The following is a 72,089-nucleotide window of genomic DNA, read 5'->3' on the forward strand; positions in this document are numbered from 1 at the left end:
CAGAGGATCAAGTAGGTGAAAAGACGAGGGCTAGTAGATATCCTTGGGTAACAGAAGAAATATTGAATTTAATTGATGAAAGGTGAAAATATAAAAATGCAGTAAATGAAGCAGGCAAAAAGGAATACAAACGTCTCAAAAATGAGATCGACAGGAAGTGCAAAATGGCTAAGCAGGGATGGCTAGAGGACAAATATAAGGATGCACAGGCTTATCTCACTAGAGGTAAGATAAATACTGCATACAGGAAAATTAAAGAGACCTTTCGTGAAAAGAGAACCACTTGTATGAATATCAAGAGCTCGGATGGAAACCCAGTTCTAAGCAAAGAAGGGAAAGCAGAAAGGTGGAAGGAGTACATAGAGGGTCTATACAAGGGCGATGTACTTGAGGACAATATTATGGAAACGGAAGAGGATGTGGTTGAAGATGAAATGGGAGATGTGATACTGCGTGAAGAGTTTGACAGAGCACTGAAAGACCTGAGTCGAAACAAGGCCCCGGGAGTAGACAAGATTCCATTAGAATTACTTACAGCCTTGGAAGTGCCAGTCCTGACGAACTCTACCATCCGGTGAGCAAGATGTATGAGACAGGCGAAATACCCTCAGACTTCAAGAAGAATACAATATTTCCAATCCCAAAGAAAGCAGGTGTTGACAGATGTGAAAATTACCGAATTACCAGTTTAATAAGTCACAGCTGCAAAATACTAACGCGAATTCTTTACAGAGGAATGGAAAAACTGGTAGAAGCCGACCTCGGGGAAGATCAGTTTGGATTCCGTAGAAATGTTGGAACACGTGAGGCAATACTGACCGACGACTTATCTTAGAATTATTAAGGAAAGGGAAACATACGCTTCTAGCATTTGTAGACTTAGAGAAAGCTTTTGACAGTGTTGACTGGAATACTCTCTTTCAAATTCTGAAGGTAGCAGGGGTAAAATACAGGGAGCGAAAGGCTATTTACAATTTGTACAGAAACCAGATGGCAGTTATAAGAGTCGAGAGACATAAAAGGGAAGCAGTGGTTGGGATGGGAGTGAGACAGGGTTGTAGCCTCTCCTCGATGTTATTCAATCTGTATATTGAGCAAGCAGTATAGGAAACAAAAGAAAAATTCGGATTGGGAATTAAAATCCATGGAGAAGGAATAAAAACTTTGAGGTTCGCCGATGACATTGTAATTCTGTCAGAGACAGCAAAAAACTTGGAAGAGCAGCTGAACGGAATGGAGAGTGTCTTGAAAGGAGTGTATAAGATGAACATCAACAAAAGCAAAACGAGGATAATGGAATGTAGTAGAATTAAGTCGGGTGATGCTGAGGGAATTTTGGAAATGAGACACTTAAAGTAGTAAAGGAGTTTTGCTACTTGGGGAGCAAAATAACTGATGATGGTCGAAGTAGAGAGGATATAAAATGTAGACTGGCAATGGCAAAGAAAGCATTTCTGAAGAAGAAAAATTTGTTAACATCGAGTAGAGATTTAAGTGTCAGGAAGTCGTTTCTGAAAGTATTTGTATGGAGTGTAGCCATGTATGGAAGTGAAACGTGGACGATAAATAGTTTGGACGAGAAGAGAATAGAAGCTTTCGAAATGTGGTGCTACAGAAGAATGCTGAAGATTAGATGGGTAGATCACATAATTAATGAGGAGGTATTGAATAGAATTGGGGAGAAGAGGAGTTTGTGGCACAACTTGACTTGTAGAAGGGATCGGTTGGTAGGACATGCTCTGAGGCATCAAGGGATCACCAATTTTGTATTGTAGGGCAACGTGGAGGGTAAAAATCGTAGAGGGAGACTAAGAGATGAGTACACTAAGCATATTCAGAAGGATCTAGGTTGCAATAGATATTGGGAGATGAAGAAGCTTGCACAGGATAGTGTAGCATGGAGAGCTGGATCAAACCAGTCTCAGGACTGAAGACCACAACAACAACACATTAGAAATTACAATAATTATAGGCTAACTTCATGGTACAGTACGTACATCCACGCACTCAACGCAGTTCATATATCACAACTTCTTATGCTCGAACCTTCGATACTGACTTATAACTGGATATTTGCATATTGCAGACACAGCAACAATGACATAGTCCGTTACGGTCAGGTGCAGGAACAGGTCCGTCACAGATGAAGGTTGAGGAATTCTTGCTCTGATCAAGGCCTTAAGTAACTTGCAGCGTTGACTGTCATAGCGTGAACATCCTGGTATCACGTGGTTGAGGTTTGTAATTTCAATTGGGTGGTCTTCGCAGTATGGAGGTGGCTGAACTTTCACCAACAAAGATGTGATGCGTGACAGCTGTGACCCAGGCGGATGCGCGTATGGTAGTGGTATGACGAAATTGAGAACTAATCCCTAGAGAGAGAGTGAAAGTGGTTACGAAAATTTTATCTCGAAAATACTAAAAGCAAACCACGGGAGTTGAGGTGCGAAAGATGAAACAGGGGTGGCGCAATGTAACTTACTACATTACAGCATACCAGTCAGGTTCCTCTCAGAGTACGCTGATACAATAGCTCGATATTTAGCAATTATATACAACTGCTCGCTCACCGACAGATCCGTACCTAAAGACTGGAAAATTGCTCAAGTCACACCAATACCCAAAAAGAGAAGTAGGAGTAATCCGTTGAATTACAGGCCCATATCACTAACGTCGATTTGCAGTAGGGTTTGGAACATATACTGTATTCGAACATTATGAGGTACCTCGAAGAAAACGATTTATTGGCACATAGTCAGCACGGATTCAGAAAATTTCGTTCTTGCGAAACACAACTAGCTCTTTATACTCTTGAAGTAATGTGTGCTATCGACAGTGGATGTCAAATTGATTCCATAGTTTTAGATTTCCAGAAGGCATTCGACACCATTCCTGACAACCGTCTTCTAACCAAACTGGGTGCCTATGGAATATCGCCTCAGTTGTGCGACTGGATTCGTGATATCCTGTCAGAAAGGTGACAGTTAGTAGTAATAGAGGGGAAGTCAGAGTAAAACAGAAGTAACATCCGGTGTTCCCCAAGGAAGTTTTATAGGCCTTCTATTGTTCCTGATCTACATTAACGACATAGGAGACAATCTGAGTAGCTGTCTTAGATTGTTTGCAGATGATGCTGTCATTTACCGCCTTGTAAAGTCACCAGATGACCAAAACGAATTGCAAAATTATTTAGATATCTGTATTGTGCGACAATTGGCAACTGACCCTGAACAAAGAAAAGTGTGAAGTTATTCACATGAGTACTAAAAGAAGTCCGCTAAATTTCGATTTCTCGATAAGTCACACAAATCTGAAGATTCAACTAAATACTTAGGGATTACGATTACAAATACCCTAAATTGGAACGATCACATATATAATGTTGTAGGTAGAGCAAACCAAAGACTGCGATTCATTGGCAGAACACTTAGAAGGTGCAACAGATCTACTAAAGAGACTGCTTACACTACGCTTGTCCGCCCTATTCTGAAGTATTGCTGTGCGGTGTGGTTTCCGCATCAGATGGTGTAATGTTGATGCAATTATCTGTTCTGAAAGCGGTGCTGATATTCAAGACAATAAAAGCGGGTTAAAATCTGTGAGCTATCTGGGGAAGTTAACCTTGCATTACTGAGCAACTGTTTCACCAGGTATCCAGTCTAGCTTACCAAATTCCCAACCAGACTAACATTAATTATAACCTTTTAGTAGTCATCTTACTATAACCGGTGATTATATATATATATATATATATATATATATATATATACAATGTAAATAAAAAGAAATAAATCAGTTTATATTTGGACATTTATTTTAACATTGATCATTTTTCCGTTAAAATTTCAGCATATTAAACTTGATTCATAACTAAACTGGTACCTTATTTAGGATTGTGAAAATGTGAGTTTTTAATCTTAAGGAAAACATCATATATGGAGCCAAGATTGGGAGACTGCATACAACACTGCATTCATAAAATAACACACGAAGAACATTGAAACATATGCAAGAGGAAATTAACCACAACCAACCGATTCAGTTTTCACCCAAAAAAGTTACGTTCGTAGCACAATCCTGTCCGTCATGAAATTACCACACACTGGTATACCAAATTCGTACTAACTCTCTGTGAAATCTTCCCGAAAAGAATAGCTGAGGGCTACTTTGATGATTACACTACATACAGGGCTATTACAAATGATTGAAGCGATTTCATAAATTCACTGTAGCTCCATTCATTGACATATCGTCACGACACACTACAGATACGTAGAAAAACTCATAAAGTTTTGTTCGACTGAAGCCGCACTTCAGGTTTCTGCCGCCAGAGCGCTCGAGAGCGCAGTGAGGCAAAATGGCGACAGGAGCCGAGAAAGCGTACGTCGTGCTTGAAATGCACTCACATCAGTCAGTCATAACAGCGCAACGACACTTCAGGCCCAAGTTCAACAAATATCCACCAACTGCTAACTCCATTCGGCGATGGTATGCGCAGTTTAAAGCTTCTGGAAGCCTCTGTAAGGGGAAATCAACGGGTCGGCCTGCAGTGAGCGAAGAAACGGTTGAACGCGTGCGGGCAAGTTTCACGCGTAGCCGCGGAAGTCGACGAATAAAGCAAGCAGGGAGCTAAACGTACCACAGCCGACGGTTTGGAAAATCTTACGGAAAAGGCTAAAGCAGAAGCATTTCTTAAACAGGAGATTGGAAAACCGATGGATCGGTAGTGGTGGAAATCATGATCAACAATTCATGTCATGGCCTCCACGCTCTCCCGACTTAACCCCATGCGATTTCTTTCTGTGGGGTTATGTGAAAGATTCAGTGTTTAAACCTCCTCTACCAAGAAACGTGCCAGAACTGCGAGCTCGCATCAACGATGCTTCCGAACTCATTGATGGGGACATGCTGCGCTGAGTGTGGGAGGAACTTAATTATCGGCTTGATGTCTGCCGAATGACTAAAGGGGCACGTATCGAACATTTGTGAATGCCTAAAAAAACTTTTTGAGTTTTTGTATGTGTGTGCAAAGCATTGTGAAAATATCTCAAATAATAAAGTTATTGTAGAGCTGTGAAATCGCTTCAATCATTTGTAATAACCCTGTACTTCACGTGGTCAGCTTGGTTTACACAAGGAGTGTAACTCGACAATAATTTTGATAATTGAAATAAATTACATCAAAACACAAATTACAAAAGAAAAACCTCGAACTGGTTACTATCGTCTTACTATCAACGTGATGCGTCAAACAATTGTATAAGCACGTGGTACTGGTCTCACAAAGTACACCCCATGTGGGTTGAACATAAAGAAAAGTTGCTATATTGAAAAATATTGTCAAGACGAGACGTTATAATCTCACGCACATTCGCATTTAAGATTGATGATCTTAGTTAGAGTTACGGATCATCCACACGTGGTTCCACTTTACTCACAAAGTAGTGACAAAGCAACTAATGGAAGATATTCTGAACTTCACACTCAAATTACACTGCGTTGCAATTTAAGATAACATTATTTTAGATCTAAACCTGAAATAAAGGTGATTAAATTTTCAGTTAGGCTGAACTTAAGAAATCCATTGTCCTACGGACTTAGCAGACACGCGCTTAGCTGGAGATCTTACCACTTCAGACGCTCGCCACAGACAGACTGCCTGTGGGCCCCTACCGAGGGTGCTTCCAGATACAAAACGGAAGTGACCAGAGAGGCAGCTTCCTATAACAACATGACAAGGGACGGACAGGACCATACTAAGGATAGAAACCTCTTTGCTTTTATAAAGCGTAGCTGCCTGTTCCGACGTTGGTCCTACTGTTCTCTAGCATACAGGCTTGTCTGCTACCATCAAGCATGCAACTAGAAATACATTTGCTCATTAATCCTTTCACACAGAAGGGAAGAGGGATGACAGTATCTTATCATATACAGTATATAAAAGAGAGCGGATGTAGGTTCCGTATGAGACTGTGTGACATGAATTACATATAAACTGTGTTTTAAAGTGTAATAGTGTGACAGATCGTTCTTAATTATGTGTAAAAGTAACACTTTCCACTACTCAGTCTCCTCCCAGATAATCAGAAACACCACAATAAATTTAGAAGTGGAATGTATGCCGTAAATGACAACAGTTTTAAGAAATTAACATGAAAGGAATCCAACAGAGACCTTTCAATGGTACTGACGGATGACATCGAAAAAGTTGTGCGTGCCTACGGAATATCACCTCAGTTGTGCGACTGGATTCGTGATTTCCTGTCAGAAAGGTCACAGTTAGTAGTAACAGACGGGAAGTCATCGAGTAAAACAGAATTAATATCCGGCGTTCCCCAAGGAAGTTTTATAGGCCCTCCATTGTTCCTGATCTACATTAACGACATAGGAGACAATCTGAGTAGCCGTCTTAGATTGTTTTCAGATGATGCTGTCATTTACCGCCTTGTAAAGTCATCAGATGACCAAAACGAATTGCAAAATTATTTAGACATCTGTATTGTACGACAAGTGGCAACTGACCCTGAATAAAGAAATTGTGAAATTATTCACATGAGTACTAAAAGGAGTCCGCTAAATTTCGATTACTCGATAAGTCACACAAATCTGAAGAGTCAACTAAATACTTAGGGATTACAATTACAAATACCCTAAATTGGAACGATCACATAGATAATGTTGTGGGTAGAGCAAACCAAAGACTGCGATTCATTGGCAGAACACTTAGAAGGTGCAACAGATCTACAGGGTTATTACAAATGATTGAAGCGTTTTCACAGCTCTATTAATAACTTTACTATTCCAGGTATTTTCACAATGCTTTGCACACACATACAAAAACTCGAAAAGTTTTTTTAGGCATTCACAAATGTTCGATAAATGCCCCTTTAGTGATTCGGCAGACATCAACCCGATAATCAAGTTCCTCCCACACTCGGCGCAGCATGTCCCCATCAATGAGTTCGAAAGCATCGTTGATGCAAGCTCGCAGTTCTGGCACGTTTCTTGGTAGAGGAGGTTTAAACACTGAATCTTTCACATAACTCCACAGAAAGAAATCGCATGGTGTTAAGTCGGGAGAGCGTGGAGGCCATGACATGAATTGCTGATCATGATCTCCACCACGACCGATCCATCGGTTTCCAATCTCCCGTTTAAGAAATGCCGAACATCATGATGGAAGTGCGGTGGAGCACCGTCCTGTTGAAAGATGAAGTCGGCGCTGTCGGTCTCCAGTTGTGGCATGAGCCAATTTTCCAGCATGTCCAGATACACGTGTCCTGTAACGTTTTTTTCGCAGAAGAAAAAGGGGCTGTAAACTTTCAACCGTGAGATTGCACAAAACACGTTAACTTTTGGTGAATTGCGAATTTACTGCACGAATGCGTGAGGATTCTCTACCGCCCAGATTCGCACATTGTGTCTGTTCACTTCACCATTTAGAAAAAATGTTGCTTCATCACTGAAAACAAGTTTCGCACTGAACGCATCCTCTTTCATGAGCTGTTGCAACCGCGCCGAAAATTCAAAGCGTTTGACTTTGTCACCGGGTGTCAGGGCTTGTAGCAATTGTAAACGGTAAGGTTTCTGCTTTAGCCTTTTCGGTAAGATTTTCCAAGCCGTCGGCTGTGGTACGTTTAGCTCCCTGCTTGCTTTATTCGTCGACTTCCGTGGGCTACGCGTGAAACTTGCCCGCACGCGTTCAACCGTTTCTTCGCTCACTGCAGGCCGACCCGTTGATTTCCCCTTACAGAGGCATCCAGAAGCTTTAAACTGCGCATGGCATCGCCGAATGGAGTTAGCAGTTGGTGGATCTTTGTTGAACTTCGTCCTGAAGTGTCGTTGCACTGTTATGACTGACTGATGTGAGTGCATTTCAAGCACGACATACGCTTCCTCGGCTCCTGTCGCCATTTTGTCTCACTACGCTCTCGAGCGCTCTGGTGGCAGAAACCAGAAGTGCGGCTTCAGCCGAACAAAACTTTATGAGTTTTTCTACGTATCTGTAGTATGTCGTGACCATATGTCAATGAATGGAGCTACAGTGAATTTATGAAATCGCTTCAATCATTTGTAATAGCCCTGTACTAAAGAGACTGCTTACACTACGCTTGTCCGCCCTCTTCTGAAGTATTGCTGTGCGGTGTGGGTTCCGCATCAGATGGGACTGACGGATGACATCGAAAAAGTACAAAGAAGGGCATCTCGTTTTGTATTATCGCGAAGTAGGGGAGATAGTGTCACAGACATGATACGTGGATTGGAGTGGCAATCATTAAAACAAAGACGTTTTTCATTGCGACGGGATCTTCTCATGAAATTTCAATTACCAGGTTTCTCCTTCGACTGCAAAAACATTCTGATGGCACCCACCTACATAGGGAGAAATGATCATCACGATAAAATAAGAGAAATCAGGGCTCGCACAGAAATATTTAGGTGCTCGTTTTTCCCGCGCGCCGCTCGAGAGAGGAACAGTAGAGAGACAGCTTGAAGGTGGTTCATTGAAACCTCTGCCAGGGACATTATTGCGAATAGCAGAGTAATCACGTAGATGTAGATGTAGATGTACTGCTGACGACCTCACTGTATCAGACGCGCCTGAACAACCACGTAGGTTGCTGCAAGCTGCCGATTGGTAATCATGATACTAAATAGCAGTAATGTTACACAAGACTGCTTACAAAGTGACTAAAAGTCAACACTGAAACAAAATGTCCGCGTCTTACGCTTTACAGCTACTCACGTAGCGACACGTCTTACATCTCCAAGAAACTGCGTACGAATGGGGCTGGGAGACGGTCTCCCAGGACTTTTGTTACCTCGGCCTGTCTCCAAAGCGCACTTCCATGGTAACTAGAGCGGAGGGGGGAGAGGCCGCTAAAGATTCCTGTGTCTTAGAATGGAAGCGTGGTTCGGTCGTTTGAAGGTTAGATCACTGGGCCTGTTTGGACACCAACTCTCGGAAGTGCGCGACGAATTGGTATCCCTACGGACCACATGTCCTCTGATCGTGCTGACAAGTGACGGCTCCAAATTTTAAGCCAAACCGCTATCTTAAGAATTTTAATATTAATTACACGGTAAACGGGAAAAATGTTTAACCCTCACCACCCGATATTCCACCTTGTAGGTGTGGTTTTTTAATTGGAGAAAATTACTTTTGATACTCAAATTGATTGATTTAATTAAGCAACTTTCTGACTACTCAGTTAATAGTTCCTTGCTCAGTATCAATCGACTCCTTACTTCGCCCGCAAAGTGAATCTGTAATTGGATTTCCTGATTTATTTTTATATCACTCTCTCTTTCTCTCTTTGTTTCTGTCACTAAAAAGGGTTGTCTTAGTAGCTTCACGACATGCTGTATCTGCCCACGAAAAATCTATTGATTACGTGCAAAAATCCTTCCTGTATTGTTGTTTGGAAGAAACAAATATGTTTTGTGTCGTGACAACTAAGTAAATGAAGAGCGTCACTTCAAAGAAGTTTAGCTGGCATAGGGGCGTTCAGTAAGTAATGCAACGCCTCTTTCTCGGCCAGTTTCTACTGAAAAAATATGAAGTTTTTATGTGGGACATTGTGCAATATTCCCTCTTCAGCCCCTATAGCTTCATTAAGTTCCGATATTGGCGGCGCTCTGCATAGCCTTCAAAACGGTGCCTGTAAGGTTGGTACGTTCCAATCAGAGAGCTGTCACTGAGTTTCTTTTGGTAGAAAACCAGAGCATCGCAGATATTCGCAGGCCTTGCAGGATGTCCACGGAGACCTGGCAGTGAACAAAAGCATGGTGACGTTTGACGAGGCGTCTGTCATCATCACAAAAAGGTCACGCAAATCTTTCCGATCTCCCTCGTTGAACTCACAAAACTTCATTGGACTCTTCTTCCTCATCCACCCTGAAACCTAGGTCTCGCACCTTCCAGCTGTTTGGCCCAATGAAAGATGCACTCTGTGCGAAGCAGTACTATGTTGATGGGGAGGTTATTGATGCAGCAAGACGTTGGCTCCGACGTCGACCAGCAGAGTGATACCATGGGGGCATACAGGCCCTCCCAGTAAGGTGGCGTAATGTCGTCGCATTGAAAGGAGATTATGTTGAAAATCGGAATTTTGTAGCTAAAAGATTGGGGAATTACATTGTCCACTGGAATTCTGAATAAAATAAATCTCCTTTCAGAAACAAATATGTTGCATTAGTTATTGAACGCCCCTCGCATAACCTTGGAAAATAAACCCTTCATACTCAATTCTTAGTGTATGACTAATTATAGCAAAACGTTTAATGCCAAAATTTATATCAAAGCAGTGTCACAATTTAAATCAAGTTAATACTCGAGCAGATAGTTAAATGTCATCAGAAAAATCCGTAGTTGCTCTCCTAACTGGAAATGAGATGAAAGTTTTCATTTAAGTCAGACCTTAACAAATGGTTCAAATGGCTCTGGGCACTATGGGACTTAACATCTGTGGTCATCAGTCCCCTAGAACTTAGAACTACTTAAACCTAACTAACCTAAGAACGTCACACACATCCATGTCCGAGGCAGGATTCGAACCTGCGACCGTAGCAGTCGCGCGGCTCCGGACTGAGCGCCTAGAACCGCGAGACCACCGCGGCCGGCAGACTTTAACAGTTCCACAGTCTAGTCTGATGTACAAGTGCGCACACAAAACAATGACACACACTCAAAGCTAGATATGCAACGTTAAATAAAAACCAGTCGACGTCCGAAACTATACCAACCGACAAAATGAATTCATAGCGAATTTTTTTCTCATCCTAGCAAAAGTATTTTTGTTCCGCACAGTACTTTGCCCGAGTCAGATCTGCAATCTGACCAGGATTGTTGTGGCGCAGTGAACTCGTAAAGGGAGTCATCAAGACTTGAATATTACGCGATTTTCCTTAAATCGAGTAAGGTAAGTGCAGGAGTGGTTGGTTTGAAGCAGACAAGGCCAGTTTTCCTTCTCTTCTTTCCCCAAGCCGCGTTTGCGCTGCGTCTCTAATTACCTCATTGTCTTTCTCTTTAGCCCCATCTAATGTGAGCAGATCGTCTCTATGAATCCTAATAACATAATATGTAGCTATTTAATTAGGAATTTAACTGTTCCGTGATAATTTTTTCTATGTAAGATGTCTTCTTCCAGTGAAGCTTATAGCACCTCAGTACATCCACTACTTTAAATAGTGCCTCATAATTTTTTTCTGTACATTAACTTGTTCAAGACCTCTGATTTTAGCCAATTTAAACAAGACTACTAGATATATTCTCTACTGTATTACGATTATTTCTGTGCGCAGTCTCACAAGATACTTATTACTCTGAGATCTCTTTCCTAAATGAACAAATACGAGAGTTGTATCAAAAGAAAGGTTCCCATATTTTTTACAAATGGAAAACATTGTTTATTGTTATTAATTTATACATCGTTGAAAAGCCTACACTTCTATTTTTCAACATGGCCTCCATTTTTTTCTATAAACTTTTGAAGACAGTGCTCCAGCTTTTGTATTCCTAAGCCAAATAAGTCTCCCGCCAACCCGATGAGGAAGCGTGTGATCTCTGCTCGGACTTCATCGTCGCTCTTGAAGCGTTTGCCACCTAAGTGTTCCTTTAGCTTGGGGAAGAGGTGATAATCGCTGGGGGCTAAGTCTGGGCTGTACGGGGGATGGAGCATAACACTCCACCCAAATTTCTTCAAAAGCTCCTATGTTTGACGAGCGACATGGGGTCGAGCATTGTCGTGAAGAAACACTACTCCCTCCGTCAGTCACCTTCTCCAGCAATTTTTGATTGCTTGCAGGAGTTTGGTTAATGTTTCACAATATCTGTCTGAGTTTATTGTCGCCCCAGATTGCATGAAAGCGATGAGTAGTACTCCCTTCCGATCCCAAAACACAGTCGCCATAACCTTTCCTGCCGACTGCATTTGTTTGAATTCCTTTGGTAGCGGTGAGCTGGAGTGACGCTGCTGACGAGATTGATCTTTTGTTTTTGGGGTGTAATTATATACCCACGTTTCATCTCCCGTGATGATAGAGTCCAACAACTTCTCCTTGTTGCTTCCCCCCTCACATTGTTGAAGAAACTTGCGAGCGCAGTCAAGGCGTTGCTCCTTGCAGTCAGCATCTGGGGTACCCGGTGAGCACACACTTTGCGATAACTCAACGTTTCTGTTAAAGTTCTTTCAATTTTGACGTGAGAAGCTTCAGAAATGCGTTCAACAAGTTCACAGACAGTGATCCTCCGATCTTTGAGCAGCTCACTGTTGATCTTCTGGACAGTCGCATCCGAAACCGGCGGTCTTCCACTCTGTTCTTCATCGTGAACTTCCGTACGACCTTCAGCAAAAGCGCTGCACCATTTGCAGACGTGCTGAACAGACATCTACTTTTTACCATAAACCTCAGTCAATTGCCCAGTAATCTCCACGGGTGGTAACTGCCTTGCGTGGAGAAACCGGATTGCTGCTCGAACTTCGCACTTGGCGGGAGCGACGACCAACTCCTCCATCTCTGACGGCTGCCAAGCCAACACTGAACGACGTAGCGAATCGCGGACGGTCGGGCTCAAGAGTGGGGGAACCACTGCGCACGGTACTGTTGTCGGATTTAGCCCAGCACCTCCCCTCGAGCACCTTCATTGGGAACTTCATTTTTGGTACAACCCTTATAGCTTCGTTTCTCGCATTATTTAAATCATTCATTTGTTTACATACTGATGCTGAAATCTGTGATGTAATAAAGCCCGATACACCTTCTGAAACCTTAGATATCCATGGGTATCTGCAGTTTCATTAATATGTATAGAAATTCGCATAAAATTACATTAACCAAAACTCATTATTCCATGAGTAATTATCTGTATTTCAGATAATTGTGATAATTTTGAAGCTTTAACATGAAAATCTGTAAATTTAATTTTTACTAAGTTTTTCCTAAATTATGTATCAATTAATAGAAACAATATCTTTGAAAACGGTGTAATTCACTTAAACCCCTTTGTCTCAAATGTAATCTTTGAAGTTCTTGTTGACACCAGGCGGAAAGTTGCTTTGATATGGAGTCAACTCACGTTTTATGATGCTTCAGAAAGGAGACATTCTTAGTTGTAATGAACTTCTCATAGAAGCGAATGACTGTTAAATGTTGTCAATCTGATACCTGATGAGTTCGAAATACAAAACTTAAAAGTGTAGACATTTCATTTCGTAGTTAGTGAATCATTCGAACATTCAGCACTGCCGGTCGTTGTGGCCGAGCGGTTCTAGGCGCTTCAGTCCGGAACCGCGCGACTGCTACGGTCGCAGGTTCGAATCCTGCCTCGGACATGGATGTGTGTGATGTCCTTAGGTTTAAGTAGTTCTAAGTTCTAGGGGACTGATGACCTCAGATGTTAAGTCCCATAGTGCTCAGAGCCATTTGAACTTTTGAGCCCATTCAGCACTCTGGAATCATTACATGTTCTTCGCACAAACAAAACCTGTGGGCATAGTCATACTCCTGATAAGAAGACAACGGGACCAAAAACACCACAATCAGCTATTTACAAAGTTATGTTTTAGTAAAGGGAACACGCCTTTCAGTGACATTTTCCTCAAGATAATGACAAAAGTAAGTTCAGAGGACAGGTCATTGTACAGAAGTTATTGAAAACGCTTGTTAAAATCTGCAGATACTTCCTCTTTAAATTTAATGACATTTTCGCGAGAAGTTGGTGTTATCTCTTGCCCATCTTTTTCAAGATTATTCATAACCCCCATATTACACTCAAAGAGTTCCTCGTGAAATTTCTTTTATAGAAGACATTTTATAAAATCTTTGACGTCCAGTTCTTTAAAATGTTTTCTAATCTGCAATTACTAGACTTCATTTCACTGAACATATCCAGCAACCATCGAGTATGTATTTCACCTGACGAATCATTACTGCCGCTTCTGCTGGTCTCGTCCTTCTTATTCCCTGCTGAAATTTTGTCAGCTTCAGATTCAACGCTGCCACTTTCCATCTATTATTGTAATGCAATTGAATAATCTGAAACATTCTTAACTAAATCTTCTTTCTTCGTGATGCCAACAGTATCCAGTTTAGACATTGGTTGTCAAATCAAGAAAGCTGCGCCCCCTTGGTTGCGGATGATCTCGACTGCGATGGGCGGCACAGACTTCTGGTCGCAGCGCCACCGTCTGAGACGAGTTGACGGCGACGCGCCCCAGTGACTGGGAGAGGCAATGTTGCATCCCTTCGTCGCTGGTTAGAGGCCCGTCAGATTGCGGTAAGCCCTGTTCACAACACCGAAACAGCTGTGTTGCCATGTTCATGTGAGCAGCCTTTAAGATCATAGCCAGCTCCGAACGCGTAAAGTGTAAGGCACCCGCGTCCTTCTCGAAGTACTATGGTGGATCACCGGACCTCCGCCGGTATTGGTGAGGTCGCGCAGTTCTCTACAGACCCCAAGAGCCTCTCGTGCTGCGCATACTCGGAGCGCCAGTCGCAATTCCTGAACTTTTCGATACAACTGTATCAAAATATTTCACGTTAGTACAAATCCAGTTCTGGCAGTCATGTCGCCAGTGGGGCTGTTCCCTATCTCAGTGAAATAGATGACATAGTCTCATGCGCTAATGCCAGAATAGTGTGTACAGCCGCGCACACAACGGTAAGGAGAGGTGAGCTACAGAGTGGTGCGACGACTGTCGTCATGGGAAAGCTGGGCAAGAGCAGAATTGATTAGCGGAGAAGTTAACACAATAAACAGAATGTTTACTTATTGTATTGTATTGATGGAACTGGGGACCTAGAAACGACGGAGAGGTTTCGTCCCCGCTGTAGCCCGCAGTGGTACACAACCCCACAACAGGCTACAGCAGTCCACGCAGCCCATCGCCGCCCCAAACCAAACCCAGGATTATTGTGCGGTTCGGCCCCAGTGGACTCCCCCGGGAACCTCTCACACCAGACGTGTGTAACCCGAATGCTCGCGTGGTAGAGTACTTATGGTGTACGCTTACATGGAGAAAGTGTTTGGGCAGCAATAGCCGACGTAGTGTAACGGAAGCAGAATAAGGGGAACCAGCCCGCATTCGCCGAGGCAGATGGAAAACGGCCTTAAAAACCATCCACAGACTGACCGGCACACCGGACCTCGACACTAATCCGCTGGGCGGGTTCGTGCCGGGGACCGGCACGCCTTCCGGCCCGGACAGCAGTGCGTTAGACCGCACGGCTAACCAGGCGGGCTATGTTTACTTAACTTGTATTTCTCCAATCATACGAAGGCACGTTGCAAATAATGCAGCAAGAAATAAGAGTCCAACTCACAATGTCAACAAGAAAGAGGCGCTCTGAACTAAGCACGAACGATGTAGTCGGAGCCGCCGGCGGAAACCTACAATTTCGTTGCCAAATTTGGTGCCCTTGGGGTGTTATCTATACATGATACCACAGGAATAAAAAGTAAGTCTGTCAATGTAATGCTGTACTGATGAAACCCACTTTTAAGGAGCCCAGCTAAAAATTCCATGGAAAAGCTCTTTTTTCCCGAAGAATAAATAACCGTACTAGCCAGTAAGCAACGCTCGAGATTTTTCGTTTTAAAACTTTATGTCCCTCAAAAGTAAATCTAGAGACTGAAAGTATACTTTGCTCATCTGTTCAAATGGTTCAAATGCCTCTAAGAACTATGGGACTTAACATGTGAGGTCATCAGTCCCCTAGACTTACAACTACTTAAACCTAACTAACCTAAGGACATCACACACATCCATGCCCGAGGCAGGATTCGAACCTGCGACCGTAGCAGCAGCGCGGCTCCGGACTGAAGCGCCTAGAACCGCTCGGCCACAGCGGCCGGCTCCTCTTCCGTTCACTCACATTCCTTACGATACTGTTACTCAATGAAAATGGACAATTAGTACATTCTTCAGTAAAAGTATAAACACTGGTACTTGTTGATTCCCTTACCAAATCTCTGCTCTGAAAATAAAGCTGTAAGTCAATACAGTCCTAGTCTGGCGCAGCCAAAAGTCGTCAGTTCAGTTCGAATACAAAGCAGCGACTGACTTTCTAACAATACAACTTTAATTTCCTTTATTTGGAAACAACTGCTGGGTGTGAAGGTTGTCTCATCGTATTCTGAGCCCATTCCTCACAGCGTCCACCATATCCTCATCAGCTTTGTGGGTACTCAGCTTCTGGTATGGTTCAGTAATGTCAAACATATTTTAATGCACAGGTTCATGAAAGAAATTTCCCCGTTTGTCCTCCTTCGCCTATCATTCAGCAACGGATTCATTTTTGTATATCCTCTGTCCTTTTAAATTAATTATTTAAGGGGAATAGAAGACACGGGTATAACTGAACAGTTACGGTCAAGATGATCTTATCATTATTACCTAATTTTAAAACCCGAAATATTTTTGAGGGCGTGTCATTTTCAAGTGCAAGATGGCTCGGTAAAATCATTTAAACCATTGCGCCTTGAATTTTTACTTTATAAGACTCCAATGTTATGTGGCCTTAGTAAGTGATCAGCTCTGTGAATGTATAAAGAAATACATTTCGTTCTTAATGTACTAAGATTTGGCCGGAAAAGTGAAAAGGCAGAAGAAAAACGAATATATTCGAAAATGTTTAATATACTGAAAAATAGTGTTTAGGTTGGGTGCTTTATAAAAAGATATTTGGTAAAAAAATCTTCTTTCGAGCAGCTGCTTGTAGCGTCTTGAAAAATATTATTAACTATTAGTCACAGTCAAAAACAAACAAAAAATTGTAACTCTCTGGGTTTTTTACAACTAAAATATCCTCTATCGAGTACTATTAATCATTAATTAGTCACCACACAGAAAACTGAAATGATGGTGATGCATAAAGCTCACATGGACAACGCGAGGAGATATTGCACTTTATTCCCCTCACAACTTCCAATACAATTCGCAAAAATGCGTTTGTAACGTTTTGCTAAAAATTTACCTCAGTGACACTACATTTGAGTACATAAGCCTAATGCCCATTTCACACTTACCCGACAGCCGGCTATACGGCACCGTGTACGCGGCAGTGGTATGGGAAATAACAGGGTGGCGCAACTAAAAGCGGCCCGGATAACTGGGCACGACTGGAGGTGAAAGTATACTACAACCACACCCCAGTAGGATGGAACAACTGCCCATACAGCCGGCCAAACCTTGGAGCACATTTACAAGATCTTCACGCCTAGCAGATTTGTTAGCAGAAGTCTGTCTCATCGCGGCTCTAGCTGCCACGCAAATCAGCCGATCGTCAGTGTGCAATTACTTTGTGTGGGGAGTCCTCAAGTCTAAGGTGTATCGCAACAACCCTCATCCAGCTTCGACTCGCCTTCAGAAACTTGCTGAACAGGGCCCAAAAGTGCCACGAGATGAATGGTGGTCATTTTCAACATCTGCTGTAGTCAGGTTAGTACTGTATTTCCTCTCCTCCGCTGTATTTCTTTGTACACTGGAACGCCGTTCTCCGGGCCCCACCCTGAATACGGTGGCTTGCACGCGATACATGCCGTTGCCGTGCAAATGGCGCACGGCAGCCGTGACCCCGCCGGGCACTTCCACAGTAGTGGACGGCTGCGATGCCGTTAGCGCAGTGGTGTATAACGTAACGGGGGCTTAGTAAACATCGGCGCCTTCACATCTTCTAGGCACGGTACCGCAGTCTTCGAGTAACAGCAACGTGTACATCAGTAAATTCCTTCTACTGTTGGTTGTCTTCCTTCTCGTTTTCGTAGCTCTTTCTCGTAGGTCTACACATGACCTGGCAAACAGGCACTGAGCGAACGATTTCTTTAGTGGCAGGACGACCAGCTGTATAAGACAAAGCTCCAGAAAATTATGAGGACAGGATTCATACAAAAGATGTGCGTGGGTCAAGGTATTCAAGGAACTGTGTCGATCAAAGGAAAACATAAACGAAAAGATAAAATATGAGTATGGCAAGCAAGTTGTTGAACCACTTAAACGTGTTTATTGTACAAGTTTCAAAAATGTGTTTAAACTGAATGGAATTATAACACCCTTTCCAAAAATCATATCTTAAAAAATTCCCAGTTTATAGATCCAGATGATGTCAAAAAGTAATCCATCATTAATTTCTTCACATTATTTACTGAAATTGTTGATAGACTCGTTTGAAAGTACTTGAAGAATTTCTCAGGATCGCTACGAAGCTATCGAAATAGGAAATGAAATGTCCCGCATCCGTTCCCTTTCAAATTAACTAGATGTATTTTCGTTCTCCTTCTTTTTAAACGACGATAAACTAAAACTTATGCTAGTATTCGCTCAAGATAAAATAAAATGAAGGGAACTGCCGTGCTTTGCGAGCACAACAGGATAAAAATATGAAACTGCTGCAGTAGCATGTGATTCGGAGCCGTTAAAGCGGCTACCGGACGAGCTTGGAATGGGCTATACGCCTTAGAGTCGGACGGAGCCTTCTCACATCTATTGCAGGTTAGATTGAAAGTGAGCCTGATGCTCATTTGAATGAAGTAAGTCTCAATCAACTAATTTAAGAACTGACTAATAGTCAAGTGAACTACGTTTATAATGAATTACTCTCGTACGCACATAAAAAAACATATGATAAAACTATTAATGAAATCAGACGACTCTGAGGGAGCCAGACTAAAAGTTGGACGGCTTGCTCAAGTAACGTTACAAGCACAATTTAGTACAGAGTTAACATTTATTTGACGAATCGGATTGCAAGAAAATCAAATTGCAAACAGTAAATGTCACTAGGGGATTGTTTGATACCGTATGCATGACACATTAACTACTGACTGGCTATTTGTGAACACGTGGAAAAGGCCTCAGATTGATACAAGGAAGAATTCGTCTCATCTGGATGCGCCCGCACATTCATCTTATAATACACGCAAAAAGAAAAGAACATAAATATCAATTCGTGTACCAGGCTGAAACACGCTGACCCAGAGAAACGTTAGTTCTGCTGATCAAGTACGTGATCGGTAGTCTGCATAGAAAGTCTCCATCACGGAGGCACAGAATATATATAAATCTATAGAATGAAGTCAAATTCTCATTCGATTGGAATTCAACTGAAACAGCCCGCTTCACTGAAAAGTAACGTTTAGCCGAAGGCCCTCCGCATGGCGGGAGGTTGCATGATCTTTGAATTCTCTAACCACCACGAAAAAACGCCGAACTCAAGAACTGAATTTGAAATTAAAAACACGGAAAAGGTGTCCTAATACTACAAACGGATAACACACACGAACAACGTATTAACGCTACCCTCATCAACGGTCCAATAGCTGCCGACCACTCTCCCCTAACGCTTCTTCGGCCCAGTTCAAATGGTTCAAATGGCTCTGAGCACAATGGGACTTAACATCTATGGCCATCAGTCCCCTAGAACTTATAACTACTTAAACCTAACTAACCTAAGGACATCACACACATCCATGCCCGAGGCAGGATTCGAACCTGCGACCGAAGCGGTCGCGCGGTTCCAGACTGTGTGATATTGTTGGATTTCAGACATTTTGCATATGAGAAAAGGACAGCCTTCGAGCTCTAGTTTGTAATGATACTAAGCATGACAACGCGAGAGTAAAGAAACGAAATCTCTTTATAACGTGCGCCTATACCAAGACGCGCGGCCAGCGTTTAAAAGGTACTTTTAAACACCATGACTCGCTGGGCGCAGATATTTAAAATCATTGTCGCAGCGCTTGATAGCAAGAAGCTGCGAAACAGAAGAAAGAACAATTTATCATTTGTTAGGAAAATTCTAGAGTCTTTATAGTTAGTTGTACTTCTGGTCGCCGATATGTTAACATGTACTTCATTACCTTTGATGTTTGGTCGCCGACTTGTTAAGACGTGTTGTGTAGCACCGCTACAAGTTATATTTCATTTAGTGTGAAAAACCACGTTATCACCAAGAAAACAGAAACGCTTTTGTAAACCTTGTGACGATAAAAAATACTTACGCGCACGCCAGGACATTTAATTTTTACAAAATATCACACATACAAAAGCAGCGATTGTTAGACCGCTCCATGTATGAGAAAAACATAAAAAATGTAAGTTTTGTATTCATTGTAAATTTGTTGTTTATAGCTTAACGCCTTTGTTCTTTGAGAATATATTGATGCTTCACTGTACAGAAAATCTATGCTTATTCTTTTCTTTAAATTAACCACAAATAATGTTTATGTTTAAATGAACTTTGTTACAGATTCGCTCTTTATCGCGGTGTCTCGAATGTTTTTGGGAGACTATTAATGTGTTCAGTTTCCGATCTGACAACTTTTTTTTACAAAATTTCACTGTTTTACATTTTTTTTTATTATTCAAATAGGTCCCTTAGGTAATTTCATTGAAGAGTCTGATTGCGTGAAAGCAATCCGGCTTAAGAGGTCATTTGAGAAACTATTTTCACGCAATCAATCTGTACGTCTCCTGAACACAATCGAGAACCGACGCATCGTCGATCATTCATTAATTTTTCTCTCTTTCCAAGTAGTACCAAAAAAAAAACGGCAAAAAGAACTGCCGTGAGTACGCAATCTAGTGTTAAAAGGTTGCATTCTTTATCTTGTCGGCAAACATTGCCATAAATTATCATCATCAATGTTATATTTGGTTAAATACGAAAAGCAAAAACCTTTTAACGCTAGATGTGGCGCCCGAACAGGGACCTAACTAAAAAAACTAATTTGTTCCTTTTTTTGCATGCTACCATCTGGAGAAAATTGGGAGCCAAAACCAGTGATTAAAAAAAAAAGGACGCATATGCAGAAAATCGCAGTAAGAATCCACAACAGCAATAAATAGCAGCGCGCAAGACAACTAATGTGAGTACGATTTTTCATTACGTTTGAAGCTTTGCGTACCGAGCATTCAGTCGGCTCGTGACATTCACTCTCTACGCTTTTTTCCTTTTCCTCAAGCAATTTAATTTCCAAATTTCTGTTTCCTTTTGCTATTAGATCCGCCTCTATCACATCATTTCGCTTACAATAGTTAGAAATAGTTAGCAAGAATTTCCATTGTTGTGCATTTTAGTAAATCACAATGGCCGCTATCTGTGCCAGTTTCAGTGCTCTATAAGCGTTTTTCATTTATTTTATCACTCCCGTTGCCATATTGGCTTTTTCGTGCTTCAGAGTTTCAACTGTTTATAACGCGCAAGCAATATCTGAGAAATCAGGACGCGAAATCCTTGGCGCACCTGACAAGTGAAAATCATAATTAAAAAAAAATATCTTTTCTAGCTCGTGCAGTGTAACTACTTTAAATTTACGATGGCTGATGAGCAAGCAAGCAAACCTGAATCTCGTAGTGAGGGAACAACAGACGACGAAGCGACACGTGAGCTGTCGACGCCACAGACCGCGTCGCAGTCACGTGAATGCTCGCTGTCAGACATACTAAAATTGTTTGCTGATATGAAAACCAGCTTTGAAGCAAACATGGCACAGCTTACAAACCAAAGTGACAATCTTGGAACGCAAATCAGTCAGTTAGCAAATCAAAGTGACAGCAGGTTCAACAGTTTAGAATCAAGGATAGAGGACATCCAAGCACAAATCAAAAATTCGAATGACACCATGGAGGAAAAAATTAAAGCCATTACCACTGCTTACGCAAGCGAGCTAAATGCAAGCGTACACGCAAAAATTGATAGTGTTCTTTCGATGGTGGAATCCGCCGAGACCAATATTGGTAGCAAGTTCATAGATATGCAGGCCCAAATAGATGTGTGTAAATCAACTGCGAGTGACTCTTTGAAACATTACAGTGATGTTTCAAAGAGAGTAAGCCAATTGACACAAAGTGTCAACCACGTTGGCGAGTGAGTCGAAGACCTTGCTCAGCAAATATCCGATGTCAATATTGACAAAAAGATCGCAGATGTCAACACCGATATAAGCAATACACTTAATAGGGAATTTGAAGAGTGGATGCAATCCAAAGAACAGTACATTGTCAGCAAGGTACACGCTGAACTAAAGGGTACGGTTAAATCTGCTACAGCAGAAATCTTAACCGCTCCCGGTACTTCTGGTGACACTTTAACCAGTGAATTAGGAATGGAAACGTCAGCTAAGCAATGATATAGATCAACTGAAACGACAAGTTACGGAATTGCAAGGTGACAATCAAAGTGAGTATTCGCTACCGCCAGAACACGATAATCGTCAATATCCCGAGTGTCAGGTACAATTCTCACCAACAGTAAATAACACGCGTGACGAAACTTCCACGTCACGTAGTCATGCCGATCAACTAACACTCGTTGAACTTATGCGAGACGAGAGTGTGCTAAAACACAGAGTTTTTCAGCCTTTTATACCTGAAAATTGAAATATACATCCCATGGTATTTCTAAAATCATTCACAGGTGCTTTTCCAGAATCATGGAATGACAGGCAGCGGATACAGTTCATCTTAGGCTATGTACACGGTGAAGGATCAATTTGGGGTATAGATATAATAGACAAATGTCACACCTACGCAGATTTTGAAAAGCATTTTTTGAATAAATTCTGGAGTTCAGGTATACAACGAAGACTCCGAAAGGAGGTTTACAACGCCGAACCTTTCAACACCAAAGGAGGAGGTTTGAGACGTTATTTTGAAAAATATCTACGTAAAATTCAGTATTGGGACACGCCCATTTCAACCAAAGATGTAATCATGATCTTAAAGTCAAAACTTCCTGTGTCAATAAGAGAAAAACTAGTTAATGTGAGTGAAGAAGACCTAGAAGCCTTTCTTTCTGTTCTTGACAATTTGGATATGATCTATGAGGACGTGCGTGCGAGCGCGCGGAATAATTATAATAATGGACCGCCCGCTCCACAGCAGCACATAACAAATTGCGTCAATGGAATGTCGTACCAACATAACACGGGACAACCAAACGCTCAGCCTTACGGCAATCATAACAGTTTCAACCGCCGTAATGGAAAACAATATAACAAATATCCACACCAGAATAGATACAATCCGATTTATCAAAACATACAGCAACAATACGGTAATTCACCGATAAATCACAACGGTAATTACCAGTACCAGAACAACAAGACGAATAATGGAAATCGTCACAAGGGAAAGAAATGGAACAATTATAACAGACCACAACAGTACAGTCAGCCGAGTCACTTCACTCCCTCTCACCAAATGAATTTTGCACAGCCGAAAAATGCGAAATTTTCTCACCAACCTAACCAACAGTTCAGGAACAATAGTCAGGACAATTCGTCGCAAGCTTTCCCTGACATCGCCGGTCATAATAGCCAAGGAAATCCGACCATTTTCTACACACAAGCGAACCAAGCACCAAACGCGATGTCAAATAACACGCAATCAAGAGATGCACAAGTCGTATGGGATACGAACGCAAATTTTCGACCTGGTAGGTCGCAAAATACTAGTCAAGTAAAAATAACTGACATTTCAGCTCCACCCCAGTCGGAAAACCATTAGTAGCTTCTTTATGCCTCCACGGAGAAGCTGCGGACCGAAATTACAACAGCCTGAAGTAACCTTAGACGACAAGTTAAGACAACTCAAATCTTTAACCACTCATGCCAACCTAAAAAAAAGGCGCATGACAAACACATTAGCAAAGTCTTATCGTATCGTATAAATGAACGAGTGCTATTAATGACCCACTTCAAACCATCTTTGATTCATCATAAGAATCGCAAGTGGCAGCACTTGTATGAAGGACCATATATTATATTAAGAAAGCCGCACATTGGTTGCTATCTATTAGCTGACCCTGTATCTGGACGAATAAAAGGATTGTTTCATCACGCAGACTTGAAGAAATACTGAGTCAACCATTGAAAATATATGTTAAGTTGAGCCGCTAAAATAAAATATACACACACACTATAAGTTGTCATACTATGTGTGAAGTACCAACGTATGTAAGAGTAATGCACAGGACTAACACCCTGTCGATCTGCCACAGCAAGATAAGTAATTTATATGAGCACCTTAAGTAAAACACATTTATTGTAGGAGAGCAAGATTTGCCTTAGATGTAAGTTAGTTTTAAGTTAATTGAGCCATGAACGGCCACAGCCGAAAGAACTGACAAATATTATAGTAGGGACGTGCTAAGTGCCACCTGCTATCACTAGTTTTAAGTATAGCAAAGCTCTCTCCTCTTGAATGAAATAAATTGAAATGATCATTCAGACCAGAATGATTGCTCGTAGGAAGAAAAAACAATTTTGATTAAGGTCGCTTACTCTAATGAGGTATGTGTTATGTTATGCACAAGGAGTGTGACAACAAATTTTATGAGACCACCTATGAAAAGCAGCAGGCAAAATGCAGCAGCTTAGCATATAAGAATCAAGTAAGTCAATAACCATCCAGGTAGCAGGAAGGAAGTGCGCAACTCAATTGTTTTATTATAATACGGAGAAAACCGTATACGCTCATAACAATTTTACGGCACAGTGCAGCTGAAATACCTACAAAGATCATTTATAAATAAACTAATTTAGTACTAGAAATATCTACACTCCTGGAAATGGAAAAAAGAACACATTGACACCGGTGTGTCAGACCCACCATACTTGCTCCGGACACTGCGAGAGGGCTGTACAAGCAATGATCACACGCACGGCACAGCGGACACACCAGGAACCGCGGTGTTGGCCGTCGAATGGCGCTAGCTGCGCAGCATTTGTGCACCGCCGCCGTCAGTGTCAGCCAGTTTGCCGTGGCATACGGAGCTCCATCGCAGTCTTTAAAACTGGTAGCATGCCGCGACAGCGTGGACGTGAACCGTATGTGCAGTTGACGGACTTTGAGCGAGGGCGTATAGTGGGCATGCGGGAGGCCGGGTGGACGTACCGCCGAATTGCTCTACACGTGGGGCGTGAGGTCTCCACAGTACATCGATGTTGTCGCCAGTGGTCGGCGGAAGGTGCACGTGCCCGTCGACCTGGGACCGGATCGCAGCGACGCACGGATGCACGCCAAGACCGTAGGATCCTACGCAGTGCCGTAGGGGACCGCACCGCCACTTCCCAGCAAATTAGGGACACTGTTGCTCCTGGGGTATCGGCGAGGACCATTCGCAACCGTCTCCATGAAGCTGGGCTACGGTCCCGCACACCGTTAGGCCGTCTTCCGCTCACGCCCCAACATCGTGCAGCCCGCCTCCAGTGGTGTCGCGACAGGCGTGAATGGAGGGACGAATGGAGACGTGTCGTCTTCAGCGATGAGAGTCGCTTCTGCCTTGGTGCCAATGATGGTCGTATGCGTGTTTGGCGCCGTGCAGGTGAGTGCCACAATCAGGACTGCATACGACCGAGGCACACAGGGCCAACACCCGGCATCATGGTGTGGGGAGCGATCTCCTACACTGGCCGTACACCACTGGTGATCGTCGAGGGGACACTGAATAGTGCACGGTACATCCAAACCGTCATCGAACCTATCGTTCTACCATTCCTAGACCGGCAAGGGAACTTGCTGTTCCAACAGGACAATGCACGCTCGCATGTATCCTGTGCCACCCAACGTGCTCTAGAAGGTGTAAGTCAACTACCCTGGCCAGCAAGATCTCCGGATCTGTCCCCCATTGAGCATGTTTGGGACTGGATGAAGCGTCGTCTCACGCGGTCTGCACGTCCAGCACGAACGCTGGTCCAACTGAGGCGCCAGGTGGAAATGGCATGGCAAGCCGTTCCATAGGACTACATCCAGCATCTCTACGATCGTCTCCATGGGAGAATAGCAGCCTGCATTGCTGCGAAAGGTGGATATACACTGTACTAGTGCCGACATTGTGCATGCTCTGTTGCCTGTGTCTATGTGCCTGTGGTTCTGTCAGTGTGATCATGTGATGTATCTGACCCCAGGAATGTGTCAATAAAGTTTCCCCTTCCTGGGACAATGAATTCACGGTGTTCTTATTTCAATTTCCAGGTCCTCGAGATACGATTTTTTTTTTTTTTTTTTTTTAGGAAACCAATTTTACGATACATGGAACAGAAGGTAGTTAACAGACACAGTTCACTGCTAATGCATGGTTTAAGTAATTTTAGACATGCATAGAAAATTGTTTAGAGAGCTGGATCAGACGACACTGAAACTACTGTATCGATTTAATTATACTATTTGTCATGAAAAACTAAGGTGATAATAATTTATGTTAAGCTCATCATATCATACGTCATTAACACTGTGTCTTCAAATCTCTACACTCCATAAAAGTCTTTTGTGTTTTCCTCTAACCAGTATCCTTACCATCCTACCTTATCCAGTAGAGAAGTGAATTTTACGGGCTGGTTGCATGATTGATACATACAGGCTATACGAATGGATAGTCGTGACACATTGGTTGTCGACGGGCTATGCTTATTCTCCGCAAATTGCGAGTTCAGTTAAGATTTGTTATGTGCAATTGCACGACAGGGAACACCAAGCTTCCCAATTTCCCAATGGTAGTTTGAACACGAACTGTTCATCACGTAAACGAAGCCACATTGACTATGTCTTCAAACTAACGACGTAATAGAGAGAAAATAAAAGAGCTGAACTTGAGAAATGAGTAACTATTCTAAAAAGAAAAGAATAACAAGATTTCGAACAAAGTGTAAACCTAAAGTGCCTAGGAAGCACAAACTACGAACAAGAGACACGCTTTTCGTCCGGCCTTGTAGTCACAGAGACTAAATATTTCTTTGTAAATAATTTTTGGACATGACATATATACTAAATGTTAACTGTACTTTGTAATAATATGCCGTCAGTAATAAATGGACAAGTATATGCTGCTGCGTGTGAACCGACTATAGACAAGTAATTAATGGACACGTATAAAAGTGGTGCGTGTGAACCTTAACATGACGACCAAATAAATATGAACACGAATTAACAATAACGTGTGAACTGAAAAGATGATAACTCCAAGGACACGTGTGAAATACCGCGTGTGAAGTAATGTTATAAGTACTTGTACCACGAAACCACGATGTAGAAAGCCGAAGAGTGAAAGTGAATAAGTGTTGTACTTACCACAAACGGTACTGTACGCCTTTTCACAGACACATTCTTCGAAACAGCTGCGGGAGTCGCCGCATCTGGCTGCTTCCGTAAATCAAAGTTGATGAAAAACTGTGTAAAAACTCACACCACGGCTAGTAGACACCAAACGCTCTGCTTCTCGCAGAGTACTGCTGCTAGCGTTGTGGAACTGTCAAGTTATTATCACGTGATTGTGACCAACGGACGTAACACTGTGTACGCTGAGCGCTCAACAATCAATTTTTCTTTGCACAACGAGCGCGGATGCCAAATGTGATTGAAATGCATTCAAAATAAAATATGATATAGCAATGAATTAAGCACTCATGTACCTTGTGAAATTATAAAGACACTAATCGGATATTTGACAATTGCTACCGAATTTACTGACCAGGCCGAGTAATGACGAAAACGTGTCGAACCAAATAAAACCAGAAAAATAGATAAATGTGAGAATTAGGCATTCCTAAGAGAATGAGACCTTATGTACATAAACAATTGTTATCCTTACCTAATCCAATTTTCTTATAGACTAAGTTTTTAGTAAGAAAGCACATTCTAATACAGATTTTTTTCTGTATTTTTCATGCACGAAAACATAAATGGAAGCACGGACATGTGTCAAGTGAAATAGAGATCGCCACCATACGGCTCAACATGTTGCAGAAACAATCTTCCAGTTCCTGACCCACGACGTATTTCCAACGCAACATCACACCCCGACAACTACTCCAACTTCCGCAGTGAAAGTGATGCCCTACTTTTCCTCCACTGTGAAAGTATAATCAATTTCCCCACTCAAGTGCAGTGCTATCATTTATACCCGAAGTTCTACCACTCCCAGTGCAACTCATACCTACCCAAGTGTAGTGAAACATTTTTTTTTGCAGGCCATGAAAGCCACAAATAAGTAAAGTGCTACGTATTTACTGCAAGAAATCTTCGACGAAACAACGACAAAAATATTCCTGTAATATGTCATTGTAAAACAAGAATGTCAATTTTTTGTAACATATTTTTTCCACGAGTGCACACAGCACCCAGACTTCCTGTGAAGTCAAGTAATTTATCTCTTTGTCATTTTTTAATATTTATTATGCCATGTATAATGTATCTATGTATGTGTATCTTTATCTTAATTTCATTAACTTTTACCGAGTAATGAACATTTGTTATCCTTGTACAATACATTAGAAAGATCACAGTTCAATTGTCATGTAGTTACCCTATGGACAAATTACTATCAATTTCAGTCGTACGAATATACTTACCTGTTACTCTGTATGTTAACCACTTTGCCTGATGTAGTGTGTAAAATCTATTGTAAAGAATTTTTGCAAGTAATACTAACTTGTTTCACGAAAGCAATAATATCACGACTACGCGTGAGTCGCGATGATCCTGACGGAGTCATCGCTCCTCACGCGGGAAGCAATGTGATATTATTGGATTTCAGACATTTTGCATATGAGAAAAGGACAGCCTTCGAGCTCTAGTTTGTAATGATACTAAGCATGACAACGCGCCTATACCAAGACGCGCGGCCAGCGTTTAAAAGGTACTTTTAAACACCATGACTCGCTGGGCGCAGATATTTAAAATTATTGTCGCAGCGCTTGATAGCAAGAAGCTGCGAAACAGAAGAAAGAACAATTTATCATTTGTTAGGAAAATTCTAGAGTCTTTATAGTTAGTTGTACTTCTGGTCGCCGATATGTTAACATGTACTTCATTACCTTTGATGTTTGGTCGCCGACTTGTTAAGACGTGTTGTGTAGCACCGCTACAAGTTATATTTCATTTAGTGTGAAAAACCACGTTATCTCCAAGAAAACAGAAACGCTTTTGTAAACCTTGTGACGATAAAAAATACTTACGCGCACGCCAGGACATTTAATTTTTACAAAATATCACACATACAAAAGCAGCGATTGTTGGACCGCTCCATGTATGAGAAAAACATAAAAAATGTAAGTTTTGTATTCATTGTAAATTTGTTAATGTTTATAGCTTAACGCCTTTGTTCTTTGAGAATATATTGATGCTTCACTGTACAGAAAATCTATGCTTATTCTTTTCTTTAAATTAACCACAAATAATGTTTATGTTTAAATGAACTTTGTTACAGGTTCGTTCTTTATCGCGGTGTCTCGATTGTATTTGGGAGACCATTAATGTGTTCAGTTTTCGATCTGACAACTTTTTTTTACAAAATTTCACTGTTTTGCAATTTTTTTATTATTCAAATAGGTCCCTTAGGTAATTTCATTGAAGAGTCTGATTGCGTGAAAGCAATCCGGCTTAAGAGGTCATTTGAGAAACTATTTTCACGCAATCAATCTGTACGTCTCCTGAATACAATCGAGAACCGACGCATCGTCGATCATTCATTAATTTTTCTCTCTTTCCAAGTAGTACCAAAAAAAAAAAACGGCCAAGGAGAACTGCCGTGAGTACGCAATCTAGTGTTAAAAGGTTGCATTCTTTATCTTGTCGGCAAACATTGCCATAAATTAACATCATCAGTGTTATATTTGGTTAAATACGAAAAGCAAAAACCTTTTAACGCTAGAACTGTAGCGCCTAGAACCACTCGACCACCCCGGCCGGCAGGGGTCTCCAAACTTTTTAGTCCGCGGGCCACATTGACTCCTCCACGAAGTCATAAGGGCCAAGATCTACCTAGTGGGATTAAAGCACCGTAACACTCCACGATCACCGTAATGTAAGGCTAAAGGAAAGATGAAATCGCAAAAATCTAAGGTTGTGGGAATAGCTAGCACTGAAACAAACTACGATTTTTATTTAGTTACATAATTTTCATTGGTGGACGTACCTGACCGAAATTCTGGCGTATTTTATTCTGGCGAATTTCACCGACAAAAAAGTATGTCACTGCACAATCTTCACGAAAGCGTCCTGCAAAGTTAATTAAATCTCAAAATCATTATTAGCAACACTATTACCGCAAGACGTAACAGAGGTAGAGTATGGCAACGCATTGTTGTTTCAAGTGGCGCAACAATAAGTTTAGTTATGTAGTCTTGTAGCGAGTAGCAGAGCCAATGTCGCGGTGTATTGGTCGCGATAGGCCTCGAAACTCAATTGTTGGCAGTATAGGTACCACCTCAAATATTTGGCGGACCGGATACCGGGGATGTCCAGCCAGCGGGCCGGTTTGCCGGCTCTCGCGGGCCGGTTTCGGCCCGGGGGCCGTAGTTTGGAGACCCCTGCACTAAAAGCTACTTTGTCTCTACACAGTTGACTAAACTGCCAACACCAGTCAAAGAATTCTTGCCCAAAAACCAAAGAACATGGAAGCAACATACATGGACGTTCACACACTCTATCCAGCAGACGAGGCAAGGGACAGGAAATGGAAACACAGGATATAACACGGAAACATCATAGACAAATGGGAAAAGGAGACACAGGACTACTCATACATGAAGTGTACCTATAGAGGTATGAAATATAAAGCATAAATTGGTAAATGACATTCTTTGTCTGTAAAACTGCCATTGTGGCTGTCTAACGAAACATTTTGCTGCTCATTCTTCTCCCCAAAACGGAAAGTACTGATGTTACGACCAGTAGAGGTACAAGTAAGTATAGAAAGGCTGAAGGTAGCTCAATACGGCCAATGTAACAGCTCACATTCAGATTTTTCAGCCTTCAAAAAAAATTTTCTTCTGCTGGGAGATTGGGCTCCCAGTTCATCACAAGAAACTCGTACTTCATTTCCTGTACTCTCTCGTACTGAAGTCCACATAAAATGTGAGATCCTTTATACGATCTCTGCATGCCTGTGTCGAGGGGGGTCAGCTGTCTGTCCGTCGTGTTGGACCTTCGCAGGTACAGACTTGTTTCAAGTTGCAGCTGCCGAAAATACATCTATTTCACAGTAGTGGGATCTATAATAGCTGGGAAACAGAGTGGTTGTGTTGCTTCAACGCCTATGACAAAGACAGAATCTGCGTATTCCATTCGCGTCTCGTTCCGTCTCGTTAAGCAAATGAGCAGCTCGGCGAGAGGCCTTGGAAGCAGCGGAGCGTGTGGGCGTCCCGGCGGGTGACCCCACACACATCGCGCTCAACGAAAGTGATACTCCGCGGCCTCGCAGTAACTCTGGCCGCGTGCTTTCACCGCCGCCCTCGCTCGTCGCCCTCACGCAGCCTCCCATACGTCTGCGCCGGCCTAACGGTTACTGCGGCTCCGTGAGCCACGTGCAAAGTGCCAGCCGCCCGCGGCTGCGCCAGCTGAGAACTTGCTGCTGGAAAGTTCTAGTTTCGTGGAGAAAACTCTGCCCCTAGCATGGTGCCATTCATTTTGCGTCGAATGTTAAACACTGAAGAGCCAAAGAAACTGGTACATCTGCCTAATATCGCGTAGGGCCCCAGCGGGCACCCGGTGATTCCGCAACACGACGTGCCATGGACTCGGCTAATGTCTGAAGTATTACTGGAGGAAATTCACACCATGAATCATACAAATCCGCAAGAATACGAGGGGATGGAGATCTCTTCTGAACAGCACTTTGCAAGGCATCCCCGATAAGTTCAATAATGTTCATATCTGGGGAGTTTGGTGGTCAGCGGAAGTGATCCAACTCAGAAGAATGTTCCTAGAGCCACTCTGTAGGAATTCTGGTCGTGTGGGGTGTCGCATTCTCCTGCTGGAATTGCCTAAGTCCGTCGGAATGCACAATGGACACGAATGGATGCGGGTGATCATGAAGAATCCTTATGTACGTGTCACCTGTCACAGTCGTATCTAGACGTATCACGGGTCGAGGGATTCCATATCACTCCAATTGCATATGCCCCATACCATTACAGAGCCTCCAGCAGTTTGAACAGTCCTCTGCTGACATGCAGGGTCCATGGATTCATGAAGTTGTCTCCATACCCGTAAACGTCCATTTGCTCGATACAATCTGAAACGAGAGTCGTCCGACCAGGCAGCATGTTTCCAGTTCAAATGGTTCAAACCCCTCTGAGCACTATGGGACTTAACATCTGAGGTCATCAGTCCCCTAGAACTTACAACTACTTAAACCTAACTAACCTAAGGACATCACACACATCCATGCCCGAGGCAGGATTCGAACCTGCGACCGTAGCGGTCGGGTGGTTCCAGACTGTAGCTCCTAGAACCGCTCGGCCACCCCATGTTTCCAGTCATCAATAGTCCAATGTAGGTTCAAATGGTTCAAATGGCTCTGAGCACTATGGGACTCAACTGCTGAGGTCATTAGTCCCCTAGAACTTAGAACTAGTTAAACCCAAGGACATCACAAACATCCATGCCCGATTCAGGATTCGAACCTGCGACCGTAGCAGTCTTGCGGTTCCAGACTGCAGCGCCTTTAACCGCACGGCCACTTCGGCCGGCTCCAATGTAGGTATTGCGGGCACAGATGAGGCGTAAAGCTTTGTTTTGTGCAGTTGTCAAGGATACACGAGTGGACCTTCGGATCTAAGAGCCCATATCGATGATGTTTCGTTGAATGATTTGCACGCTGACACTTGTTGATGCCCCATCATTGAAATCTGCAACAATTTGCGGAAGGGTTGCTCTTCTGTCACACTGAACAATTTTCTTCGTTCGTCGTTAGTCCCGTTCTTGCAGGACCTTTCTCCGGCTGCAGCTATATGGGAGATTTGATGTTTTTCCGAATTCCTGATATTCACGGTACACTCGTGAATTGGTTGTACGGGAAAATCCCCACATCATCGCTGTCTCGCAATGCTGTGTCCCATAGCTCGTGCACCGACTATAACACCACGTTCAAACTCACTTAAATCTTAATAACCTACAATTGTAGCAACAGTAACCGACCTAGCAACTGCGCCAGGCACTTATTGTCTTATATAGGCGTTGCCGACCGCAGCGCCGTATTGTGCCTGTTAACGTATCTCCGTATTTGAATACGCATGCCTATACCAGTTTCTTTGTCGCTTCAGTGTGTCATAAGCAGCAACAAAAGGTTGTACCGAAGGCCTGTCACAGTGCTCTCCAGAGGTTATGTCAAGTCCTATCGTTACCCTTCACAGGACGTATTAGAAATCCTTTATCGCACTCTGATGCTTCATTTATCGTTCCATATTAAAAAAAAAAAAAGAGTAGAATCAAGATGCGAATTTAATGTACCAGCGGTAACGAGGTTGTTCCAAACGGCGAAGAAGGTCGGTTTCGAAAATGGAACTGGCCATATCTTTTAAAAGGAACCATCGCAGTGGTCAGTTGAAGTGATTTAGGGAAATCGTGGAAAACTTATATCTAAGTGACCGAACAGAGATTTGAAACGCTGTCCTCCGCAATATGAATCCAGTGTCATGCCACTGCGTACCTCGCTTGGTGAGAAACGTTTGCACGAACACCTATAATCCGTTACTTCCAATTTTTGTGAAATAACGTGAGGGGCGCTCAATAAACAACGCATCACATTGTTTTTCGGCCAGTTTCGGTTGGAAAAAGGTGGAAGTTGTTGTTGGATATTGTGGAATATTCCCGCTTCAGCCCCTGTAATTTCATGAAGTTCTGGGAGTAGGCGGTGCTAAACGTAGTCCTCAAAATGGTGTCTGTAACGGAGGTGCGTTCCAACCAGAGAGCTGTCGCTGAATTTCTTTTGGGAAAACCAGCCCATCGTAGATGTTCATAGGCGCTTGCAGAATGTCTCCGGAGACCTGACAGTGATCGAAAGAAAAGTGAGTCGTTGCGTAAACTTCTCCAATGTTCTACGTCTGGCCGACCGCACACTAATGTGAGTGCGTCCCCCAGGAAACTGAAGAAACAACTTCACCATGTTCGTCGCCACAGATATGCGAACGAACTTCTCTTTCTCCATACAACGCAAAGTCTTACCCAAGCGTGCGCAACCGACAAGAGTTCACAATTTGTTTATTTATCGTATGGCAATACAGACACATAAGAAAGAAACAGACAAATCACTAATATAACAAACGTTAATAATTGCAAACAAGCATTACTAATATAACAAAGTTTAAGGATTGCAAACAAACATCAAGTCTATTAATATAATCTATCGACTCTGGAGTTGCGCACAGGAAGCCGTCGGGGCTCCCATTATAGGCTCTTCTGGAACACTCTTCAACAATGTGGCTGATGGTCTGACTTTCTCCGCAGTCACACTGAGGGGATAGTATTTTACCCCATTTATACAGGGAGTAAGCACATCTGCCATGACGAGTTCTAATCCCATTTAGAGTGGACCATGTTTTGCGTGGTAGGTCAAAACCAGGTGGTTTTCGTGTGATGCAAGGCATGTTATGATTTTGCCATGCGTTCCATTTTTCAGACCACGCGCTTGTGATACTGAAACCTTCTTGTACACAGTTTCTTGCTGGTCTTGTTGGCGGGTTCCTAGATCGAAGCCTATTAGTGTTTGCAGCCTCAGTGTCTTGGTGGATTGGCAGGCTTCGATTTCCCATGATGTTTTTGTATTCACGTACAAGGGCGTCAGTACGTCGCAGGTGTGGCGGAGGGATGTGGCTTAATATTGGGAGCCATTGCGTTGGAGTGGGTTTAATTACTCCAGAAATCATCCTTAGAGTGTTATGCAGCTGGACATCCACCTTTTTTACATGTGGGCTGATTAGCCAAATCGGAGCACAGTATTCGGCAGTCTTGTCTTTCATTTTTCGGCAGTCTTTGTTAGGTGCTCTTTAAACGATAGTGTTCTGTTCAGTGTCATGTCCAAGTACTTCGGAGTTTTATTATGCCTGAGAACGCTGTTTTCAAATCGAATGTTGAGTTCCTTTCCTGCGAGTTTGTTGTTGAGATGGAAGCAACTAACCTCTGTTTTGGAAGCATTTGGTTGAAGTGTCCACTTACGGAAATATTCACCCATTCTCTTCAGGTCTTTCGTTAGCATATCATCAGATGCTTCAATTGTGCTACATCTTGTAGCGAGGGCCCAATCGTCAGCATACCCGAACTTTCTTGATTGTGTTTCCGGCAGGTCTGCAATATAGAGTCTAAACAGCAGTGGTGCGAGCACTGATCCTTGTGGTAAGCCATTCTTTAGTTTTTTGATGGAGCTGTAGTCAGTGTCCATACTTATTTGGAACACCCTATCACTGAGCATGCTGTCTATTAAGCGCGCTATAGATTTGTAAGGAATTACTCGAAGAATTTTGTACATGATGCCTTCTCTAAACACAGTGTTGTAAGCTGCTGAGAGGTCAGTAAAGGCGACTGATGTTTTCAATTTTCTGTGGAATCCCGCCTCAATTTAAGTAGTGGGTGACAACACCTGGTCAGTACAACTTCTTCCTGGCCGAAAGCCTGCCTGTTTAACTGGGATCACCCTGAACAATTCTGGGCTAATTCTGTTATATATAAACCTCTCTAGTAATTTGTAAATTACAGACAGCAGGGCAATTGATCTGTAGCTTTTTGGATTGTCAGCTGGCTTCCCAGGCTTTAGAATAGCTATTACCTTAGATCGTTTGAGTTCTTGTGGGATATTGGCAGTTTGCATGATGTTTGTGAAAAATTGAGCCAGCCGTACTTTTGTATACTTGCCACAGTTTATTATGAATTCAGGGTGAACGTTGTCGAAACCTGGTGCCTTTGTTGGTTTGACATCTTTCAGAGGTTTTTCTATGTCTTCGCTAGAGAAAGGGCGAGAGTGTTCAGTTTCTGTGGCTTCATTTTTTAAGATTTTGAGTTCTCGCCTCACTTGGATTATATGTGTTTTATCCTTCGGTGTCCTAGAAGTGTTAACTAGATGTGCAGGTATGGCATTTGGTCTTACAGCTGCTTTTTGTCGTTGTCTGGTGGGCTGCTACCTAGTTTTCTCAGCAGTGACCATGCTTGCCTGCTAGAGGTTTGGAAATTGAGGCTTTTTACTGTTTACGTCAACTTTTGTCTTTTGGCAGCATCCAAGCTGTGATGCGGTTCATCCGCTATTTCCTGATCTCCGGATTCAAGGAAGCTCTGGTATAGTTCTTCGCTGGTTTGGGACCACCCAGGGATGTATTCCTTGCAGTAATCTCTTGGTATGTGCTTCTTGGCTGTGCTTATCATGGCACCAACAAATCATTGGTAATTTTTGCTAGTAGGTGATATCCATCCCAAACATTTGTCCAAGTCTGTGGAGAACCCAGTCCAATTGGCTTTTTTAAAATTCCATCGTGGGCGAGTAATAGAGGTAAATAGGGTAATTTGAGGTCCTACCTCTATTATGATTGGATGGTGTTGACTGTGCGGAAAGTCGGGCAGAACTCTACACGAGGCCATGAGAGGTTGGTCTCTGTTGTTGGACGAGACGAAACACAGGTCATGGTTGTATTCCCGTCTCCAGGCAGCTGATCTAAACGTAAATCGATCCTTAGCATCGAATACATGGTATAAGTATTCGTCTTCTGCCCATTTTGCAAGTGCTTCTCCATTTGCATCACTGTCTTTATACTTCCACTGTTCATGATGACTATTGAAATCCCCAACGTATGCAGCAGGATGTGGCTGAGTTTGAAGAACGTGGACTGGCCAAGGAGTAGCAGGTGGCTTATAAATATTGGAGACGGTAATGCTTCCGATTTTTGTGACAACGTTATGAATGTCTTCGTTGGTGTATGAAGAAATCAGGAAAGCGTTTTCAATATCTTGTTTGACATATGTGGCTACTCCATAAGACCTATGACAGGTCGCTCCCAACAGCTCATAGCCTGGAATTTTGCCCCTTTTATTTAGTTGTTGCACTGTATCACTATGGGTTTCCTGTATAGCAACCAAGTCAATGTTGTCATTTTTAATAGTTTTGATAGAAACTGGCACTTAGCATAGCTTATGCCTTCTATGTTTATGTGATAAATTCGACCCACGGGTCCGAGTTTCCTGGTCAGAGGGACCTGAGAAGGGCCGTTTGGTCTGTCTGGTGACATAACTCTTACTGAAAGTGTCTTATAGTCCGGAGATCCTCAGATTATCTGACTACCAGTATGAGTTCACAAAACTTCATCGGATGGTTCTACCTCTTTCACCCTACCGGCCGGATGTGCCAGCTTCCGACTTCCATCTGTTTCGCCCGATGAAGGATGCACTGGGCGATAAACAGTACGTGGATAGTTTGGAGGTTATTGATGTACCAAGACTTTGGCTCTGACGTAGATGAGTAGACTGGTACCAAGCGGGCATAAATGCCCTGCTAGTAAAGTGGCGTATATCCTTCTATCGACAATCGGATCACAAATGTGGGTGGAAATCCACTGACAGGAGGGACTTCGACAATGGGCAGAGATTTATGGCCCTGCGTCTGGGAAGGAGCATCTCAGAAATGGTGAAACTGTTCAGCTGTTTCCATGCTACTGTAACGACCATCTTTGGAAAGTGGTACAATGACGGTGGAACCACAATTGAGCGACAGTGTATCAGACTTCCATCACCGAACGCGGAGGTGGGAGGGTGGCGCGCTCTGTAAAGCAGGGTAGGCGACGAACTGTCGCATGTCTGACGACACAGTATAGTTCGCGCAGGATACGTAGCCGCTGCGCACTGACCAGTTTTAGTCCAAAGCGCTGGACGATTTCATTCGTTTGTTCGGAAGGGGAGGCCGACACCGTCTGCCACGTTTCGGCTGATCAGCGATGTCAGAATCGAGGCGCACGTCCTGCAATCTCACTCAAACGATTTTACAGAAGCTAATATTGTTGTTGTGGTCTTTAGTTCTGAGACTGGTTTCATGCAGCTCTCCATGCTACTCTATCCTGTGCAAGCTTCTTCACATCCAAAGCCTACTGCAACCTATATCCTTCTGAATCTGCTTAGTGTATTCATCTCTTGGTCTCCCTCTACAATTTTTGCCCTCCACGCTGCCCTCCAATACTAAATTGGTGATCCCTTGATGACTCAGAACATGTCCTACCAACCGATCCTTTCCTCTAGTCAAGTTGTGCCACAAACTACTCTTCTCCCAATTCCATTCAATACCTCCTCATTAGTAATGTGATCTACCCATCTAGTCTTCAGCATTCTTCTGTAGCACCACATTTCGAAATCTATACTCGATGTTAACAAATTTCTCTTCTTCAGAAACGCTTTCCTTGTCATTGACAGTCTACATTTTATATCCTCTGTACTTCGACCATCATCAGTTATTTTGCTCCCCAAATTGCAAAACTCCTTTACTACTTTATGTGTCTCATTTCCTAATCTAATTCCCTCAGCATCACCCGAATTAATTCGACTACATTCCATTATCCTCGTTTTGCTTTTGTTGATGCTCGTCTTATATCCTCCTTTCAAGACACTGACCATTCCGTTCAGCTGCTCTTCCAGGTCCTTTGCTGTCTCTGACAGAATTACAATGTCATCGGCGAACCTCAAAGTTTTTATTTCCTCTCCATGGATGTTAATACCTACACCGAATTTTCCTTTTGTTTCCTTTACTGCTTGCTCAATATACAGATTGAATAACATCGGGGAGAGTCTACAGCCCTGTCTCGCTCCCTTCCCAACCACTGCTTCTCTTTCATGTATCTCGACTCTTATAACTGCCATCTGGTTTCTGTACAAATATTAAATAGCCTTTCGCTCCCTGTATTTTACCCCTGCCACCTCCAGAGTTTGAAAGAGAGTATTCCAGTCAACATTGTGAAGACCTTTCTCTAAATCCACAAATGCTAGAAACGTAGGTTTGCCTTTCCTTAATCTTTCTTCTAAGATAAGTCGTAGGATCAGTATTGCCTTACGTGTTCCAATATTTCTACGGAATCCAAACTGATCTTCCCCGAGGTCGGCTTCGACCAGGTTTTCCATTCGTCTGTAAAGACTTCGTGTTAGTATTTTGCAGCGGTGACTTATTAAACTGATAGTTCGGTAAATTGACATCTGTCAACACCCGCCTTCTTTGGGATTGGAATTATTATATTCTTCTTGAAGTCTGAGGCTATTTCGGCTGTCTCATACATCTCGCTCACCAGATGGTAGAGTTTGTCAGAACTGGCACTCCTAAGGCTGTCAGTAGTTCTAATGGAATCTTGTCTACTCCCGGGGCCTTGTTTCGACGCAGGTGTTTCAGTGCTCTATCAAACTTTTCACGCAGTATCATATCTCCCATTTCATCTTCATCTACATCCTCTTCCATTTCCATAATATTGTCCTCAAGTACATCGCCCTTGTGTAGACTCTCTATATACTCCTTCCACCTTCCTGCTTTCCCTTCTTTGCTTAGAACTGGATTTCCATCTGAGCTCTTGATATTGATACAAGTGGCTCTCTTTTCTCCAAAGGTCTCTTCAATTTTCCTGTAGGCAATATCTATCTTACCCCTAGAGATATACGCCTCTACATCCTCACATTTGTCCTCTACCCATCCTTGCTTAGCCATTTTGCACTACCTGTCCATCTCATTTTTGAGACGTTTGTATTCCTTTTTGCCTGATTCATTTACAGAAACTAATAGGTAAAAAAAAATATCTTTGCATTACTTGTAGCTTTATATGTCAGGTTCATTTTGAGGTGTCCATCATTTCGTTAAGGTTATAATTATTGCGATATTTACGTGGAAGTAAGACGCTGCGCGACATTCGAAAAAGTATCTAATGAAAAATAGAGTTTACTATGATTTTGCGTTTGGTGCATATTACATAATATGGCGGTGAACATGAAGTTTAGCTAACATATTGAATTTTTCTTTAGCCTTGGGTGGAGGTCTCTATTTTGTCACCAATCTCGAGGAATATTGATCTGACGTAGCACACTCACTTGCGATCGCGCCGAGCCAGCGTTACGGCCAGAGTGAAATATCCGCAACGTTCCTCATATTTCATAAACAGTTTGAGATAGCGAAATGAGATTTTGAAAAATTTATAGCATGCAAAGGGGAGAGTGTTTTGCTACATGTATCAGTAAAGTCGGTGTGATTTAGAAGGATGGGACAAAGTAAAAGAGAATCATAGCAAAAGATAATATTTCATCAGGTATTTAGTCTTCTGGAACCCACAACGTTACAAAAAAATTACAGCCTCAAGAATGTGCCCCTAGACACAAGAACTGGAGGCAACAAGAAAAATAAGTAAAAAGTTTTACTTTTGCATATCTTACGCCTCACGAAGCTTTCAAAGCTTGTGCAGAGACAGAGAATTTTAATAGTGATGTGTGGGAGAGTAAGATTACAGCCCCCACTTAATATTTACACAAAATGTGAATGAAGGCTTCAGGTTAGGTACTCACAAACAGCATCCCCGTAATTTATGGGAATTGGGGGCCACATACTTCTGGAAACCCATCTAGGAATGCTGACTCATTCTTGTAATCACATACTCAATGTTTAAATTGATTTTTTGTGTAGACATAGTGTTGTTAACATCAGCGTGAAGTGTGATACCCCTAGCACAAAGACAGTGACATATTATGAAGTTAAGGGTGGTATTTAAGAGCGCTAGAACAATCTCACTCCGCCGATAGTCTTGAAGAAATTTGAGGAGTAATGACCTACCGAAAATATCCCCAGTGTTCCCTATGGGAGAAATCAAGCCGACTAAAACATTCGATGAATTTTTTTCTGCTGAAGATACCCATGCACACATCGAGCCCTGTGTGACCGATAGTTGTCTTATTAGAACAACGGTATAGTAACACATAAACACAAAGAATCTCATCACTGTGTTCACCTACAGTTACAGGTGCATTTGAAAGACAGAGAGGTCTGTGAGTCTGTATAATGTAATACTAACCTATAAAAACTAAGGTAAACTGGGGTGCATCTACGATGAATAATCCATTATCTGCAGTCCAGTGGCCGGCCGAGGTGGACGAGCGGTTCTAGGCGCTACAGTCTGGAACCGCGCGACCGCTACGGTCGCAGGTTCGAATCCTGCTTCGGGCATCGGTGTGTGTGATGTCCTTAGGTTAGTTAGGTTTAAGTAGTTCTAAGTTCTAGGGGACTGATGACCTCACACGTAAAATTCCATAGTGCTCAGAGCCATTTGCAGTCCAGTGTTTACGTCGATGATAAGCCCACAAAGACTCCACACTTCGGCGAGCAGTGAGTGTACACAGTAGGCTAATCACCATGAGCGCACGCCATTTTCAGGAAAATATGAGCGAGTAATATCACCTGCATCAAGAGCAGACTCTATTTGGAATGGCACTGCGATACTTGTCCCTTGCCGCCCTTGTGTGCACACTATCCGTAGGAAGCCAAAAGCACAGAATATCGCCCTTCCACTGGGTGCAGCAATCTCTAGACCTAACTGCATTTCCTGCCTGTCAGTAATTGTTCTGTCTTATGATTCCTCTGTTCTTTTTACTCACCTTTCGCTCAAATGACATTATCTGTACGTAGCTTAACTAGCTCTCAGCAACTGCATCTTTAGAAAAAAGTAAGACCTGAGTTTCTCCTGGCGTATACAATTTTCAAACAACTAACAGGGACTCATCCAGGTAATGTTTACAGCGACCGCCGATATTTCGGTGGGAGTACACCCCGCCATTTTCGAGGCACAAACTGCAACGGCCAGGTGATGTACAGGCAAATTTAAAACCTCGGTTCTTGGAGTAATTCAGGAAAGATACACACACACTGAACATTAGCGCTACCAAAGATAACCGAAGTCAGAGATATCGGTAGTGAAAGACTACGACGTAGCATGTGAGATAACATTGATTCTGTCCCTCTGTTTTTGACAAGGGGAGAGCAGAATTCCAAACAGAGTTTAAGCAAAAACCTCCATCCCTGTTTACGAGGTTGCTATCTAATTTAATCTCAACAGCCTCCTTCCTAACACTGTCACAATAGTTGGATATGCATGCCAATATCTCGGTATTGTTATATAACATAGGGTGACCAGTATCCAAACAATGTTCGGTAATAGCAGATCTGCTTTGCTGCTGTAATCGTGTGTGCCGTTTATGCTCACTACATCGGCCCACCACGGTTCTGATAGTCTGACCAACATATGCCACGCCACAGCTACAAGGAACACGATATACAACCGCCTTGCGTAAACCAAGATCATCCTTCATCCTTAACAGAACCCAAAAGCATTCTGTTTTAAAATGGAGGTCGGAAAACACATTTCACGTCGTATTTCCGTAAAATACGGTCGATCTTGCTGGAAGTGTTTCCTACGTAAGGCAAAAAGGCAGTTGACTTAGGTGTCGACTCACTATTATCAACCACCCCTTTCCACAGTTGGTCGACAGCGCAACGCACGTTCAAACTGTCTTTCACTATACCCATTTTGACGAAATGTACCTCTGCGTCAGAAACGACATGTGCCCTGTGTACCAAGGTACGAAGTACCCCTTCACGCTGAGTCGGATGGTGACAACTATCAGCCTGTAAAAAGAAGTCAGTGTGTATGCGTTTCCGGTAAACTGCATGTACCAATGATCCATTAACCTTCCTCCTAACCAAAACATCAATAAAGGGAAGGCAACCATCTTCTTCCACCTCCATCGTAAAACGTTCAAATGGCTCTGAGCACTACGGGACTTAACATCTGAGGTCATCAGTCCCCTAGAACTTAGAACTACTTAAACCGAACTAACCTAAGGACATCACACACGTTCATGCCCGAGGCAGGATTCCAACTTGCGACCGTAGCGGTCGCGCGGTTCCAAACTGAAGCGCCTCAAATAAATGCTGTGAAGGTGAAGTTGTCTCTAAACTAGATTGTGACATTTATGACGAAGTGGTATGTGGAGCCAATTCCTTTCAACTCAAATCTTAAGAGAAACACATAGCCAAACCAACATTAATTGCTGCTACAGTAGTGAGAACTCAGACAATGAACACCCAAGACAGAACAAAGTTAGAAAAGACGAACAGGCACGCTCTGCTGAGCTCTGATTATCACCTAGCAAAATCCCTAACCTGCCGGTGCTGCGTACATACATTACCAAGCTGTCTTCTTAACTGCAGGAACATGATCTGGCGTACTTGAGGCGATGGCTGATTGCTTCGACGTCCCGTCGTGCTGATGATAATGTCGCAAGTATAGTCCGAAACAAATTATGCTGGACTGGTTGTTCCAGACTAAAGACTTCCTAGGAATACAAATGCGCCTCTGAGGGAGACGAAGAAGGCTCGCCACACAATCTCTGACGGTACAGTGATTGATTTTAACAAGCGAAGCCACACAGTAACTCCGATACAGTCAACTTTAGCCAAAACTGCTCAAGACAGACAACATAGGCCGCTTGTATGCAGAACGCTCAATACTCGGAAAGTTACTTCGTCAAGCAGTTACAATTAAATAAAAGTATATTAAACAGCCAATGGAAGGCAGGCAGGCTGTCCAGAGCAGCGAGAGCTCAGTCTTGTAACCTACTCCGAACGAAAGGCGAGAGCCGACACTCTCAAGAGCACCCGTACAAGCCGAACACAGAACACTGCCACCCCCACAACAGTGGTCGTGGTTAAACGTTCCAACCAGCTACTCGAAAACCGGCGGAAAATTCCCCTCTATTGCCGACGCAGTACTATTCCACCAATGGAGATACTTGGCGCCAATTTCTGCGCCGATTTTGCTACGTCACGGAGCTATTTCCTGAGTAAGCGAATCACAGTTATGATTTTTCAGAAAACGCGGGAATTTGCCCGCCAAGACTGCCTGGGAACACAAGTCATTCCCACGCCTCGCTGGTAGCCCGCCAGAAAGTGTTTTCACTAAGTTTCTGCGAAGTAATGGAATCTCTAGCCCAGCCGCTCCTTCTGGCCCCTCTGGGCGTGTCGCTCCCGCTCTTATGACAATGTCGGCGTCTGGAAAGCATCCATTCGACTCCCTCAGACCCATCGGCTTAACCCCTTCAAGTTCAGCAGAACCCGCCTGTCACCGGACCACCCGGTTGACGAGAGACGCTGCGTGAGAAGTCCGCGTGTGAAGGAATAGCGACTTTTCACCGCATGCAATTAGAGAGGAAAATCGAATTACTCAGAGTAAGATAGAAATCTGAGAGGGGGCTCGTGCCACCTATCATAGTAAAAGACAAATTGAACGTGCGTTGCGCTATCGACCAATTGTACAAAGGGTGGTTGATGACAATACTGGGTTGACACCTGCCTTTTTGCCTTACGTAGGAAGCACTTCCAACAAGATCGGTCGTATTTTACGGAAATATGATGTTATATGTGTTTCCCGACATCCATCTCAATTTAGAGTGCTTTTGGGTTCTGTTAAGGATGATCTTAGTCTGCCTAACGCGGGTGTATATCGCGTTCCTTGTAGCTGCGGCATGGCATATATTGGTCAGACTATCAGGATCGTGGTGGACCAATGTAGTGAGCATAAACAGCACACACGATTACAGCAGCCAAGTAGATCTGCTATTTCCGAACATTGTTTGGATACTGGTCACCCTATGTTACATAACAATACCGAGATATTGGCATGCACATCCAACTATTGGGACAATGTTATTAAGGAGGCTGTTGAGATTAAATTAGCGAGCAACCTTGCAAACAGGAAAGGGGGTTTCTGCTTAAACTTTGCTTGGAATCCTGCTCTTTCCCTTGTCTAAAAACAGAGGGACACAGTTAATTTTTACTATTAAAAAGAGTCTTGATCACGATTTATTTATTAAGGTGACCGGTTTCGACCACTACCAAGGTCATTTTCAGGCCATTGAAAATGAACCTCTTTCTGCTGGAGAATCACTACATCTCACATGCTATTTCGTAGTCTTTCACTATCGATACCTCTGATTTTGGTCATCTTTGGTCGCACTAGTGTTCAGTGTGTGTGTGTATCTTTCCTGAATTACTCCAAGAACCGAGGTTTTAAATTTGCCTGTACATCACTTGTCCGTTGCGGTCTGTGCCTTGAAAATGGCGGCGTGTTCTCCCGCTGGAATATCGGCGGTCGCTGTAAACATTACCTGGCTGTTTGAAAAAACAACAAAGTAGTAATGCCGAAATTTTTCAACCAGGTACAGGATTGCTATACTGGATATTTGCCGTTTTCACGTGTTTAGAAGCGCCAGGCACGTTCCAGTAACTGCTGTATATTCCCATATGCAGTGTAGATGCTAACCGTCAACTAGGGGCTTAAAAATACTGCCACTGATCTCCGAGTGCAAATCTGCGCCAACCTGTCGCTAGGGACCTAATTGTGAGACAGTTTTGGCTAGCGACTTAAATCACAGCTGGATTGAAGCTACCTAGCAGAAAGTAAAATCTGCCTCCACCATTACTGAATTTAGTGTCGATTAATGAGAGGTTTCGGATTGACCGGCGCTATATGATGGATGTAACCGCAGGACAGTTTATTTTCTTATGCAAGAAACGTACTGAAGGCGGACAAACATTCGGAAACACCACAAACACAACACATTACCGTACCCAGTACGGTGCAGTAAAACCGTTTTCATTCAAAACTGTTTCTAGTCGTTTCTGAATGGATAAATACAGGTCCTGTACGGTTTTAAAGGGAATCTTAAACCATTCTTCTTGCAAAATTGTGGCAACATTAGATAACGATGATGGAGGCGGGTAGCGATCATGCACCCTTATCTCCAAAGTAGCCCACCAGGGATGAATAACACTGAGGTATAATGACTGTGGTGGCCAGGGGAGAGTCAACATTTCACCCTCCTGCTTACAAAACCAGTCCTGGACAATGTGAGCTGAGTGAACAGGTGTCCTGTCATCTTCACAGTAATGTGACCTCGCAGGGTAATCAAGAGGCCCTTGGAATACTACGATATGGCTGCGCAAATCATCACCGAACCGCCGCCATGTTTCTTTCTTTGGACTTACACTCGACCAGAAGTTGGAAACATCGTGCATTAATAGACATCCGACCATTTGACATTCATCCCCTGCTTCATAGTGCAGGTTTTATGGCTTCAAACCATGTTTTCCTTTTACGGACATTTGCATCACTGATGTACGGCTTTGTAATTCCAGCTCGCCTTGCAGTTCCCTGCTTCTGCAGCTCCCTTTGTGTTGTTTTGACGCTGACAGGATTCGCGAAGTCAGTTTTGCAGGGTCTTCTGCAGTGTCGTCTTCTAATTTATCGTCACAGTCCTCTTCAATGAGCGCCCTTCACGATCACTCGACACACACTTTCGTCCGCTCTGAAAATTAGCAGATGATGTTTTCCTGCTTTCCGTATATGCGGTATAAATCTTGTTTAGTGCCTCTTGAAACATCGAACTCTTCTGCTACCTGGTTTATGGCAGCATCCACCATGCGAGCATCAACAATTTTCCCACGTTATAATTCACTAAGCTTCAACATAATGCACTCATAATTGCACAGAACACTATTCTGATCGCGATTGACACTTGCAACACATTGGGGACCCTGCACAGGCGCTGTTCGTGGTCAAATAAAACACCACAACCTGAAGGCTTCACCACCATCTGCGTTTGTCTTAAAGCTGTATTTCTCACGGTGTTTCCATATCTTTGTACAACTCATGTATCTTCTGGCACGCTCTTCTAACCTTGCTACGTTGTTCAATGTTCCCACTCACTGTGCGGCGTCAGTTTTATTGTTCTGTGAACTATTATTTTCATCAAATTTAAATCAGACGTAACTTTGGTTGACGGATCCATTTTCTGTAAGAAACATACAGCCCACTATACACGAAACACTTTTATTTTGCCTCAGATCCTGTGCCAATGGCAGTTCAAACTCCTTGATAAATTACACTATCTGTTAACAACTCATAACTCAGTGTGTGTGTGTGTGTGTGTGTGTGTGTGTGTGTGTGTGCTCTGAAAAAGAATAGCGAATAGTGCTGGTGGTTGGCCAGAAACGTTTGGGAATCTATGGATCAGAGTGACTACCCTAAACATAAGGAAACAACCTCACAATGCATGAACAATTGATTATACATGCATAAATAGGCTGATATGAATAAATTCCTGTGAAATGAAGGACATATAGAAGTACTATTATAATTAATTATTACACTACTGGCCATTAAAATTGCTACACCACGAAGATGACGTGCTACAGACGCGAAATTTAGCCGACAGGAAGAAGACGCAGTGATATGCAAATGATTGGCTTGTCAGAGCATTCACACAAGGTCGGCGCCGGTGGCGAAACCTACAACGTGCTGACATGAGGAAAGTTTCTAACTGATTTCTCATACACAAACAGCAGTTGACCGTCGTTGCCTGATGAAACGTTGCTGTGATGCCTCGTGTAAGGAGGAGAAATGCGTACCATCACGTTTCCGACTTTGATAAAGATCGGATTGTAGCCTATCGCGATTGCGGTTTATCGTATCGCGACATTGCTGCTCGCGTTGGTCGAGACCCAATCACTGTTAGCAGAATGTGGAATCAGTGGGTTCAGAAGGGTAATACGGAACGCCGTGCTGCATCCCAATGGCCTCGTATCACTAGCAATCGAGATGACAAGCAGCTTATCCGCATAGCTGTAACGGATCGTGCAGCAGCCACGTCTCGATCCCTGAGTCAACAGATGGGGACGTTTGCAAGACAACAACCATCTGCACGAAAAGTTCGACGACGTTTGCAGCAGCATGGACTGTCAGCTCGGAGACCATGGCTGCGGTTACCCTTGACGCTGCATCACAGACAGGAGCGCCTGCGATGGTGTACTCAACGACGAACCTGGGTGCACGAATGGCAAAACGTCATTTTTTCGGATGAATCCAGGTTCTGTTTACAGCATCATGATGGTCGCATCCGTGTTTGGCGACATCGCGGTGATCTCACATTGGAAGCGTGTATTCGTCATCGCCATACTGGCGTATCACCCGACGTGATGGTATGGGGTGGCATAGACGTCTTGGTCACCTCTTGTTCGCATTGACGGCACTTTGAACAGTGGACGTTACATTTCAGATGTGTTACGACCCGTGGCTCTACCCTTGATTCGATCCCTGCGAAACCCTATATTTCAGCAGGATAATGCACGACCGCATATTGCAGGTCCTGTACGGGCCTTTCTGGATACAGAAAAAGTTCGACTGCTGCCCTGGCCAGCACATTCTCCAGATCTCTCACCCACTGAAAACGTCTGGTCAATGGTGGTCGAGGAACTGGTTCGTCACAATACGCCAGTCACTACTCTTGATGAACTGTGGTATCGTGTTGAAGCTGCATGGGCAGTTGTACCTGTACACGCCATCCAACCTCTGTTTATTCATTTTATTTATTTATTTATTGTTCCGTGGGACTAAATTAAGGAGAAGTCTCCATGGTCATGGAACGAGTCAATACATGAAATTGTAACACGATATTAGAAACAGATAAAATGAAATATAAAAAAACATATTCAGGTGACAAGTCGTAAATTTAAATAAAGAAAATCAACAATGTAACACTGGAATTTGCTTAATTTTTTAGCTCTTCCAGGAGCTCCTCGACAGAATAGAAGGAGTGAGCCATGAGTAAACTCTTCAGTTTAGACTTAAAAGTGTTTGGGGTACTGCTAAGATTTTTGAGTTCTTGTGGTAGCTTATTGGAAATGGATGCAGCAGAATACTGCACTCCTTTCTGCACAAGAGTCAAGGAAGTGTATTCCACATGCAGATTGGATTTCTGCCTAGTAGTAACTGAGTGAAAGCTGCTAACTCTTGGGAATAGGCTAATATTGCTAACAACAAACGACATTAAAGAAAATATATACTGTGAGGGCAATGTCAGAATTCCCAGACTATTGAATAGGGGTCGACAAGAGGTTCTCGAACTTACACCACATATAGCTCGAACAGCCCGTTTTTGAGCCAAAAATACCCTTTTTGAATCAGAAGAATTACCCCAAAAAATAATACCATACGACATAAGCGTACGGAAATATGCGAAGTAGACTACTTTTCGTGTTGAAGTGTCACTTATTTCAGATACTGTTCTAATGGTAAATAAAGCAGCATTTAGTTTCTGAACAAGATCCTGAACATGGGCTTTCCACAACAGCTTACTATCTATCCGAACTCCTAGGAACTTGAACTGTTCCGTCTCGCTTATAATATGCCCACTCTGTCTGATCAAAATATCGGTTCTTGTTGAATTGTGTGTTAGAAACTGTAAAAACTGAGTCTTACTGTGATTTGGCATCAAATTATTTTCCACAAGCCACGAACTTATTTCATGAACTACGTTATTTGATACTGTTTCAATATTACACACAAGATCCTTCACTATCAAGCTGGTGTCATCAGCAAACAGAAATATTATTGAATCACCTGTAATACTAGAAGGCATATCATTTATATAAATAAGAAACAGCAGTGGCCCCAGCACCGACCCTTGGGGAACGCCCACTTAACAGTGCCCCATTGGGACTGAACATCACTACCACTCTCAATATTGCGGAGAATTACCTTCTGCTTTCTGTTCTTAAGGTAAGAGGCGAACAAATTGTAAGCTACTCCCCTTACTCCATAATGGTCCAACTTCTGCAGTGACATTTTGTGGTCAACACAGTCAAAAGCCTTCGTTAAATCAAAGAAAACACCTAGCGTTCGCAACCTTTTATTTAATCCGTCCAAAGCCTCACAGAGAAAAGAGAATATAGCATTTTCAGTTGTTAAACCATTTATAAAACCAAACTGAACATTTGACAGCAAATTATGTGAATTTAAATGCTCCAGTAACCTCGCATATACAACCTTCCCGATAACTTTAGCAAACACCGATGGCATAGAAATAGGTCTATAATTGTCAACATTATCCCTGTCTCCCTTTTTATAAAGTGGCTTCACTACCGAGTACTTTAATCGGTCAGGAAACCGACCACTCCTAAGGGAAAAGTTACATATATGGCTAAGTACTGGGCTAACATACATAGAACAATACTTCACTATTCTGTTAGATACCCCGTCACATCCATGAGAGTTCTTGGTCTTTAGTGATTTAATTATTAACTCAATCTTCCTCTTGTCAGTATCATGGAGGAGCATTTCAGGTAACAGTCTCGGAACACTTTTTTCTAAGAGCGCTATATGATTCCCTGTTGGGACTAGGTTTCTATTTAGTTCACCTGCTATATTCAGAAAGTGATTATTAAATACTGTACATATATGCGACTTATCAGTAACACGGACATTCCCACTACGCACTGATTCTATATCCTCGACTTGTCTCTGCAGACCAGCCACTTCCTTTACGACTGACCATACGGTTTTAATTTTATCCTGAGACTTAGCTATTCTATCTGCATACCACATACTTTTTGCCTTCCTAATAACATTTTTAAGCACCTTACAATACTGTTTGTAATGGGCTGCTGCATTTAGATTTGGATTGTTTCTAACGTTCTGATATAATTGCCACTTTGTTCTACAAGATATTCTTATCCCTCTAGTCAGCCACCCAGGCTGCCTGTTTGTGCTAGTACCCTGTTTTGAACGTTCTAACGGGAGGCAACTTTCAAAGAGCACGAGAAAAGTCTTGAGAAAAGCATTATATTTATCGTCTACTGTACCAGCGCTATAAACATCTTGCCACTCTTGTTCCTTGATAAGGTTTACAAAGGTCTCTACAGCAACTGGATCAGCTTCCTAAACAGCTGATGACTATATTTAACACGTGTTGCAGCACAAAAATCTTTTCGGGTTAAAATTTGTGCATCATGATCTGAAAGGCCATTCACCTTTTTGCTAACAGAATGCCCTTCTAGTAATGAGAAATGAACAAAAATGTTGTCTATGGTTGTTCTACTGTTCCCTTGCACTCTCGTTGGAAAGAATACGGTTTGCATAAGATTATATGAATTAAGGAGGTCTACCAGCATCCTCTTCCTTGCACAATCACTTATACAATTAATATTGAAGTCACCACATATAACTAACTTTTTGTATTTCCTATAAAGTGAACCAAGAACCTCCTCTAGCTTTAGCAAAAATGTTGTGAAATCGGAGTCTGGGGATCTATAAATAACAACAGTTAGAAGTTTAGCTCCGTTAAATTTAACAACACCTGCACAACATTGAAACACCTTTTCAGTGCAGTTCTTTGAAACATCAATTGACTCAAATGGGATTCCGTTTTTCACATACAAGGCTACTCCCCCACACCGCAAAGAGCTCCTCGAAAAGCTGCCAGCCAACCTGTATCCTGGTAAAGGAAGCCTCTGAATCATCTCCTTATTTAAGAAGTGTTCAGATATATCAATAATTTCAGAGTCAACATCTATAAGCAGTTCACTAACTTTATCTCTAATACCTTGTGTATTTTGATGAAATATACTAATTCCCTCATTACTCGGATACCTAAGCTTTGTCAAAAGTGGTTCCTTTGTTAGAGAGACTTCCCTTAAGCAGGAATACATATCAGCTGACTTCAATCTAAAAAAGGTGCAGCTCTAACACCCACTACTGTATGAATTTTCCCATGAGTGATCCCACCAACCCCACCTATGCTGTCGCCTATAAGCTTTGCCAACCTCCCCTTCCCATACCTGTTGAGGTGCAGGCCATGTCTAGTGACATGGTTCGACTCAATGCCTAGGAGTATTGAGGCCGTTATTACGGCCAGAGGTGGTTGTTCTGGGTACTGAGTTCTCACGACCTATGCACCCAAATTGCGTGAAAATGTATGGTTCAAATGGCTCTGAGCACTATGCGACTTAACTTCTGAGATCATCAGTCGCCTAGAACTTAGAACTAATTAAACCTAACTAACGTAAGGACATCACATATATCCATGCCCGAGGCAGGATTCGAACCTCCAGACCGTAGCGCCTAGAACCGCAGGCCACTCCGGCCGGCGTAAAAATGTAATCACATGTCAGTTCTAGAGTAATATAGTGGTCCAATGAATACCCATTTATCATCTGCACTTCTTCTTGGTGCAGCAATTTTAATGGCCAGTAATATACATACGTAAATAGGCTGTTATATATAAGTTTCTGTGGCATTCTGAAGAATGTAAAGGAGTACCATATAAACTTATACTCAAAACTCTCAGAAAAATTGTTTTTGTTTATTAGTTTAGTTGTGAAAGGCAAAGATGATATGATTGATCACATATGAACTATGGTTCATAACTTTCAAGAGTGTTTACAAAGTCGCACAAAATACAGTAGGAAAGACAAAAACGCATTAGAGTTTAAAGAAAACAAATCGTAAGAATTCAGACTGTATTGGTTTATTCAGTCGACACATGATTTTCCATACATTATACTGTAAATGAGTGCTGACAAGCAGGCTCGGTCCGATGAGCGTCGACTACCAAAGTGCCGGGCACTGTTTAACGATTCCTTTAGGAATGGTGCTTTGACAGCTCTCCAATTGTAAAAAATACTCCAGAATTTATTATTATTATTATTGCCCTTTAAGTGTGGAATTAAGCCAGATGGTGCTCCAGCCGATCTTGTGACACATGTGCGGATGTGACACTATTGCGGAGACAGAATGTGTTGACATTTCTGCAAAGCACAAAACACTTCAGGTAGTTAGCTTCTTCAACTTACAACCAAGCTGTCACATTCCAATCTAATCTAGGCCTTGGGCTAAGCTACGGAGCAGTCGATCATCACAACCACGCTTTATAAGTGTGCCACCTCCCCCCCCCCCCCCTTTGCTATCTGTGCAGGACCGGACTAAGTCGCAAGCGACACAAGCGACCACTTGGGGCTCCACTCCACTATAAGAGCGCCTTTGGCGCTTCTAGCACAGAATTCGTACATAGTGTGTATCAGTAGCGAAAAAACCCATTTCCATGCTGAACAGATTTAGATTCACTTTTAATTGTCATTCCAAGAGTCCAACGAATGCCAAGTTATGTATAAGGGACGGAGGGAAGGGGAGGGAAGACAAATCGTATAGCGATTGTGTGGAAAATGGAGAGGCTGGGGGAGGGAGAGGCAAATGATTTTTCACGTTTGTGGACAAATGTTCTCGAATCGTCCCGAAGCTGCGAAAAACCATGTATTCCACGGGCTCCGCAGAAATACCTCTCCGCTGAAGTGTCACTCCGCACAGGTGTACCAAGTCATGCCAACCATGGACTGAGCAGTTAATAACAAATATGTGTTTCTTTTCCAATGTGCAGTCAACGGTTAATAACCGTTAACAATAACAATAGTGTGGATAACATAAAATCGAGCTGCATTGTTGTATGTCTCTCTAGTGTCTTTTACGTAAGTCGGGTTCCGGTTCTCGTATACCTTCTGCACCGTGAGTTTAACGGAGATCTGTGTCCAAGAACAAACTTTAGTCTGATGCAAGTCTTTGATGTTTTACATGTTGGGTTTAACTGAGAATAAAATAAAAGTTACCATTATAACGTTATTGTTTTGGGGCCCAACCTGTTTCCTTCGAAGACAACACAATGTCCACTTGCATAACAACATTGTAAACGTTGCCTTAATGTTTCAGTCAGAAGCCACATTTTCTTCTCTCGTCATTTTTTTAAAGCTTTTTGCTTTTGGGGAAGTCTACTTCAATGCGATCGAGCGTCTTATTTAAGGTGGACGAGAATAAATTCAAATTATCAGTAAATTTACTTACACTTTGAGAATCCTGGTACGTTGGTGGAACAATTTGTACATTCTGAAGATTAATAAAATTTTAAGAAATGAAAAAAACTTGTTTTATTCAGCGATAAATTAGTTAAAAATTTATAATTAATAAAACAGAAATCATAATAAAAATTTTAAAAAATAATTAATACTTTCAAAATGTCGAAAAAGCGCCATGTTATTAATAGTTTTTAGTGGAGCACTTATTCATTTCCCGTGGAACCCCAGTGTCGCAAATAGTAATCGAGATGTAAATGGTGTACGTACAAATTCAGACAAAGAGTCTCGATCAACGGTGGCAGCAAAGAAAATGATAGCATGGCTGAAGAAAGACGTAAAAGAAAGAGCAAACCTCCCTATTATCGATCTGGTAGAGGGGAGAAGCATTTTAAAGGCCTGTTGACAGATAAGGACAGAATACTAGGAAGTAAAGTGGGAGATACGGGAAAATCAAGAGCATGAAGGTGTAGAGAAAATTACTACGAAAAACGTACAGAAGGCGGTTACACTGGAAAATCACCAGGACCTGGAAATGTAGTAGTAGAATTAGTGAGGTAAGTACCATGCATTCTGTATGGATATCGAAGCACGTTATTTAATGAATGCATGTGGAGTGGGGAGAAAATTGCATTAAAGTGGAACTTAGCGTATCTAAACCCCATGTATAAAAAAGGTGGCATAAGTGTCACAAGCACAATTAGCAGGCTGTGTGGGAGGATTTTAAAATCAAGAATGAAGAAGTTCGTAAATAAAGTGGAAGAACTAAGTGGCATAAAAGAGGCAGGTCATGTGTAGATAACATCTTTACCCTAAGACAGATCATAGAAAAGAGACTGGAAAGGATCCTAAGTAGTAATTTGGTTTTCATAGATTTTGAGAAAGCATATGACACAGTGCCACTATAGTTATTGTTCGAGGTACTGCGGCTAGGGGAACTACCAAAACTTTATGTAATAAGTATCATAAACCTCTACAAGTCAGCTGATAGGAAAATAAATTTCTAGAGAGGTCTTCAGAATAACTAAAGGACTGAAGCAATGTTGCTGTCTGTGTTCCACACGATGTATGTGCAGAAGTCATTGCATCTGTCGTGTAGAAAGTGCATGAGCATGGGGACTGTAGTAAGAAACCAGTGAATATACACACTTTTCTATGCTAATGATCACGATTTTGCAGCAAACGATGAAGAGGATATAGTTTGTTACATGCTTAGGAAGTTACAAGAGGAGTTTGAAAATTAATTTTGAGAAGACAGAATATCTGTGTTGCGGAGAAGAGGAAAGGAACCTGGACATTGACGGACAGCTTATTAAAATGTGTAAAGAGTTCAGGTAGCTGGATTGTACCCTATCACGTGACGGAAGATGTGCAGAAATATCCAACGACAGTTCAGGCAGGGAAGGACGACCATCCAAAAATTAGACCCTGTACTTTGGTCGTCAAAAATGAGATTAACGGTTAAAATTCATTTATACGAATCCATAGTTGAAGCAATAACAAGTTATGGCAGTTAGTGCTTGGATCTCACGTAAAGAAATAAAAAGAGACTTAGAGTTTTTGAAATGGACCACTTCAGAAGAGTCTGAAAAATTTCCCGACTTGATCACTTAAGAAATGAGGAAATAAGAGAAAGGACCCAGGCTCATTACAGTAGTACGGATAGAATAGAAGAAAGGCAGCTAGGATGGTTTGGGCACGTCAAAAAAAAAGGATGAAGACAGATAGCCTAAGAGAGTACTTTCATGGCAACCTTCTGGAAGGATAGGAAGAGAAAGACCACAGACAGTGTGGCTGAGTGGTGTCCAAGAAACGATGGAGAGAAGAGGAATGGAAGGGGACGAGGAAGAATGGCGAGATCGGGGCATTTGGCGAAAGAGATGCGGGATCCAGCGATAGGTGTAGGCCCCCTCAGCATGGAAGGATTAACACTATGATATTCTGCGACATATTTGTCATCACCAACCTTAAATTGACGTTTTTCACGATTGACATTCAGCTTCAGTTCTTTGTCAGCAAATTGCTAACCATGCTAAATCCTTTGTCGGCTAAATACGACAACGAGAAAATTTTGAAATTAGTTTTAATTTCAGTGCCTTTTTACATGGACACTTCTGTTGTGAAAACTGCTACCATCCAAACTTCGCAGTTCTCCTGCATACCTACAGGGACTAGCACTTCTGAAAGAAACTGCTCTCCCTTAGGTAGAAGAGGTACTGGCGGAAGTGAATATGCGAGGGGAGATCGTGATAGCTTGGATAGTCCAGTATTCAGCCGGTAGAGTACGTGCCCGCGAAATGCAAAGCATCCCAGGTTACAGTCTCCATCCTTTAGAAAACGGCTGTGAAACAGAAATTAGCACTATTCCAGTCATGTGTTAAGAAACATCTACATCTACATCCATACTCCGCAAGCCACCTGACGGTGTGTGGCGGAGGGTACCTTGAGTACCTCTATCGATTCTCCCTTCTATTCTAGTCTCGTATTGTTCGTGGAAAGAAAGATTGCCTCTGTGTGGGCTCTAATTTCTCTGATTTTATCCTCATGGTCTCTTCGCGAGATATACGTAGGGGGAGCAATATGCTGCTTGACTCCTCGAAACTTCAACAAAAGCTCGTACCGAGCTACTGAGCGTCTCTCTTGCAGTCTTCCACTGGAGTTTATCTATCATCTCCGTAACACTTTCGCGTTTACTAAATGATCCTCTAACGAAGCGCGCTGCTCTCCGTTGGATCTTCTCTACCTCCTCTATCAACCCTACTGGTACGCATCCCACACTGGTGAGCAGTATTCAAGCAGTGGGCGAACAAGTGTACTGTAACCTACTTCCTTTGTTTTCGGACTGCATTTCCTTAGGATTCTTCCAATGAATCTCAGTCTGGCATCTGCTTTACCGAAGATTAATTTTATATGATCATTCCATTTTAAATCACTCCTAATGCCTACTCTCAGATAATTTATGGAATTAACTGCTTCCAGTTGCTGACCTGCTATATTGTAGCTAAATAATAAAGGATCTTTCTTCCTATGTATTCGCAGCACATTACAATTGTCTACATTGAGATTCAATTGCCATTCCCTGCACCATGCGTCAATTCGCTGCAGATCCTCCTGCATTTCAGTACAGTTTTCCATTGTTACAGCCTCTCGATATACTACAGCATCATCCGCAAAAAGCCTCAGTGAACTTCCGATGTTACCCACAAGGTCATTTATATATATTGCGAATAGTAACGGTCATACGACACTCCCCTGTGGCACACCTGAAATCACTCTTACTTCGGAAGACTTCTCTCCATTGAGAATGACATGCTGCTTTGTTATCTAGGAACTCTTCAATCCAATCACACAATTGGTCTGATAGTCCATATGCTCTTACTTTGTTCATTAAACGACTGTGGGGAACTGTATCAAACGCCTTGCGGAAGTCAAGAAACACGGCATCTACCTGGGAACCCGTGTCTATGGCCCTCTGAGTCTCGTGGAGCGAGCTGGGTTTCACACGATCGTCTTTTTCGAAACCCATGCTGATTCCTACAGAGTAGATTTCTAGTCTCCAGAGAAGTCATTATACTCGAACATAATACGTGTTCCAAAATTCTACAACTTATTGAGGTTAGAGGTGTAAGTCTACAATTCTGCACATCTGTTCGACGTCCCTTCTTGAACACGGGGATGACCTGTGCCCTTTCCAATCTTTTGGAACGCTACACTCTACTAGAGGGGGGGGGCAAGTTCCTTCGCGTACTCTGTGTAAAATCGAACTGGTAAGGTGAGGTCCAAGTCTCCGAAACTACAATAAGACACTCTAATTTTCTAATTACTCAGGAAAGAGATACCTACAGAGATTTATCTTATTTCTATTTTTTTCTTCAAGTGTTGATAGCCGTGTGTCTTACGGGCTCATAAAGCAGCAGTAAGGTAAGTCTAACCAGCCGGATGCATTCTCATACAATCCGCCTTGTAACTAAGTCTCTTTCTACTTCCAGCCACTGTACTTTCATATTTGTATCTCAGCTACAAACTCAGATCACATGGACCACAAGTCAAATACCATCCCTAACGTTAGTCAATGGAAGTTCTTCTAACCAGACTGCGTCACATTCTCCACTCTGTCCGGCGTCAATAAGCAACATCTGACTCGGATGGGCATTTACCATGTCTCCGATGATCCTTTGACGTACTATCTACATCTACATCTACATCTACATTACATTTATACTCCGCAAGCCACCCAACGGTGTGTGGCGGAGGGCACTTTACGTGCCACTGTCATTACCTCCCTTTCCTGTTCCAGTAGCGTATGGTTCGCGGGAAGAACGACTGCCGGAAAGCCTCCGTGCGCGCTCGAATCTCTCTAATTTTACATTCGTGATCTCCTCGGGAGGTATAAGTAGGGGGAAGCAATATATTCGATACCTCATCCAGAAACGCACGCTCTCGAAACCGCGATGCAGAGCGCCTCTCTTGCAGAGTCTGCCAGTAGAGTTTGCTAAACATCTCCGTAACGCTATCAAGCTTACCAAATAACCCTGTGACGAAACGCGCCGCTCTTCTTTGGATCTTCTTTATCTCCTCCGTCAACCCGACCTGGTACGGATCCCACACTCATGAGCAATACTCAAGTATAGGTCGAACGAGTGTTTAGTCAGCCACTATCCCATTTACTTAGCTAGCTACCTAAATTACGTTGAGTGCTTTCAGATGCCTTTAATACCAACCTTCCCAGTACTACAAAACTGCAAAATGTTGCGCCCGCGAATCATGCGTAATTCACTAACTGCGACTCACCAGGCTTCTTTGACTGCTCGTTTCCCTCTTCAAGGGATCGGCGAACTATAGGAGTACCAACGCTAGAAAATGCACAACAATAAATTGAATTAAATGAACAACTCCTGCGTTCACTTACATCTGCCGCATACAAATATTACAGAACACTCTGTAATGCAGCGACAACACAAGGTATATGAAAATACTTTAAAAAGAAGTTGCAATGTTAGATTAATGCCCAGCAAGTCTGGGCTTCGAATCTTAACTCAAGCACTTGCTAAGTCTTTGCAGGCACATCGCAAGTAATTCATAGGCCGTCCAGAAACCTAGTCACAGTAACAGAACTGTACCTTGAGCTATGTCGATGGCGTATCTTGGCTTTCCATTACTCCAGGTGGAACTTCCAGCCTCTTCCTTCGTGCAGCGTCTGCAGTCTTTCATATCTCTCGTCGTACTCCATATTCACCAAACCACCCTTGGACGGTGGACACCAATCCAACAATCAGTTACTCCACTTTGTTCCAATTCCAGGACTCCGACACATATTCTTGGCCTCTTCACTCTTTTGATTGGTTGTCCCATAAACATCTATGGGGATGTTACTCACATTGATCACTCAGCTCCCTTCTGCCCCGACGTCTTGCTTGTTCCGTTGAGGTGAATTTCCCGATTGAACTGTCGTCTGGAAACTCCAAATGTTACCTTTGAGGAAAGTAACACTCTGCAGCTGCAGATCCACATCCGTTCGGTGTTCGCAACTAACCTCGGAGTTCCTGGAATGGCTGTGGTTCCTTTACATCTCCATCTGTCACACAGGCTTCATAGCAAACATTACTGTGTACGGGCTAACTTCACTGCGTCCGGCGTTACCCCGGGTGCGTGTACCAAAGAAGAAAGGTAAGCCTGCCTTCCCGCTTCCCAGGGATGGTGCACTATATATAACGTTCCCTGTCTTTCGCCGGAGGCCGTTACCCAGGGATCCAAGGCGATGTTCTCCTTGTGGCCAAAGCAGTAGGTTTCCCACATTCCCCTTCACCAAAGAATGAGCGGTATAGAGCTTTCTGTTATCTTCAGATTACAGCCTTACTAAATGAGCCGTCGCAATTCATCTAGCTTCTTACGGCTTATGACATTTGGTTTTACTGTTTTAGAATGTATAGCAAGCTCCCGATTATCCAGGTATGGATTATTTTGTTTGTAGATTATCCGTGCATAGTTTGACGGGTTTTGAAGAAATATAAAACGAAACCTGATTTCTTATGTTATACGTGTGAGTTGTTAAATAACAATATCTATCAATCTGAGCAGTTGAATGACGCAGATATATTGAACAAAGTATATTCGAGAGAGGAAGAGAGCAAAGACGAAGCGGTCGAGGAATCCGTATTTTATGAGGCAATGGGAAAGCTTTGGTTTGTTATGAGAGTATGTAGGACAAACTTCGATTCACGACACCGATGTTTTGATTCTCCGGAAAATTGCGACCGTTCAGGAAGAACGGTTAATGATAGATAGAAACTGAAGAAAATGAACTGAAAGCAAGTGATACAAGATACGGTTTTAAGTATAATTTTGTAAATAAATTGTTAAATTCCGCCAAGTAACAAATAAGTAATGAAGTGGGTTTTCAGTTATGACATGTAGCATGTTCTACAGAAACAGTAAATAGCAGTTTCCAGTAACAAATGTGCGTATTTTGGATCATGCAAGTCTCTCAGTTAACTGTGCAAAGCCGGCCGCAGTGGCCGTGCGGTTCTAGGCGCTACATTCTGGAACAAAGCGACCGCTACGGTCGCAGGTTCGAATCCTGCTTCGGGCATGGATGTCTGTGATGTCCTTAGGTTAGTTAGGTTTAATTACTTCTAAGTTCTAGGCGACTGATGACCTCAGAAGTTAAGTCGCATAGTGCTCAGAGCCATTTGAACCATTTTTAACTGCGCAAGTTAGGTAGCAAGAAGGGCTCTGACCAGAAAATCGCACTTTCCGGTGTCAGCGTTCTAGGAACTCAACTTCCGCTGTCAGATTACAGTTGAGGCAATTGTACTTTTTATCTTCAAGCTCAGCCTCCCCTCCCTCGCATTGCTTTCTGTCTCTGACGTCATGTTTTTGGCCAGCAGCCCCGGGCTCCACCGCTCTCAGCAATTTGCTCTCGGTCAATAAGAATCAAGCCTTCCCATCCCTTGTTATAAAAATCCAGTTGCCTTCCATTCATGGTCTGTACGTCATAGTTGAAGTATCAGCACGAAACGCTGTCAGCCACTGCCTCCCACCAGAATGAAAACCAGAAGAAGACTCTTAGATTCTAAAGTAAGTATTTGTCCCTCGGCTACTAATAATATTGTTATTATTCATCTGTTAATATATTCGTTTATACCTAAGCTTTGTTATTTTTTCAGCAGCACACTATTGGCCTAACTGCAGGAATAAGAAACACAGATGTTCGACACACATTTATCTGTGCCGTCACCGCGACAGCAGCAAAAGTCCACAGCCAATGTGCCAGATTTATCTGACGTGGTACTGCCATCACAGCATCCGCCGGAATTTTTTTCAGCTCGTCGAGTAACAATTAAGTGCCAACAGACTACAGCTATTCGCCAATACGTACTCGCGAACATGTGAATGTTTACCTGGCACCCGACGGTGACTTTGAAGTAGTAATTGAAGTAGAAAATGTTCAACGTGTTGGGATCAGAGAGAAATATTCGTGGCATGAATTGCACTATCTGTGGAACTTGAGGAGGCGCAGTGACAAGAAGGTGACGACAGAGTGCGGTCCATCCCATACACCTGTTGACATCGGCGTTTGAGAGGAAAGTTTCATTAGCCGATATGTACGTAGAAGCAGTGCTTGAATTAACTTCAAGGGACATCTGCATTCACATGAAACACTGGAGTGTTGTGAATCTTGACGATTTATACTTTGTATTAGTAATCGCGACAGATAGACTGAGCCACCGGCATTCATATGTTAGAGGTGCTGACTATGACTTTGTGAACTATTTTCACGAGAATTGTGTAAATATCAGTGATTTAGAACAGTGTATAAATGCTTGTATTCACGAAGTGCCAGAGTGTACAACTGTAGATATAATAAGCATAAAGACTGTAGAAGCTGAATTCATGGACGGTGTACCTATATATGTTGTTGTGCCTATATGTCTAAATGCTAGACAGACTGAATTTAGGGTGTCTAGAAGACATTTGTTTGCTAAATAATGGAAAACACGAAGACTGTAAGAAAAAATTGTGATAAAGTATATACTTGTGAATAAAACAAAATATTTCCAACAAAATTGCTCTTCGATCCCCCTCCTCAGTATCCAAGTGTCAACAAAGAGTACAGAAAAAGATATAGGCAGTATAGCTTAGCGGATATGGTATTCGATTCCTAAAGAGAAATAGCTTCCCCAACCACACTGCTAAGCTGCAGTGACTCCCCGTATCACTATGTTTAAGAAAAAAGTAATACACTGAGAAAAAATCTTTTATTTGCTTTTTCTTCCTTTTTTATAATCTTCACAGAGCAAATTAATAGGAAGGGGAGGGCGGCATCAATCCTGACATGCATTTATATCATAGTGTTTACGGTAAGATTCAAATTTAGTACAAATGGTTCAAATGGCTCTAAGCACTATGGGACTTAACATCTGAGGTCATCAGTCCCCCAGACTTAGAACTACTTAAACCTAACTAACCTAAGAACATCAAACACATCCATGCCCGAGGCAGGATTCGAACCTGCGACCGTAGCAGCAGCGCGGCTCCAGACTGGTGCGCCTAGAACCGCTCGGCCACAGCGGCCGGCTCCCAAATTTAGTACATCACTCTTAGACACTTGGGGCAACCAGTTAAAACTGTGTGAAATATCACGTAATAAGGTATAAGTTGTGTAGGAAACATAAAAGTCAATAGCTTTCAAACCACGATGTATTTCCGTAAGTGGTGGCTAAAGACATTTTACATACGTTTCTATACTTTAGCCACTCTGACATGTAATAAACACTATCACAATCCTCTCCTTCTTCCTAATCGAAACCATGGTTCTCCAGCTAAATCGCTGTGACATATTCGGGGATAATTAGTTCCAAAATACATAGGACGTTGCGGGCTAAGTAAGAGTCTCGAACACACTAATATCGTGCAGTCACGATTCTCCTTTCAGATGTGTTCAGAGCATGAGCGCATGTGCTAGTCGTCATAACTTGAAAATTACATTCACTACCCTCACACGAGCTTACATCATGAACTATTGCCCTGAATTTGTCGGATTTAGCTTTGAGGATTGCAACACTGTTCATTTTTGCATGAGTGGCGGCGATGAACAAACAGTAAAGCTCAGAGTATTTATTCTTTATTATCAGAATCAAAAATGCTACAAATTAATTTTTTGTTTCAAAGTTGCAAATACTGCCGCAAAAAAATTATATACTAACAGCTATCGATAAATCGTTCACCCCGTCATTCAAGTACACCCAAAAGAGAACTCGTCGTACAGCAACATTCCCAGATGCATGGCAGCTGCCTTCTAATTTAGCGCTGATGTTGATGAATAAGAATGTAGTCAAAAAACATATACTTAACTAAAAATTATTTCTTTATTTGGCCAACTCACCGCAGCATCAGCCATCCTACATGCAAATAATGTTGTCTAACATTACAGTTTAAGCAACAATGGCTCTAAACGTATCAGCGTGGGAATGATGCTGGAGAGTGAGTTCTGTCCGGTGGTGGCATTCGAAAATCGTAGATGTAGTGACATGAACGTAATATTATCCCCGGACGAGATGGTTCATCTATGTGCTGCTTCAGTGCAGACTTCTGCTTTACTCCACAGAGAAACATTCACTCTCCCTCAGTGATATCCTGTGTTCCTGTTATCACAGCAGGGCGCTTCCTGTGGACAGTTAAACTATATAACGAGAGAGACAGAGAGGTCACTTATCCTAAGGAGCACTCTTTTAAAAATAATACGGATGCGAGTTATGCTATCTAGCTTGCTCTAGATTGTAGACTAAGTTGGGAACCATATGTCTATTGATTATACAGGGTATTAAAAAAAGGTACGGCCAAACTTTCAGGAAACATTCCTCACAAAGAAAGAAAATATGTTATGTGGGCATGTGTCCGGAAACGCTTACTTTCCATGCTAGAGCTCATTTTATTACTTCTCTTCAAATCACATTAATCATGGAATGGAAACACACAGCAACAGAACGTACCAGCGTGACTTCATACACTTTGTTACAGGAAATGTTCAAAATGTCCTCCGTTAGCGAGGATACATGCATCCATCCTCCGTCGCATGGAATTCCTGATGCGCTGATGCAGCCCTGGGGAATGGCGTATTGTTTCACAGCCGTCCGCAATACGAGCACGAAGAGTCTCTACATTTGGTACCGGGGTTGCGTAGGCAAGAGCTTTCAAATGCCCCCATAAATGAAAGTCAAGAGGGTTGAGGTCAGGAGAGCGTGGAGGCCATGGAACTGGTCCGCCTCTACCAATCCATCGGTCACCGAATCTGTTGTTGAGATGCGTACGAACACTTCGACTGAAATGTGCAGGAGCTCCATCGTGCATGAACCACATGTTGTGTAGTACTTGTAAAGGCACATGTTCTAGCAGCACAGGTAGAGTATCCCGTATGAAATCATGATAACGTGCTCCATTGAGCGTAGGTGGAAGAAACTAAAATGAGCTCTAACATGGAAATTAAGCGTTTCCGGACACATGTCCACATGACATCTTTTCTTTATTTGTGTGTGAGGAATGTTTTCTGAAAGTTTGGCCGTACCTTTTTGTAACACCCTGTATAAGAGAATGTGGACCAATCTTTTGGAGATAGCGAGCAAAACTCTTCATGCACCAGAAGAAACCATCGCGTAGCTTTACAATTCATGTTATACGCCGAGTAAGTGGAAATGTATGAAATAGCTGTGCTAGATGAAGCACAGAACTATGATCTTCTGTATGTTGATAACGCTATATGTACAAATTTATAAGTAAACAAAAAGTAGACGTTCTACATATACGTGATTTTAATTTCTTTATGGAGCCCCCTATTCCGTATATGCTAATATAAACACACGGTTGTCACCATGACCTTCGTCACAAGGTCCTTGTACTAACTGACCGGTCCTGCAGTGGTACTGAAAAAGAAGTCAGGATAATTATAGCACATATATTGTTAGACCATCCAACTGAGGAATACTAATATTCTATCACTGTTAACACATCCTGAGAGGATCAGCTTTGAACATGTATATGTATTTTCAAAAACACTATCGCCACCAAAATACCAGCTATTATAGGAGATTTTGCATGCCGTTGATGGAGTTACCTACCAGACTTTCAGAGAAAGAAACATTGTATTGTACTTCTTAATAACTCAGGCACTGCTATTTCATATTTTTCCGCAATACCAGACTTTCGACTCTCGATAAATACGTCCTTCCGGGACGGGAGTATACGTAACGTACGAGTACAGATTGTTGCACAAGGACGACGACATATGGAAGTTTGGGTCTGGCCGTAATTCGTGCATGGATAACCGAAGCAGTTAAGGTGACCACTCATACAGAGCGGGAAATGTGGGTTCGAATCCCTGTCCGTCATAAATTTTCATCGTCGTCATTCAATACACAGCCAAAGATGGTTCATGTTCGCAATTGCGATTACATATCATGTACGTGAAAAAGTAAAGCCAAACAGTATTTTCGTATCTGCAGCGAAAAACCGGCAACAGATACACCTATATTTTTGTTTAGGCCGTCATATGAAGGTTTGTATCTTTTATTTGAACCAAACTTGTTCGAGGATTGCAAAGCAGTTGGTAAGTGATAAAGCAAACATTATCGCTTTCAAACAGGACAAATTGATTTAAAACGTAGTTACCAAGTGCGTGTAGGAACCAACATGACATACAATGAATTTATTCCATATGACCAAATTACTGTAGCTACATGCAGTATGAGTTTCTGGTTATTGGCAAAAACGTCCAGGAGTTTCTTTCTAAAGGTAGTGTATCAATGTGTAACTGTAAGTATACTTCGTATGACGGACAAGTTCGCAGGTATATCATATATCCATTCCGAAAGGATAATATCCAGACCAATCATGTGTTTACACATTGAAGCGAAAATTGATGTAGTTAACATGATATTACCAGAATTGGAACATGATATTAACAGAATTGAATAGTCTTATCAAGGCACTAGCTAGAAAAGATGAGATTTTGGAGCAACTGAATGACGGGATCCGGCATTGTGAACGATATGTCTATGGAAAAATTGAAGTGGTCAAAGCAAGACTAATGCATATCCAAGCAATATCTATAAAGTTGTCTATAATCAACAGTAATAATCTCAGAGTTTATGTAAGCTGTACACTACCAAAAAAACCAGTTTAGTATACAAAAGCATGTTATAGGTAACGTAAAGCCATCGAGGCACTGAAGTGTACTGCCATGAATTACGATTTCTAAAATTACAGCAGTTTTTCAGCAAGGTTTAAACCAGTAACTGAAAGGCCCAAAGGCTCTCACGCACTATGTATGGAGGCAGAAGAGACAGAGCAGAAAGAGGAGATGAATACGCTATTATCGGTTTCATTGCCCATCACAGTGATAGAGAGTTAGCGAATAAAAATCCCAAAATGAATATTACTGGATGTAAATCAGACTAAGAACAGCCGACCAATTGCAAAGGATAAAGTAATCTTTACCTAGGTTTCAATAGATATAAATCTATCTTCTTCAGAAGACACAGTATTATAACAACATGAAGTGATATGTCCTTATCGTTTAGGCAAACATCTGCATAGTTACATTAATCATATAAAATATAGCCCTGACACCAGGGTTTGTCAATTGGTCGGCTGTTCTTAGTCTGATTTACATGGAACCATTGCTGTAGCGCAGCTATGTTTAAAATTACTGGATGTGCTCTAGCCAGTCACAATGGGACAGGTAAATGTATTGACATTCAGCATGAAAGAAACGATAATATACCTCTGGAGCATATATACTATAATGGCACCAACGAAATAATAGAGCAGTTATGACTGTCCATGGCATCAGCCGCCAGAATGTATACACGTCTACACGTCAGATAAATGAAATCATATCAGTCGTTTCAGAGCTCCGAGAAAGACATATCATTGAGTAATTATGGAGGCTGTTGTTTATTAGCTCTACAAACCTATGTGCAAAACATTACCATGGAGGCATGTTATAATATGACGTTTGGATTATTTACGGCAGGCCTATCTCTTACATATGAAACAATATTCACGATCCAACAAAGGCTTCAAATATATTTTAATGGTAATGGATACGTATTCCAAATTTTCCAGGGCCCTGCCTGTGAAAGCAAAGACAGGGAAAGAAATTGCTACAGATAAGGACAAATCAGTGTCCTGACAACCTTAACTGACCGTGGAGGCAAACCTTAATACAGGTATTTAAACTCAGGAGCGAAACGTTATGGAATAAAACATCACTCTACATTCTCCACATGAAGGGGAATACTGTGAAACGTTTGAGGAGGACGATAAAAACGGTATGTGGATGAGATTTAATCGGTGAGGATCATACAAATGGCTGGACATTATTAGGGAGTATAACTGAACTACACATCATACTATTAAAATGAGGTCGGTTGAAGTTCATGATAATGAGCTTGCGAATTCAGTATACAGTCGAATTAAGATGGTGGGTTCACTCAAGCAGAAATAAGTTATAGGTGAGTTAGTGCTCGAGAAGTTTTACCTGCAAAATGGTCAATGGGCATATTTACAGTTTTCACACATGTTTAGAATTTTCCACGATTTGTTTCCATATTTTGACGTCATTAACGTCTGTCATGTGACCACAGACCTTACTTCCAAAATGGTGGAAATTGATGATCCGCTTAAGTAGTGTGCTGCCCAGGATTCCTTGTGAAAGAGAGAAAAATCTGTTACGTCAATTCACCTGAGACTTCGACATGCCTACGAAGATATCTACATGGGTGTTAGGAGAAGTTTGAAGCGTTTCAACGGTTAGAAAAAAGTGTCCAACATGAGCCTCATAGCGGTCACCCGCGAACTGTCTCCCCAGAACGCAACAGGTAAATAGTTTGAATGTATGCTTTCCCGGCGTATACAGCTGGCGAAGCCTTCTCGGGCTTCCAGCCGGGTGGCGGTGTCTTCAAACTGCGATGTTTCTGGCGAAGATGACGAGTATGTCACTCGTCGAAACGTCGCAGTTTGAAGACACCGCCACACGGCTGGAAGCCCGAGAACTCTTCGCCAGGTAAATAGTTGGTGAGCTCGTTAGAGGAGACAGGCATGTCACAGTGTATGAAATCGTTGCTAAGCTTGCTGTAGAACGCAGTGTAGTGCAACAAATGATTCAAAGGTTAGGTTATTGAAAAGTGTGTGCCCACTGGGTCCAACATTTATTGATCAAAGACTACAAACTCTAGGGAATAAACTCTGGGTGGGAAACAATTCCACATCCTCCTTGCAGTCCCGAATGGCAACCTCCGACTATCATCTTTTTGGTTTCGTAAAGGAAGAGATGCATGGCCAACACTACAAAACAATGGAGGATATTCAGAAACAGCGAGTCAGTGTCTTCGTGCAGCTGGAACAGAATTCTGTCAAAAAGATATTTCCAAACTTGCAAAAGACAGAAAAAATTTGTGCAAAAACAGGGCACTGTATTGAAAAGTGAGAGAAAAGTCTGTAGATTACGATGATGCACTTGGTTTCTCCCAAAAAAAGAAATATTAAGAGATTTAAAAATTGTTACTCACTACTTTCAATAGGACCCTCGTACTTTCCACCAATAGATCTACGCGAGGGGAATAAATTACTCCATTGATCGGTCTGGAAACATTCAACAGCATTCCGAATATTACCGAGCTGCACAATAAACGGCGTCCATGGAGCGGTGAAGCTGCAGAAATACCCCCTGACTCATACAACACTGACGTTCTACATGAGTAGATAATACTATTTGCAAAACGATTTCAGTTACATGCAAACGTTAATATATCTAAAACAGAGATAAAAACAACGGAGGAGACAGTAGACTTTAACCACAAAAGTTCAGTATGATTACTACCAGATTTCTCTAAGGGCCAAGTTTTGGGGACTAGTACTGATAAATCAACCAGTGGATATACTACCATTGCGTATGATTTGTGTTGAGTGTAATATCACAACAGATTCGTACATTAATGATAGATTAATCCATACAGTAACCAGATTCTTTTCTACAGTGAGCACATGTTATAAAATTCTTGAGGCACCTAGGAAACCCACACACACTATGTGATCAAACGTATCTGGACACCTGGCTGAAAATGACTGTTCTGGGCACTCTCCACCGGTAATGCTGGAATTCAGTATTGTGATGGTCCACCCTTAGTCTTGATGACAGCTTCCACTCTAGCAGGCATACGTTCACTCAGGCGCTGGAAGGTTTCTTGGGGAATGACAGCCCATTCTTCACGGAGTGCTGCACTGAGGACAGGTATGAGACCCGGCACGAAGTCAGAGTTTCAAAACATCCCAAAGGTGTTATATAGGATTCAGGTCAGGACTCTGTGCAGGACAGTCCATTACATGGATATTATTGTCGAGTAACCACTCCGCAAAGGCCGTGCATTCTGACAGGTGCTCGATCGTGTTGAAATATGCAATCGCCATCCCCGAATTGCTCTTCAACAATAGGAAGCAAGATGGTGCTTAAAACATCAATGTAGGCCTGTGTTATGATAGAGCCACGCAAAACAACAAGGGGTGCAAGCCCTCTCCATGAAAAACGAAAAACACGACGACACTGTAACACCACCGCCACCGAATTTTACTGTTGGCACTACAGCCGCTGGCATACGACGTGCACCGGGCATTCGCCATACCCACACCCTGCCATCGGATCGCCACATTGTGTACCGTGATTCGTCCCTCCACACAACGTTTTTCCACTGTTCAACCATCCAATGATTACGCTCCTTACACTAAGCGAGGCATCGTTTGGAATTTACCGGCGTGATGTGTGGCTTATCAGCAACCGCTCAAGCATGAAACCCAAGGTTTCTCACCTCCCACCTTACTGTCATAGTACTTGCAGTGGATCCTGACGTAGTTTGGATTTCCTGTGTGATGGTCTGGAAAAACGGCTGCCTATTACACTTTACGGCCGTCTTCAACTGCTGGCAGTCTCTGTCAGTCAACAGACGAGGTCAGCCTGTACGCTTTTGTGCTGTACGTGTCCCTTCCCGTTTCCACTCCACAATCACATCGGACACAGTGGACCTAGGAATGTACAGGCTTGTGGAAATCATGCGTAGAGACGTATGACAGAAGTGATATCCAATCACCTGACCATGTTGGAATCCTATGAGTTCCGCGGAGCGCCCCATTCTGCTCTCTCACAATGTCTAATGACTGCTGAGGTCGCTGATATGGAGTACCTGGCAGTAGGTGGCAGCACCATGCACCTAATAAGAGAAACGTATGTTTTTCAGAGTGTCCGGATACTTTTGATCACATAGTGTGCCTCCCAGTGACTGTTCAGGCTTTGGACCATCTTGGGTTGAACATTGTGAACCAAGACAAGCATCTAGCTGATTTTTTAGGAGGAGGAAAGTTAAGCAAGAGTAAAAGCAAAAAACCAACCCACACACCAACCACAACCTCACTTTACAACAGAAGGAGAACGTGATTACACACGAGAATTAGGATTTCTTTGGACCTATAGGACTGAAACCTAGTAATGATGTCACTCAATATAACAACTACAGTTCAATATGATGATCATGTCTTTCGCCAAGAATATTTCTCCGTCAAATTTTTTTATGCAGTGATGTTTAATAATAACGCTGAGATAAGGATTTTCATTCAACACAAGATGATTTAACAGTTCCAGGCAATAGTTTCCTGTATTTGAAAAGAAGATTGTAAAGAAGAAGAGGAATGGAAGATACCCAGCAGTGACATAACATCATACACATAATGTGTTTGTGTTTCTGCTTGAAGAAATAAAATATAAACTTAATGCCGTTGAGGCCTACCATGCAAGGAACATCGAAATCACATTGACCCTCGAAAAACCCCATCTCTGTATCAATTTAGGACCTGAATGCTTCGTAAAATGCAGAATGGTTCATCGATGGAGTGATAAATAGCCACTTTGGCGTGTGTATCACATTAAAAATGTTAATGAGGTTCTTTCGGGATAATACGTGCATCAATATGAACGCCCTGGTTTGAAGTGCTATGGATAACAGCTCGTACATTCAAGGAGTCCAAGAAGACAATAATAAAACTGTGCTGGATAAGTTGGTATGGAAAGTGCTTCATATATCTACATTAGGTGAAAAGCATATGGAACCATTCATTGAATGCAGGTGCCATCTGCCATTAACTTTCCGTTCATGAGAATTTTACGAGGATCCAATCCTTAAAGCGACTTGCACACAAACATGTGTTTTTAAGACATCATTTCAATTAGAAACACTTCGATTTGTTATCTTGGTGCTGCAAACATACAGGAAAGGCAGTCTGAAAGTGGATTCGAGCATCTCTTACAATTGTAAACTAATCAACGCTAAAGTTTACCTAAACTTCAAGTTTTTCTGTATAATAACTGACAGCCTGGGGAAAATGATTTTGGGTATTGGGCCACGTCATTGTAAACTACTAAAACAACTAAATTTCGATGCTTCGATCGACTTGCTGCAATCGTCTTCAGGGCAGTTCACTGAAGTGACCTGAAGAGGACCCCAGCAAGTCAACTGAAGCATCGGAAATTTAGTTGTTTTAATAGTCTGCAAGGATGTGGTCTAGTACCCAAAACTATTTTATCCAAAATGACATCAGCCATGAAAGCCTATGAACTTATAACTAACAGCTTGTCTGTGATGAAAATTTATGTAGCCTATTGTATGGTATGTATAAAGATTTTATCCTTCTTATTACAAAATTGATGATGGTTTTGAATGCATCCTCTGTTCACAGAAGTTTCAGAATTACCACCCATAATTGTAATATATTGTTCAAATAAATACAAGACCATGAAAACTGGAACTGAAGATGTACATCCTGAATTTGAATAATAGCATAACTAATGGCACTGCTAAGTAAACATTATTGCAGCATGACCATCTCATAAACTATTCATTTCTCACAGGAATCTTGCGATGTGTAATATAAATTAAGAGGTACAGGGCTGTATGTGAGATATTCCAGTACGACACCTCAGTCCGCAAACATCTTTGAGGGCACATGGCGGTTTTACAATGAGTGTGGACAATTTGTGTTTAAGGATGTTCTGTTCATTGTGTTCTCCAACATGGAGTGAATATTAACTAGGTTTTGTATAATCATCACTTAATCCAGACTATTTAGTACAATATAGTGTGCCAAGACTTGAAGCACTACCGCACAGTTAATGTGATACCATCATGGAAGTCGATGGGATTATGAGAAAATTTTGCACAAAAATATTGTAACGTAGCTCCCAGTATGGGATCGCATAAACAGTATAGTTTACATCAAAGAGCATGGAAAAGTGTAGTGGCTACAAGACATCTTCAAGATTGCATCAATTTGAAATCTCAAAGGGTACAACTGCCTCTCAGTTCTAAGGCACAAGCAGAGGTCTGGTGATGGCAGTGGTGATTATATGTGCATATCAGATAAAATATAAATGCTTTGAAGCTGGATTATGAATAAATAATACTACCTTTTAAAACTGTATTTATTTTTAATCAGCTCTTCCTATATCTCTTAGAGAATAAGCACTTATCACAATTTGCTGTATGATCTGTGAG

This window comes from Schistocerca piceifrons, chromosome 2 (genome assembly GCF_021461385.2).
Source record: "Schistocerca piceifrons isolate TAMUIC-IGC-003096 chromosome 2, iqSchPice1.1, whole genome shotgun sequence".
NCBI classification, from domain to species: Eukaryota; Metazoa; Arthropoda; class Insecta; order Orthoptera; family Acrididae; genus Schistocerca; species Schistocerca piceifrons.